This window comes from Rutidosis leptorrhynchoides, chromosome 6 (genome assembly GCF_046630445.1).
Source record: "Rutidosis leptorrhynchoides isolate AG116_Rl617_1_P2 chromosome 6, CSIRO_AGI_Rlap_v1, whole genome shotgun sequence".
Lineage (NCBI taxonomy): Eukaryota > Viridiplantae > Streptophyta > Magnoliopsida > Asterales > Asteraceae > Rutidosis > Rutidosis leptorrhynchoides.
In genome coordinates this window covers 178,460,625-178,532,713 of record NC_092338.1, presented here as the reverse complement: position 1 = coordinate 178,532,713, position 72,089 = coordinate 178,460,625, and positions in this window count along the sequence as shown.

Here is a 72,089-nt window from a genome sequence, read left to right as displayed (position 1 = left end):
CATAAATATGTTATCAACAACATATCAAAAACAAAAATTGGAAGATGGAGAATCTTCAAACTGGAGTGATGAAGAAGAATTTCTATACAAATCTCCCATTCTAAGAAATGAAGAAAAATGTGAACAAGAAGTGGAAGAACCAAGAAAAGATCACCCAGATAAGGTTAACAAACCAAATCTACTTACTCAAGTGGGAGATCCAGGTGAATTTATCATTTCTTGTTTACTTAATGATGGTGCTATGTATAATGAACTCGCAGATTTAGGAGCAAGTGCAAATGTTATGCCTCTTTCCTTACACAAAAGATTAGGTGTGGGTAAATTAAGACCAACCAAAATAGGTGTTCAATTATTTGACCAAACCATTAAACATCCGGTTGGAATAGTAAACAATTTACTTGTTAAAGTGGGAAGTTTGACCTTTGTTGCAAACTTCATAGTTATTAATATGGAGGAAGACCTTGATATTACTCTAATTTTAGGTCGCCCATTTTTAGCAACCACCAAAGCATTCATTGATGTAAGAAAAGGTAGAATGACACTTAGGGATGGTAACAAATCAGTCACCTTTGTGAACTGAAAGTTTAGATCTCCACCAACCAAAACTGTTGAACCAATAAAAATGCCTAAGTGTGGGGAAGATAAAGAAACACCTAATGATGAACTGATAACAAAGAACCCCGTTGTTGATACAAAATTAGATGAACCCGTTTTTAACAGTTCAACGAAGAAACTGTATAAACGGATTCAAGATGCTAGAAATAAGGGGAACTTTAAGTTATGTAACCGATTAGTATCTAATTTGTCGCCTAAAGAAAAAGCGATGTTAGTAGAATTTGTGAATGTTACAGAGAAAATCAGCAAATGGCTTAAAGCAAAAGTCAGTGATATGCAAGTTGTTGATAGTCCAATTGAAATCACTGAAGTCAATCACAATTTCGATACAACAGCTAACTAAGTGTGGGGAGAGTCAAGTCTTTTTAAGGATAATATGAATTTCTGTTAGAGTTAGATGTTCTATTTTCATGTAGTTCTCGAGAATGGAATCCGAATGGTCTTTCTCTAGCAGACCCTAAAGAACTAGTCTTCTCCCCCCATTCTGAATTTTTATTTTTTTTGGGTTTTATGAGATGAAGAATTCCTGTGAACTAAACTATGGTCTAATGCTACACGCTTTGATCACTAAACGTAATAATGACACACTCCCGAGTGACCTGGTATCAGTAATAAGAGCCAAATTGGACGGAGTAAGAAAAGAACTCAGAAACGATCATAATAAGTTACATTTTGGTAAAGGAAAATCAAAATCCGCAGCGAAAAGAAGAGCACGACACCTTGAAAGATGTCACAAATGCAGAAAATGGTCACACAAAGGGAAATGTTCGAACAATCAGACACATTCCAATACCGAGTTCGTTACTTTATGCAGAGAAGGACTATACATATGTTTAGAAGAAAATTTATTGAAAATTCGTGGATACGCTTACGTAGCTATGGAAAACCAATTCGTACAACTCTCTTATGAGTCGGCTAAAGCGGGTCACTGAGAATTCCATCTAGCAGGTAAGTATGTACAGTTTTTATTTTTATTTTTACTGCTTTTAACCGTTTGATATTAAACGCTGAATCGTTTGCTATAAAGTATTAAATTGCTATTCAATAAAATTAGGTGTTAAAACCGAAATTATTGATATCATACAAAAATTTATTACATCACTGCGAAATTTACCGTTTATTCATAAGGTATAAATATCTTTAATCAATCAATCCAAAATATTTCAAAAATTCGTCAAGAGTAAAACTAGGTAATATAGCCGAAATTACTTTACCCAAAAGAGGGGCGTATATTTTTGATAATATTTGATTGATTAAAGTGGGATAAAAGGCCAAAAAGATTTTTAATTTTATTTTATTTTTACCATATTTTTAAAATTAATATTGTAAATTTTTAAAATAAATATATTTAAGTTTGTAAATATTTTAAAAACTAATACTTTTAAAATAAGTTTGTAAAACTAAAATATGAAAATATTAATAATATTAATATGAATTTTTAAGTTTATGCATTTTAAATTTAAGTTTGGTGTGAATTTAAAAAAAAAATTACTTTATCTCATTAAGTTAAAAATATGATTTCTAAAATTCGTCGTGAGTTGAAGACTAGGTCGTTGAACCAAAATTGCTTTACGCAAGGGAGGGACGAGAAATTTTATTATCATTATTTTTAATCTTATTGAATTAAAGTATACCAAAAACATTAAAAAAAAACCAAAATCTTTGCCTTTAAAACAATCGCTGTAAAATGACAAATTTTAAAATTTTGTCGAGGGATGGACTAGGTGAACGTACCGAAACAACCTCCTCCTAAATAAAAAGGAAAACAAAATTTTAAATTACTCAATTATTTGTTTTATTAAGTTAAGGTTTTTATACATAAAAAAAATATGTATATATATGTTTGTAGTTTATCTTATGTACAAAACAGGGTAAAACAGCGCACTTTCAAAGACTGACATTAAGTTCATCAAAAGCTACTAATTTTAACAATAAGACGTAAAATATCAAATGTGATATAAAACAGTATGTTTGCAAACTCGGTATTTTTAATCATTTTTCTACACTAATCACCCTCATGAATTTAAATTTTTACTGATTTCTTGCAAATGAGGGCATTGCAAGATCTCAAGTGCGGCGAAGGGTTATAAATTCTCTCGGGTTTACGCTTGGTTTAATTGCCAAATTTTGTGAAAATTTGAAAATTTTTCAACTAAATGAATTCAAAATCATGTTTATACATATTTATGAACGATAAAACTAGATGATACTACCGAAATTATTGTTACCTTGGAAAGGACATAAATTGAGAAACAACTCAAAATGCTTGAATTCATTTAAAATGGAATAGAGGAGAATAAAAAGGTAAAGAAAGAAATAAATAAAAGCTGAGTGTGGGAAGAATTCACCAAGTTCTTTAAAACATATATCACATATCTGTACAAGCTTATTGCAGGTACTTTTGTTTTGGACTAAACTAATCAGTTTTACCCGATTTATTGTAATACTTTTGAAAGAAGATGGATCTACACGATGAATCAATTCCATCATTATAAGGAAGTAAAGTCTTCCGAAAAAGACACGCGCTTCTTGATTTAGGTCAAGAAGTTGTCGTCCAGACCAGTTGTAGGTTGACGAAAAATCTAGAAAAGTCATCTCTAAAATCAGCAGGAAATCCACGGACCTCAGCATCAAACAGGGTCGCCATGTGGTCAGACTTATCCTAACCATGAGAGGATCTGTCTCATAAAATGGGGAGGGCACCGTGCAAATTAGCTTGATAAGACTAATGAATTAGACCCCCAGTAAGGATAATCTCCTTAAAGATTAAAAATCATCTTTTAAGCCTGATATTACTCAATCCTTGAGATTGACTTTAAAGAATGAGAATTATAAACTCATGAAATTCGATGATATCTAAACTCGAGCTTGAACGAGAAAATATTTTGATCAAATTACAAACCAATTTATTTTCTGAAAACCCATTTTTAATGCGTTATGTTAGGACCCCGAAGTTGTATAGTGTTAATGTGAAATAAGCTTATTTGAAGGTTCCTTAGAAGAGGGCTATATAAGGAACCTAAGTAATCCTAATTAGATAGCCATTGCATTGTAACTGAGTTCTAGAAGCTGTGGAATGTAATTGTACCGATTCTCTCTAATACTGAGTCTCATGCTTACATACCGAATCTCTCTTTATCTTATCATTTCTCTCAATCTCAACATGATCTGACCTATCATTTGGTATCAGAGCTTCCAGGAAGTGATTCTACATCACTATATCGATCCAAAGATTGTAGATTACAGAATCTGAATACTCTCGGTATTTTGAATCACATTCGGTATTATCAAATTTGATAATCTGACGTTCAGATTCTTGTGATAAGTTCAGCGAAGGTGCATTAGGTATTTTAGAAAGAGTTTCGATCATCATTACAGCTTTTTAACTTCAATTATGGAGAATCAAGTTGATTTTTAGAGTTTGTGGCTAAAGCTCTCGGTATTGCTTAATTCAAGCTTGATTCTGGATTTTTGTGAAGATTTAAGAATTCAGTTGTGTTCGTGAGGTGTTAAATCACATTTCTGACGGTTCAATTTCTTCAATTCATCAAGTTTTGAAGATTTGATCAACACTCGGTATCGTAACTGTCATACCGAGTCTGCTTCATTACTTAAATTCATCTTAAGTGTTGCAGATAGTGGTGTGATTGTGATTCTATCATATTCGGTTTGATTATACGCAGCTACTTGGTGTGGTTTGAGAAAGGATTCTATCATATTTCTAAGTTTTAAACTTAGACTCGGTATTGTCAACTGCTACAGTTGACATTTGGTATCCTATACTTTCGGTATCTTTGATATTTTGTGTGATACTAACGTGTTTCCTTGTGCAGCAAGGTTACAGAATCTAATTCAAAAGGATTGAATTGAGTTTGAACTTCAAATTCATACAGAATCTGACTACCGAATCAAATACAGAATCTGAGTTTCTGTATCACTTAATCCATTATTTTAAGTGGTTACAGGCTACAACTCTTGTGATTACCGAATCTATACTGAATCTGGGTGTGTCTCATGAAATGTCCCGTTCTTATTGTTTAAAAACGTTCCATATTAATTGATTTCGTTGCGAGGTTTTGACCTCTATATGAGACGTTTTTCAAAGACTGCATTCATTTTTAAAACAAACCATAACCTTTATTTCATAAATAAAGGTTTAAAAAGCTTTACGTAGATTATCAAATAATGATAATCTAAAATATCCTGTTTACACACGACCATTACATAATGGTTTACAATACAAATATGTTACATCGAAATCAGTTTCTTGAATGCAGTTTTTACACAATATCATACAAACATGGACTCCAAATCTTGTCCTTATTTTAGTATGCAACAGCGGAAGCTCTTAGTATTCACCTGAGAATAAACATGCTTTAAACGTCAACAAAAATGTTGGTGAGTTACAGGTTTAACCTATATATATCAAATCGTAACAATAGACCACAAGATTTCATATTTCAATACACATCCCATACATAGAGATAAAAATCATTTATATGGTGAACACCTGGTAACCGACATTAACAATATGCATATATAAGAATATCCCCATCATTCCGGGACACCCTTCGGATATGATATAAATTTCAAAGTACTAAAGCATCCGGTACTTTGGATGGGGTTTGTTAGGCCCAATAGATCTATCTTTAGGATTCGCGTCAATTAGGGTGTCTGTTCCCTAATTCTTAGATTACCAGACTTAATAAAAAGGGGCATATTCGATTTTGATAACTCAACCATAGAATGTAGTTTCACGTACTTGTGTCTATTTTGTAAATCATTTATAAAACCTGCATGTATTCTCATCCCAAAAATATTAGATTTTAAAAGTGGGACTATAACTCACTTTCACAGATTTTTACTTCGTCGGGAAGTAAGACTTGGCCACTAGTTGATTCACGAACCTATAACAATATATACATATATATCAAAGTATGTTCAAAATATATTTACAACACTTTTAATATATTTTGATGTTTTAAGTTTATTAAGTCAGCTGTCCTCGTTAGTAACCTACAACTAGTTGTCCACAGTTAGATGTACAGAAATAAATCGATAAATATTATCTTGAATCAATCCACGACCCAGTGTATACGTATCTTAGTATTAATCACAACTCAAACTATATATATTTTGGAATCAACCTCAACCATGTATAGCTAACTCCAACATTCACATATAGAGTGTCTATGGTTGTTCCGAAATATATATAGATGTGTCGACATGATAGGTCAAAACATTGTATACGTGTCTATGGTATCTCAAGATTACATAATATACAATACAAGTTGATTAAGTTATGGTTGGAATAGATTTGTTACCAATTTTCACGTAGCTAAAATGAGAAAAATTATCCAATCTTGTTTTACCCATAACTTCTTCAATTTAAATCCGTTTTGAGTGAATCAAATTGCTATGGTTTCATATTGAACTCTATTTTATGAATCTAAACAGAAAAAGTATAGATTTATAGTTGGAAAAATAAGTTACAAGTCATTTTTGTAAAGGTAGTCATTTCAGTCGAAAGAACGACGTCTAGATGACCATTTTAGAAAACATACTTCCACTTTGAGTTTAACAATAATTTTTGGATATAGTTTCATGTTCATAATAAAAATCATTTTCCCAGAATAACAACTTTTAAATCAAAGTTTATCATAGTTTTTAATTAAGTAACCCAAAACAGCCCGCGGTGTTACTACGACGGCGTAAATCCGGTTTTACGGTGTTTTTCGTGTTTCCAGGTTTTAAATTATTAAGTTAGCATATAATATAGATATAGAACATGTGTTTAGTTGATTTTAAAAGTCAAGTTAGAAGGATTAACTTTTATTTGCGAACAAGTTTAGAATTAACTAAACTATGTTCTAGTGATTACAAGTTTAAACCTTCGAATAAGATAGCTTTATATGTATGAATCGAATGATGTTATGAACATCATTACTACCTTAAGTTCATTGGATAAACCTACTGGAAATGAGAAAAATAGATCTAGCTTCAAAGGATCCTTGGATGGCTTGAAAGTTCTTGAAGCAGAATCATGACACGAAAACAATTTCAAGTAAGATTTCCACTCGAAATAAGATTGTTATAGTTATAGAAATTGAATTAAAGTTTGAATATGATTATTACCTTGTATTAGAAACATAACATACTGTAAGTAACAAAGGTTTCTTGATCTTGGATGATTACTTGGAATGGATTTAGAAAACTTGGAAGTAAACTTGCAATCTTGGAAGTATTCTTGATTTTATGAAACTAGAACTTTTGGAATTTATGAAGAACACTTAGAACTTGAAGATAAAACTTGAGAGAGATTAATTATATGAAGAAAATTGAAGAATGAAAGTGTTTGTAGGTATTTTTGGTCGTTGGTGTATGGATTAGATATAAAGGATATGAAATTTTGTTTTCATGTAAATAAGTCATGAATGATTACTCATATTTTTGTAATTTTATGAGATATTTCATGCTAGTTGCCAAATGATGGTTCCCATATGTGTTAGGTGACTCACATGGGCTGCTAAGAGCTGATCATTGGAGTGTATATACCAATAGTACATACATCTAAAAGCTGTGTATTGTACGAGTACGAATACGGGTGCATACGAGTAGAATTGTTGATGAAACTGAACGAGGATGTAATTGTAAGCATTTTTGTTAAGTAGAAGTATTTTGATAAGCGTCTTGAAGTCTTTCAAAAGTGTATGAATACATTAAAACACTACATGTATATACATTTTAACTGAGTCGTTAAGTCATCGTTAGTCGTTACATGTAAATGTTGTTTTAAAACCTTTAGGTTAACGATCTTGTTGAATGTTGTTAACCCATTGTTTATTATAACAAATGAGATGTTAAATTGTTATATTATCATGATATTATGATATATAATATATCTTAGTATGATATATATACAGTTAAATGTCGTTACAACGATAATCGTTACATATATGTCTCGTTTCGAAATCATTAAGTTAGTAGTCTTATTTTTACATATGTATTTCATTGTTAATACACTTAATAATATATTTACTTATCATTTAACATAATTAACCAAGTGTATCAATATCTTAATATGATTCATATGTACCTAGTAAGACGTTGTTATAACGATAATCGTTATATATATCGTTTTCGTGTTTCTTAAATTAATAGTCTCATTTTTATGTATATAACTCATTGTTAAAATACCTAATGAGATACATACTTATAATAAAATCATGTTAACTATATATATAACCATATATATGTCATCGTATAGTTTTTACAAGTTTTAACATTCGTCAATCACCGGTCAACTTGGGTGGTCAATTGTCTATATGAAACCTATTTCAATTAATCAAGTCTTAACAAGTTTGATTGCTTAACATGTTGAAAACACTTAATCATGTAATTAACAATTTTATTTAATATATATATGAACATGGAAAAGTTCGGGTCACTACAGTACCTACCCGTTAAATAAATTTCGTCCCGAAATTTTAAGTAGTTGGAGGTGTTGACGTATCTTCTGAAAATAAATGCGGATATTTCTTCTTCATCTGATCTTCTCGTTCCCAGGTGAACTCGGGTCCTCTACGAGCATTCCATCAAACCTTAACAATTGGTATCTTGTTTTGTTTAAGTCTCTTAACCTCACGATCCATTATTTCGACGGGTTCTTCAATGAATTGAAGTTTTTCATTGATTTGGATTTCATCTAACAGAATAGTGAGATCTTCTTTAGCAAAAAATTTCTTCAAATTCGAGACGTGGAAAGTGTTATGTACAGTCGCGAGTTGTTGAGGTAACTCAAGTCGGTAAGCTACTGGTCCGACACGATCAATACTCTTGAATGGTCCAATATACCTTGGATTTAATTTCCCTCGTTTACCAAATCGAACAACGCCTTTCCAAGGTGCAACTTTAAGCATGACCATCTCTCCAATTTCAAATTCTATATCTTTTCTTTTAATGTCAGCGTAGCTTTTTTGTCGACTTTGGGCGGTTTTCAACCGTTGTTGAATTTGGATGATCTTCTCGGTAGTTTCTTGTATTATCTCTGGACCCGTAATCTGTCTATCCCCCACTTCACTCCAACAAATCGGAGACCTGCACTTTCTACCATAAAGTGCTTTAAACGGCGCCATCTCAATGCTTGAATGGTAGCTGTTGTTGTAGGAAAATTCTGCTAACGGTAGATGTCGATCTCAACTGTTTCCGAAATCAATAACACAAGCTCGTAGCATGTCTTCAAGCGTTTGTATCATCCTTTCACTCTGCCCATCAGTTTGTGGATGATAGGCAGTACTCATGTCTAGACGAGTTCCCAATGCTTGCTGTAATGTCTGCCAGAATCTTGAAATAAATCTGCCATCCCTATCAGAGATAATAGAGATTGGTATTCCATGTCTGGAGACGACTTCCTTCAAATACAGTCGTGCTAACTTCTCCATCTTGTCATCTTCTCTTATTGGCAGAAAGTGTGCTGATTTGGTGAGACGATCAACTATTACCCAAATAGTATCAAAACCGCTTGCAGTCCTTAGCAATTTAGTGATGAAATCCATGGTAATGTTTTCCCATTTCCATTCCGGGATTTCAGGTTGTTGTAGTAGACCTGATGGTTTCTGATGTTCAGCTTTGACCTTAGAACACGTCAAACATTCTCCTACATATTTAGCAATATTGGCTTTCATACCTGGCCACCAAAAATGTTTCTTAAGATCCCTGTACATCTTCCCCGTTCCAGGATGTATTGAGTATCTGGTTTTATGAGCTTCTCTAAGTACCATTTCTCTCATATCTCCAAATTTTGGTACCCAAATTCTTTCAGCCCTATACCAGGTTCCGTCTTCCCGAATATTAAGATGCTTCTCCGATCCTTTGGGTATTTCATCCTTTAAATTTCCATCTTTTAAAACTCCTTGTTGCGCCTCCTTTATTTGAGTAGTAAGGTTAGTGTGAATCATTATATTCATAGATTTTACTCGAATGGGTTCTCTGTCCTTTCTGCTCAAGGCGTCGGCTACCACATTTGCCTTCCCTGGGTGGTAACGAATCTCAAAGTCGTAATCATTCAACAATTCAATCCACCTACGCTGCCTCATATTCAGTTGTTTCTGATTAAATATGTGTTGAAGACTTTTGTGGTCGGTATATATAATACTTTTGACCCCATATAAGTAGTGCCTCCAAGTATTTAATGCAAAAACAACCGCGCCTAATTCCAAATCATGCGTCGTATAATTTTGCTCGTGAATCTTCAATTGTCTAGACGCATAAGCAATCACCTTCGTCCGTTGCATTAATACACAACCGAGACCTTGCTTTGATGCGTCACAATAAATCACAAAATCATCATTCCCTTCAGACAATGACAATATAGGTGCCGTAGTTAGCTTTTTCTTCAATAATTGAAACGCCTTCTCTTGTTCATCCTTCCATTCAAATTTCTTCCCTTTATGCGTTAATGCAGTCAAGGGTTTTACTATTCTGGAAAAGTCTTGGATGAACATTCTGTAGTAACCAGCTAGTCCTAAAAACTGGCGTATGTGTTTCGGAGTTTTCGGGGTTTCCCACTTTTCAACAGTTTCTATCTTTGCCGGATCCACCTTCATACCTTTTTTGTTCACTATGTGACCGAGGAATTGAACTTCTTCCAACTAAAATGCACACTTTGAAAACTTAGCGTACAATTCTTCCTTCCTCAATACTTCTAACAACTTTCTCAAATGTTCACCGTGTTCTTGGTCATTCTTTGAGTAAATAAGTATGTCATCAATGAAAACAATGACAAACATGTCAAGGTATGGTCCACACACTCGGTTCATAAGGTCCATGAACATAGCTGGTGCATTAGTTAAACCAAATGGCATGACCATAAACTCGTAATGACCGTAACGTGTTTTGAAAGCAGTCTTTGGAATATCATCTTCTTTTACCAGCGTTTGATGATACCCGGAACGTAAGTCAATCTTTGAATAAATAGACGAGCCTTGTAGTTGATCAAATAAGTCGTCGATTCTCGGTAGTGGGTAGCGGTTCTTGATGGTAAGTTTGTTCAACTCTCGGTAGTCGATACACAACCTGAATGTACCATCTTTCTTCTTGACAAACAAAACAGGAGCTCCCCACGGTGATGTGCTTGGTTGAATGAAACCACGCTCTAAAAGTTCTTGTAATTGGCTTTGCAGTTCTTTCATCTCGCTGGGTGCGAGTCTGTAAGGAGCACGAGCTATTGGTGCAGCTCCTGGTATAAGATCTATTTGAAATTCAACGGATCGATGTGGGGGTAATCCCGGTAATTCTTTCGGAAATACATCGGGAAATTCTTTTGCGACGGGAACATCATTGATGCTCTTTTCTTCAGTTTGTACTTTCTCGACGTGTACTAGAACAGCATAACAACCTTTTCTTATTAAATTTTGTGCCTTCAAATTACTAATAAGATGTAGCTTCGTGTTGCCCTTTTCTCCGTACACCATTAAGGGTTTTCCTTTTTCTCGTATAATGCGAATTGCATTTTTGTAACAAACGATCTCTGCTTTCACTTCTTTCAACCAGTCCATACCGATTATCACATCAAAACTCCCTAACTCTACTGGTATCAAGTCAATCTTAAATGTTTCGCTAACCAGTTTAATTTCTCGATTCCGACATATATTATCTACTGAAATTAATTTACCATTTGCTAATTCGAGTAAAAATTTACTATCCAACGGCGTCAATGGACAACTTAATTTAGCACAAAAATCTCTACTCATATAGCTTCTATCCGCACCCGAATCAAATAAAACGTAAGCAGATTTATTATCAATAAGAAACGTACCCGTAACAAGCTCCGGGTCTTCCTGTGCCTCTGCCGCATTAATATTGAAAACTCTTTCGCGACCTTGTCAATTCGTGTTCTCCTGGTTCGGGCAATTTCTAATAATGTGGCCCAGTTTTCCACATTTATAACAAACTACATTGGCATAACTTGCTCCGACACTACTTGCTCCGCCATTACTCGTTCCGACACCATTTGTTCCTTTTGTTCTATTAACCCCTGGTCCGTAGACCTCACACTTCGCCGCGCTATGACCATTTCTTTTACACTTGTTGTAAAATTTAGTGCAGAACCCCGAGTGATACTTTTCACACCTTTGGCATAGCTGCTTCTGATTGTTGTTGTTGTTGCGGTTGTTATTGTTGTTGGGATGATTGTTGTAGTTGCTGCTGCTGCTGCTGCTGTTGTTGTTGTTGTTGTTGTTGTTGTTGTTGTTGTTGTTGTTGTTGTTGTTGTTGTTGTTGTTGTTGTTGTTGTTGTTGTTGTTGTTGTTGTTGTTGTTGTTGTTGTTGTTGTTGTTGTTGTTGTTGTTGTTGTTGTTGTTGTTGTTGTTGTTGTTGTTGTTGTTGTTGTTGTTGTTGTTGTTGTTGTTGTTGTTGTTGTTGTTGTTGTTGTTGTTGTTGTTGTTGTTGTTGTTGTTGTTGTTGTTGTTGTTGTTGTTGTTGTTGTTGTTGTTGTTGTTGTTGTTGTTGTTGTTGTTGTTGTTGGGCCGTTTGTTGTTGTTGCGATTGATGTTGCGATTGTTGGGATAATTGTTGCGATTATTATTGTAATTGCTGTTGTTGTTGTATTGGTGATTCTTATCACCGTTTTCCTCCCACTTTCTTTTGACTTGCTTCACATTGGCCTCTTCAGCCGTCTGTTCTTTAATTCTTTCCTCAATCTGGTTCACTAGTTTGTGAGCCATTCTACATGCCTGTTGTATAGAGGTAGACTCGTGTGAACTTATATCTTCTTGGATTCTTTCCGGTAATCCTTTCACAAACGCGTCGATCTTCTCTTCCTAATCTTCGAACGCTCCCGGACACAATAGGCACAATTCTGTGAATCGTCTTTCGTACGTGGTAATATCAAATCCTTGGGTTCGTAACCCTCTAAGTTCTGTCTTGAGCTTATTGACCTCGATTCTGGGACGGTACTTCTCGTTCATCAAGTGCTTGAATGCTGACCACGGTAGTGCGTACGCATCATCTTGTCCTACTTGCTCTAGATAGGTATTCCACCATGTTAACGTAGAACCTTAGAAGGTATGCGTAGCGTACTTCACTTTGTCCTCTTCAGTACACTTACTTATGGCAAATACCGATTCGACCTTCTCGGTCCACCGTTTCAATCCGATCGGTCCTTCGGTTCCATCAAATTCCAAAGGTTTGCAGGCAGTGAATTCTTTGTAGGTGCATCCTACACGATTTCCTGTACTGCTAGATCCAAGGTTATTGTTGGTATGTAGCGCAGCCTGTACTGCAAATATGTTTGAAGCAAGAATGACACGAAATTCCTCTTCGCTCATATTCAAGGTGTGTCGAGTAGTCGGTGCCATTTCCTTCAAAATAGTCAAATGGAACAAGTTAATCATACAGAATATTAAGAGTAGTTAATAGTATTTCGTAGCATAATATGAACTCATTTATAAAAGCTTTTTCTTCATATTAGCATTTTATAAGTTTAAATTCAGGTAGTACCTACCCGTTAAGTTCATACTTAGTAGCTAATATACAATTCAACTACTACAATTCTATATGAAAAACTGATTATAATAATATTTCGCGTTCAAACTTTTATACAATATTTTACAAACTTACAATACCGCTTATTTTACATAAAGCATGAAATATAGCACACAATAACTTTGATACAAGATAGTTGTGAAGATAATTCTAGCTAGTACACAAGTCGTTCAGCAAAGGCAATAAAGACACGTAATTCATACGTCCAGAAACAAGTCATGCATTCTGGTTTTACTAGGACTACTTCCCATCCTTGGTCTTGTGGAACATAACCGTTATGGCCGTTGATAAGACAGCGTGTTGTAACGTCATTAAAGGGACGAGGGTTACGTAATGACCAACAGTCTCGTAATAACCTAAAAACCTCATTTCTTACCCCAATTACCGACTCCGTCACTTGTGGGAACGTTTTGTTTAATAGTTGTAGCCCGATGTTCTTTTTCTCACTTTGGTGAGAAGCGAACATTACTAACCCGTAAGCATAGCATGCTTCTTTATGTTGCATGTTAGCCGCTTTTTCTAAATCATGAAGTCCTATATTCGGATACATTGAGTCAAAATAATTTCTTAACCCGTTGCGTAAAATAGCATTTGGGTTCCCCGCAATATATGCGTCAAAGTAAACACATCGTAACTTATGGGTTTCCCAATGTGATATCCCCCATCTTTCAAACGAAAGTCTCTTATAAACCAAGACATTCTTGGAACGTTCTTCGAATGTCTTACAAACTGATTTCGCAGTAAATAGTTGTGCCGAAGAATTCTGACCGACTCTAGACAAGATTTCATCAATCATGTCTCCGGTTAGGTCTCTTAAAATATTGGGTTGTCTATCCATTTTGTGTTTTTATACTGTAAAATAGAGAAGAGTTAGATTCATAAAAAAAATACTTATTAATACAAGCAATTTTTACATATATCATAAAGCATAAGCACACTATATTACATATATTACACCACACGAATACAACTATCTTATTCCGACTCGCTCATTTCTTCTTCTTCTTCGGTTTTGGTTCGTTTTGCCAAGTTTCTAGGGATATATGATGTTCCCCTAATACGAGCTGTCGTTTTCCACAACGGTTTAGAAAAACCTGGTGGTTTAGAGGTTCCCGGGTCATTGTTACAACTTAAGGGCTTCGGGGGTTGACGATACATATAAAGTTCATCGGGGTTGGAATTACATTTCTCTATTTTTATGCCCTTTCCCTTATTATTTTCTTTTGCCTTTTTAAATTCAGTTTGGGTAATTTCTATAACATCATCGGAATTCTCGTCGGAATCCAATTCATCGGAGAATTGGTAATCCTCCCAATATTTTGCTTCCTTGGCGGAAACACCATTGACCATAATTAACCTTGGTCGGTTGGTTGAGGATTTTCTTTTACTTAACCGTTTTATTATTTCCCCCACCGGTTCTATTTCCTCTTCCGGTTCCTCCTCTTCCGGTTCTGATTCTTCTTCCGGTTCTGATTCTTCTTCCGGTTCTTCTTCGGGAACTTGTGAATCAGTCCAATATATATTCGACTATTCGTTATTATTAGGTGAGTCAATGTGATTTGTGCTAGAGGTAGACATCTATCACACAATACCAAAAATGTTAAGAGATTAATATATCACATAATATATACATGTTAATAATATATAGTTTCCAACAAAAATGTTAAGCAATCATTTTTAAAGAAAACACGGTCGAAGTCCAGACTCACTAATGCATCCTAACAAACTCGATAAGACACACTAATGCAAATTTTCTGGTTCTCTAAGACCAACGCTCGGATACCAACTGAAATGTCCCATTCTTATTGATTAAAAACGTTCCATATTAATTGATTTCGTTGCGAGGTTTTGACCTCTATATGAGACGTTTTTCAAAGACTGCATTCATTTTTAAAACAAACCATAACCTTTATTTCATAAATAAAGGTTTAAAAAGCTTTACTTAGATTATCAAATAATGATAATCTAAAATATCCTGTTTACACACGACCATTACATAATGGTTTACAATACAAATATGTTACATCGAAATTAGTTTCTTGAATGCTGTTTTTACACAATATCATACAAACATGGACTCCAAATCTTGTCCTTATTTTAGTATGCAACAGCGGAAGCTCTTAGTATTCACCTGAGAATAAACATGCTTTAAACGTCAACAAAAATGTTGGTGAGTTATAGGTTTAACCTATATATATCAAATCGTAACAATAGACCACAAGATTTCATATTTCAATACACATCCCATACATAGAGATAAAAATCATTCATATGGTGAACACCTGGTAACCGACATTAACAAGATGCATATATAAGAATATCCCCATCATTCCGGGACACCCTTCGGATATGATATAAATTTCGAAGTACTAAAGCATCCGGTACTTTGGATGGGGTTTGTTAGGCCCAATAGATCTATCTTTAGGATTCTCGTCAATTAGGGTGTCTGTTCCCTAATTCTTAAATTACCAGAATTAATAAAAAGGGGCATATTCGATTTCGATAATTCAACCATAGAATGTAGTTTCACGTACTTGTGTCTATTTTGTAAATCATTTATAAAACCTGCATGTATTCTCATCCCAAAAATATTAGATTTTAAAAGTGGGACTATAACTCACTTTCACAGATTTTTACTTCGTCGGGAAGTAAGACTTGGCCACTAGTTGATTCACGAACCTATAACAATATATACATATATATCAAAGTATGTTCAAAATATATTTACAACACTTTTAATATATTTTGATGTTTTAAGTTTATTAAGTCAGCTGTCCTCGTTAGTAACCTACAACTAGTTGTCCACATTTAGATGTACAGAAATAAATCGATAAATATTATCTTGAATCAATCCACGACCCAGTGTATACGTATCTCAGTATTGATCACAACTCAAACTATATATATTTTGGAATCAACCTCAACCCTGTATAGCTAACTCCAACATTCACATATAGAGTGTCTATGGTTGTTCCGAAATATATATAGATGTGTCGACATGATAGGTCGAAACATTGTATACGTGTCTATGGTATCTCAAGATTACATAATATACAATACAAGTTGATTAAGTTATGGTTGGAATAGATTTGTTACCAATTTTCACGTAGCTAAAATGAGAAAAATTATCCAATCTTGTTTTACCCATAACTTCTTCATTTTAAATCCGTTTTGAGTGAATCAAATTGCTATGGTTTCATATTGAACTCTATTTTATGAATCTAAACAGAAAAAGTATAGGTTTATAGTCAGAAAAATAAGTTACAAGTCATTTTTGTAAAGGTAGTCATTTCAGTCGAAAGAACGACGTCTAGATGACCATTTTAGAAAACATACTTCCACTTTGAGTTTAAACATACTTCCACTTTGAGTTTAACCATTTTAGAAAATCATAATTTTTGAGTTAAACCAAAGTTTATCATAGTTTTTAATTAACTAACCCAAAACAGCCCGCGGTGTTACTACGACGGCGTAAATCCGGTTTTACGGTGTTTTTCATGTTTCCAGGTTTTAAATCATTAAGTTAGCATATCATATAGATACAGAACATGTGTTTAGTTGATTTTAAAAGTCAAGTTAGAAGGATTAACTTTTATTTGCGAACAAGTTTAGAATTAACTAAACTATGTTCTAGTGATTACAAGTTTAAACCTTCGAATAAGATAGCTTTATATGTATGAATCGAATGATGTTATGAACATCATTACTACCTTAAGTTCCTTGGATAAACCTACTAGAAATGAGAAAAATAGATCTAGCTTTAAAGGATCCTTAGATGGCTTGAAAGTTCTTGAAGCAGAATCATGACACGAAAACAATTTCAAGTAAGATTTCCACTCGAAATAAGATTGTTATAGTTATAGAAATTGAATTAAAGTTTGAATATGATTATTATCGTGTATTAGAAAGATAACCTACTGTAAGTAACAAAGGTTTCTTGATCTTGGATGATTACTTGGAATGGATTTAGAAAACTTGGAAGTAAACTTGAAATCTTAGAAGTATTCTTGATTTTATGAAACTAGAACTTTTGGAATTTATGAAGAACACTTAGAACTTGAAGATAAAACTTGAGAGAGACCAATTAGATGAATAAAATTGAAGAATGAAAGTGTTTGTAGGTGTTTTTGGTCGTTGGTGTATGGATTAGATATAAAGGATATGAAATTTTGTTTTCATGTAAATAAGTCATGAATGATTACTCATATTTTTGTAATTTTATGAGATATTTCATGCTAGTTGCCAAATGATGGTTCCCATATGTGTTAGGTGACTCACATGGGCTGTTAAGAGCTGAACATTGGAGTGTATATACCAATAGTACATACATCTAAAAGCTGTGTATTGTACGAGTACGAATACGGGTGCATACGAGTAGAATTGTTGATGAAACTGAACGAGGATGTAATTGTAAGAATTTTTGTTAAGTAGAAGTATTTTGATAAGTGTCTTGAAGTCTTTCAAAATTGTATGAATACATATTAAAACACTACATGTATATACATTTTAACTGAGTCGTTAAGTCATCGTTAGTCGTTACATGTAAATGTTGTTTTGAAACCTTTAGGTTAACGATCTTGTTGAATGTTGTTAACCCATTGTTTATTATAACAAATGAGATGTTAAATTTTTATATTATCATGATATTATGATATATAATATATCTTAGTATGATATATATATACAGTTAAATGTCGTTACAACGATAATCGTTACATATATGTCTCGTTTCGAAATCATTAAGTTAGTAGTCTTATATTTACATATGTATTTCATTGTTAATACACTTAATAATATATTTACTTATCATTTAACATAATTAACCAAGTGTATCAATATCTTAATATGATTCATATGTACCTAGTAAGACGTTGTTATAACGATAATCGTCATATATATCGTTTTCGAGTTTCTTAAATTAATAGTCTCATTTTTATGTATATAACTCATTGTTAAAATACCTAATGAGATACATACTTATAATAAAATCATGTTAACTATATATATAACCATATATATGTCATCGTATAGTTTTTACAAGTTTTAACGTTCGTGAATAACCGGTCAACTTGGGTGGTCAATTGTCTATATGAAACCTATTTCAATTAATCAAGTCTTAATAAGTTTGATTGCTTAACATGTTGAAAACACTTAATCATGTAATTAACAATTTAATTTAATATATATATGAACATGGAAAAGTTCGGGTCACTACATCTCATGTATTTCTGATCAGTTTCTTTTACAGAATCTGATATACAGAATCTTTACCGAATCTGCTACAGTACCGAATCTGACACAGAATCTGACATTCTGATCAGATTGTTGTGATTTTTCATCTTAGATTTGTGTAATATAGAATCTTTACTGAATCTACCTCATTTTCAAGATGTCTACTCAAGATACTTTGATCATTGGATCAGATTCCCGTCCTCCATTGTTGTTTGATGGAAAGTACACTCAGTGGCTTCACCGTATCACTCAGAACATAGACTATAAGGGTGAGAAAGCAAAGTACATTTGGCTTCTCTGAGAGGTGGTCCAGTTGTTGATTATCATCCGGATACTGGTATGCCAATTCCAGTCTATGAACTTTCTGGTGATAAGTGTGAGAGAGCTCAGGGTGACATAGAGGCAAAGAATATTGTTATGCAAGCTATCCAGTATGAATTGTTTGAAAATGTTGATAGCAACACAACAACAAAAGATATATGGGATGAGATCAAACGACAGCAAGAAGGTTATGACATGTCAGACGTTACTAAATTGAATAAGGCTCTGGGATTCTATGAAGATTTCAAGCAGGAAACTGAAGAACAACTCAAGGATACCTATCATCATTTCAATGGTGTTCTCAATGAGTTGAAAAGGTGCAAGATCATAAAAGTAAATGCTGAAGTCAACATGAAGTTTCTCAAAAAGCTCAATGCTGATTGGCTTCCTTATGGAACCATTGTTCGATCTACTAAAGAGATTGACAAGTTGACTATTCATGAGCTTGTTGGAGTTCTTATGCATTACCAACCTGAAGTGTCTAAACTTCAAGAAGGAAGGAAAGAGTCTTCTCCGGGCGATCCACTTGCCCTAATTGCCAAAAAGAAGAGCAAATCGTTGACGTCTTCCAAAAGCTTGTCCAAGAAAGTGCTTGTAGAAGAATCAACTGATTCAGAAGATTTGAATCTTTCTGATGTTGATGATTCTCACCTTGAATTAGTTAAGATGGCAGCCATGTTCACAAAATCCTTGAACAAACACAAGTTTAAAGGAAAATCAAGCAATCAACGCAAAAACTCGTCATCTTCCTCGTACTACAAGAAAGCTGATCAATCTAAACAACAACGTGCTGATGATTCCAAGAAGGAAGATTCAATTTGTTTCAATTGTGGCAAAGCTGGTCATTACTCTCGTGAGTGCAAGATGCCTAAGAAGAAGGACGCAGCTTACTACAAGAAGAAAATGTTGATGGCTAAGATTGTGGAAACTAGGGGAGAGCTAAAACCGGTTGATGATACTTGGTTTAACTGGACTGACGATTCAGATTCAGAGGTGGAACATGCAAATGTTTGCAAGGTGACAAAGCTCATCAAATCTAAGGAAGCAATGGAGAATTCTGACTCAACATCCGATGATGATGAGGTACAATCAACTGAAATCTCACCTGATTTTATAAAAATGCAAAATGACTTGATGAAGAATCTGGTCTCAATGTCAAAAGAAATCAAAGGCTTAAAATCTGAAAACAAGGTTTTAAAAGATAAAATCAAAATGAATGAGACCAGACCTTCCTCATCCAAATTGCAAACGGATGTGCAACAATTGACTCTCCAACTCAACTCTAGGGAAACTGAGTTGGAAGATCTGAAAAAGACAATTCATCCAATTAAAGTTGAAAGAACTGATTATCGTTTAAAATCGAAACGACTTGCAGAAAAAGTTCAATTTTTAGAAAAAGATCTTTCTGATTTGAAAAACCAACATGAACCCACACTTTCAAAACTAAACAAGAAAATCCTTCAATTAGAAAACACCATAATTGAAAAGAACACTGAAATTTCTTTATTGTCAAAAGAATCTTTTCAAATGAAAGCTCAACTTGCTCGATATGAGGAAAAACTCTATCAAACAGAGCAATCCAAAGCTATCATGGATATGGAACTTTCAAAACAAACGATTTTCATGAATAGACCAAAAACAATTCATGGTGAAAAGTGGGGGTTGGGTTATGAAGATCCGAAAATTTTGGAAGATGCTTCCAAAAAGATTCTAGGATTATATCATTCTGATTATTTTCAAGACGGTTTACCATCGCATTTTGTACATGCTTCTGATGCTGATTTTGATGATATTATTGTAAATCGTAAATCTAGGAAATACCATTAAATTAGCTTAATGTATGAAAAAATCAATGCTAAGATAGGTAAATCGAATCCTGATTTCTTGAAAAATCTTGTTGAAACTGAAAAGAACATGCAACGTGAAGATTATGTGCCTAAGCGTAGACTGGTTTATATCCAACACTCATGCTAGAGAAATACATTTTAATGCTTGAGAATGAAGTGTTTCACAAACCTAGTTCTAGCATTACTGCAATAGATGAGGTGTTTGATGAGCCAATTTTTGATGTGAAACCAATTCTACCAACTTTACCTGCATGTCCAGATGATGTTTTCTGTGAAGACCTAGCACATAAACTAACTGTCTTCTTTGAGACAGATTCTCTAGGTCAAAATTCTTTAGATGAAAAAGTAGAACCTCAGGATGAACCGAACATTGAACCTTTGATAGATTTTGAAAGTCAACTTGATCCTTTGCATGATTATTACTTGCATTTGCCTGCTGTACGTAATTTGAATTGTATAGTAGCTCAACTTGAACAGGAGAATATTGACTTGCAACTTAAGTGCCAATCATTAGAACAAATGCTTGCTTTGTGTGATAAATTGCCTTCACTGCCTAAGAAAGAATGTACTTATGCTTTTAAGGAGGGTGAAGTGATAGTTTCTGCTGAAGAATTATGTCTTGAGATTAAAAGCTTAAAACAAAAGATAATTCAAATGAAACAGGCTAACACACTTAAGCAAACGTCTAATGTTGCAACCAATGTGCTCGAATGTACTGGTGGGATTACTAAGAAGGGGAAGGGAACAACAACATCTAAGGATGTAAAACCCATTACTATTCTTAAAAATCATCTACGTTCTCAATTTGGCAATCATGGTTCGAAAGTTGTTTCTACAACTCAGTATATTGTTAAAAAGGTTCATTCTCTGAATGGTTCTGTGTTAACTGAAAAGATTCCTATGACAAAAACTTTAAAAGCGAGTCTTTTAAAGAAATCAGTTAAGTCCACAACACACACAAGTTCTAAACCTAATTTAAGTGAGTATGATGCAAAAGAACGTACAATCAAATTGGAAATTCTGCAAAATCAGTCATCTCATGTGTCAACTGAAAAGTTTGGACGTCTAACTAACAAAGGTGTTTTTCGTGTCACATGTCATAATCCAAACTTGAATTACAAATCTGTATGGTTTCCTAAGTCCACGACTAAGAAAGTAGCAACCAAACTAAAGCAATCTGCTAGTCGGCCTAGAAAATCATCTCATGTTTTTCAATTTTCGTCTGTGAACAAAACATCTACTTGGAATAAATTGTGTGTTAAGACTTCTGATAATGATGTAAAGATTGATATTGATTATGATGCTTCATGTAATGTGGTTTTAAATGATGCTTTATTGTCTAAACTGCATGATGCTTTACGTGATTATTTCATCATTGATCCAAAGTTTGTTGTTAATTAAAAGTTTATTGCTGGTACTAACCGAAAAGGACCCAAGAAACTTTGGGTACCTAAACTCTAGGGAATTCACATTTACAGGGTTTCGACGTCTGTGTTTGGTATATCGATTCCGGTTGTTCTCGACACATGACGGGCGATAAATCCTTGCTTGTCAACTTCATTGACAAATTCCTAGGAACGGTTACATTCGGAAACGATGAGATTGCAGCAATAATGGGTTACGGAGATTTTGTGCAAAATGGCATAACAATCAAACGGGTTTCATATGTTGAGGGTTTGGGGTGCAGTTTATTTAGTGTGAGCCAATTCTGCGATGGAGATCTCAAAGTTTTGTTTGAACGTTGACAATGCTCGGTGCAATCCACCGAAGGGAATGATCTTCTTGTTGGTAAACATTGTGCTTCACTATATACTATTGACCTCAATGATGCACCATCACATGCAAGCATGTGTTTGGCCACTCGTTCTACCAAAGAAAATTCATGGTTATGGCATCATCGGATGTCACACCTGAATTACAAGGGTATCAATCAATCAGTCTCTAAAGATTTAGTTGATGGTATTCCAACCTTTCAATATGATAAGCATCATGTGTGTTCATCATGTGCGATGGGTAAGCTGAAACGAACTAATCATCCGCTTAAGCAAAACCCCAGTACTTCATCGTCTTTACAATTATTGCATATGGACTTATGTGGACCCATGCGTATTTCTAGCCTCGGTGGCAAGACACATGTGCTTGTAATTGTTGATGACTATACCCAGTTTACATGGATTTTTCTTTTGCGAACTAAGTCAGAAACCCCCACCATTATCATTGAATTCATTAAAAAGATTCAACGCTCTTTTAACAAACATGTTAAGAGCATCAGAACTGATAATGGGACGGAATTTAAGAATGACCCACTTGATAGTTATTTGAAAGACCAAGGCATTGAACATCAGTTCTCTGCTGCTTGGACCCCCCAACAAAATGGAGTAGTCGAACGACGTAATCATACGTTGTGCGAAGCAGAACGAACGATGCTTGCATACTCCAAATTACCTCCAAAAATGTGGGGGGAGGCCATTTCAACTGCATGCTATACCCAAAATTGTTGTATTGTAAACAAACATTTTGATAAAACTCCATATGAGTTATTATATGGTAGACGCCCGAATGTCAAATATTTCCGTGTTTTTGGTTGTATATGCTATGTGCTTAACGATTTTGACAGCCTCAGAAAGTTTGACCCTCATGGCGATCAGGCCATATTTCTTGGTTATTCCTCGAACAAAGTTGCTTATCGTGTTTATCATAAGCGGACAAAGATGATTAAAGAGAGCATTAACTTCAAGTTTGATGAATTTTCGGGAATGGCTTTTGAACAACTCAGTTCAAAACCCGATCCTAACCTGGCTACTACTTCTTCCGCGCAAAACTCAATTTTCTCGAAGAAGGGTGTTCCTACGGTTACATCAGAGGAACTGGATATCTTGTTTGATAGTCTTTATACTCCTCAACGGGATTCAAATGTTCAAACCGTACTGGTTACACCATCACAGTCAACTACTGTAGAGACTCTTCAAAGTCTTTTTGATGAAGATTCAACACCAACTGATTCACCTGTTGCTTCTTCATCCTCCCTCCAACCTCCTGTTATTGATAATCTTGAACAAGATCAAGGTTCATCATTTGATACAACTCCAGCTGTTTCTCCAGATACTCTATTGAATCCATTAGATAATGTTACATCAGATCAAGCAGATCAAGGCTCAACGTCAACAACGGTTGATGTTCCGATGGATACAATTGATGTACAATCTCTTCCACACACCCGATGGACTAAAAGTCATCCAATAGATCTCATTATTGGTGACGCATCTGCTCCAGTTTCAACTCGAAGGGCTACTCAGAATATGTGTCTATTTACAGCCTTTCTTAGTAAGATTGAACCAACAACGGTTGCTCAAGCTTTACTAGATCCATACTGGGTAGTTGCAATGCAAGATGAGATCAATCAATTTGAACGATTGAAAGTATGGCGATTAGTTCCAAGACCAACGGGTCAACGACCAATAGGGGTTAAGTGGATTTTCAAGAAAAAGAAGGATTCTGATGGAATTGTGGTTCGAAATAAGGCACGTCTTGTGGCCAAAGGATATCGACAACAAGAGGGCATTGATTATGACGAAACGTTTGCTCCGGTTGCTAGGATTGAGACAATTCGTCTTTTCCTTGCATTTGCTTCTCATATGAAGTTCACGGTGTTTTAAATGGATGTCAAAACTGCTTTTCTGAATGGTTATCTTCAAGAGGAAGTCTATGTTGATCAACCAGAAGGCTTTGTCGATCCCATTCATCCAAACCACGTTTACTATTTGGAGAAAGCTTTATGCGGTCTGAAGCAAGCACCGCGTGCATGGTACGAGACCTTAACAAAGTATTTGCTGGATAATGGCTTCTCTCGTGGAACGATTGATACAATGCTATTCATTCGTAAAAACCACGGTCACATTCTCTTGGTTCAAATTTACATTGATGATATTATTATTGGTTCCACGTCCTCGGCCTTATGCAAAGAATTTGGTGACCTTATGGCCAGCAAATTCGAAATGAGCATGCTTGACCAGTTAACTTTCTTCTTGGGGTTACAAGTAAAACAATTACCAAATGGGATTTTTATCAGTCAAACAAAGTATATCAATGATATGCTAAAACGTTTTAAAATGATTGCTTTAAAACCAATGACAACCCCAATGAGGACTTTACTGGATGCTGATACTAATGGGGAACCCTTTGATATTACGCTTTATCGAAGCATGGTTGGTTCTTTAATGTATCTGACTGCGAGTCGACCAGACATTACACTTGCCGTAACTGTCTGTGCCCGCTTTCAGTCCAACCCTAAGAAATCTCACTCCAAAGCGGTTGTTAGGATTTTTCAATACCTTAAAGGTACACCTAACCTTGGGATCTAGTATCCTCATGGATCCGATTTCAATCTCACTGCTTATACTGATGCGGGTCATGGTGGTTGCCATGTTGATAGAAAGAGCACATCTGGATCAATTCAGATGTTGGGGAATAGACTAGTTGGTTGGTCATCCAAAAAGCAGAGCTGTGTGTATTTATCAACAGCTGAATCTGAGTACATTGCTGCTGCTCACTGTTGTTCACAAGTTTTGTGGATGCAAACTCAACTCTTGGACTATGGCTTTAAGATTTCTAAGACCCCGATCTATTGTGATTCACAAAGTGTTATTGCAATAACAAGCAACCCGGTTCAGCATTCTAAAACTAAACACATAGATATTCATTATCATTTCATTAAGGGCCATGTAGAGAAAGGGGATATAGAGTTATACTTTGTGCCTACTAAAGTGCAATTAGCTGACATGTTCACTAAACCTTTAGATGAACTTAGGCTAAATTTCTTGATCAAAGAGATTGGCATGGTAGAGTATAGTGCTTGATATTCCTTAGATCTGTTGGAACTTATTTTTGGGATCTTGTGTTTAGGGGGAGTAGATACTTTCTAGGGGGAGCAACTAAGTTTCAGTGCTTTAGATAATTTTTCTTTAAGGGACTGCTTTTAGATTAATGATAACTTCCTAGATATATTTGTTCAATGGTTACGCAAGGGGGAGGTAACTCATTGATATCCTATTTCAAGGGGGAGTTAATTCATTTTCTTGGGAATATAATCAAAATGCTGATTTACTTTCTTGTATATCACATTTTGAGGGGGAGAAAAAGGGAGAAAATGAGAAAATAATTCAAAAATATTGTTTTTCAAAAGTGAATTCAAAATTTCTTTATTTTTATCTGAAATAATTCACTATGGCTTGTATACGTCTCAGTATGCAACCCGTGTCAACAATTGGTATCACTGAAGATTTGTACTTTGTATAAAATTCAAAGTTCTTTTAAGTACAAATCTTATTTTGAAAAGTTCATAAAAATTGGAAAAGATCAAAATAACTGGATTATACCCTTTAATTTTTGAAATCTTGTTGATTATACCGAGTCTGAGTCGATTTCAATTAGTCTTTGATTAAACTCAATTGATTTGGAAAATCAACATGAAATCTTGTCTAATCTGAGTTAAATTGACTGATCTATCATTTGACCGAGTCTGATTACATGTTTAATTACTTATTTGATGAATTCAGTATCTACCGAATGTGTTCTTATCCTGATACCGAGTTTGTTCATACAATTAACATGTTAATATACTTGTAATTGAATGGTTAATTGATCATGGTTGTGATATTACTTGATATGTGATAGAATATGCATGTTTGAGTGACTTTCTGTTAATTGTTGAAGATACCGAATCTGGTTTTCTTTCTTGATACCGAGTCTGAAATTTGGTACCTTAAAATTTTCTGATTTTTATCTTCAAACACTTAACATGTTTATTCTATATCTTTCTGATATGAAAACTCAAGCTTATTTGGTTACAGAATCTAAAGTTTTCATAACTACCGAATCTGCTTGAAATGTGTTTAAAAATTGACTAATTGTTGTTCTGAGTCCTTGTGTTATATAATTGACTTTGCATGATGATTTTGTACTAAGATGAATATCATATGAATGTCATGGTTGTCAATTATTTGTTCATATTTGAGAATAAAAGACTTTTATATTTTTGAAAAACCATAAAAATCTTAAAATTTAAAAATATAAAAAGGATTTCAAAGGCAAATAAGAATAGAGATATATGATTTTTGTTAAATATCTTGTGGTCTTCTATTTCTTATTTATACAGCTAAATGGCGAACAATCACTTCATCAACTCTGAAACCAGTATACCCTGCAACTACTGGACAGAAATTCTAGAGAGGCACACACTGTGGCCTGCTCTCAATACTACTGCCAGTGTAGCTGTAACAGATCTGGAGTTACTTAACAGAACAATTAGGTTTGTGGAAGCTACATAACCTACTACTGTAAATCCAGAGGGAACACAAGCTCGTTTTGAATTTCAACTAAGAGGAGTTCAAGGGAGGAGGAGTTTCATTAAAGCTGATTTCAGGAGGGTCTTCAGACTTCCTCTTGTACAGAATGCTCCTGCTTTTCCTGTTACTCAGCAAATGATGACTTCTGTCTTTGATCTTGGTTATGTTGGAGCTACCAACGTTCCACCACCTAAGTTTCAGAAGAAATATCTGCACTCAAGGTGGTATGTGATCTTCTCAATCATCAACAGATGCTTGCTAATGACAAAGAGTGGATCTGATAGCTTGACTGTGCCAATGCTGAAAGTATTCTACTCTTTCATAAGAGTAGAGGCTCCTGACTATGCTGAGCTTTTATGGGATCTGGTTCAAGCTTAAGTTGATAAGCCAAGGGGTTCATACATCCCTTGCGAAAGGTTTTTCTGTATCTTTATCCATGATGCTATAAAGGCTTGCAGAAATGCAAATATATTTGTACCAGGTACACATGGATTACATATGAAAAGGTTTGGAGAGCTGAAGATGAACACCCCTATGGTGTCTGATAATCAATTCACTTCGCCAATTCCAAATTGGCTAGTGAGGCTAGCTGAACCCCAAGATGCTTGTATGCGTTCTTATTTTCAGGCTGTAGGAATACCTCTTCCGAACCCGGTACAACAAGAACAAGTTGAACCTGCCGTGGTTCCAGCCCCAGAGGTTGTAGAGGAACCTGTAGTTCAACCACCCGGGCCAGCTAATCCTCCACTTAGGGTGAACCTCAAACGATCTAGGGTAGCACACCAAGCTCAACCCGTGAGGATCAGGGAACCTAGTCCAACTAGGATTGAACCAACCCTTTCCACAACACCCGAAGTAAGCAGTGACACTTCAGCAACAGCATCTGAATCATCTCCTGAACATTCTCCTAAGAGAACTCGATACATGCCTGATGAGATGATTCAGACTCCGCCAACCCAACGAGTAACTAGATCTAGGACTTCGACACCCATCGTCCGCCAAATAGTTACTCCAACCATTGGTGATACGGACCAAGACAAAGAGCCAATTAGGTCACCCTCACCTATCTCCGTATCACATCTAAGAATAACAGTAAGCCCTACGCTAAATGAAGCGCAAGCTTCGATAGGTAAGAGATCTAATTGCACGAATGGTAAAAAGACCACTAAGCCCATCCAATCTAAACAGGACTTAATAATAAATCCTACAAAGAAAGGTGCTTCGGCATCTAAGAAAGTAAAGTCTTCCTCTGCAGTAAAGTCTACGTTGACTCAATCGATTGAGGAAACTCAATCATTGAAGTCCAGAACGGCCGAAGGGGAGCCGAAAAATCTTGAAAAGGCACCCTGCGTATCGGCTGGAAATCCTCCTGTACCTCAACGTACAATAGGGTCTCGAGGTCCAGCTTATCTTGATGAGGAAGATCTGCCGCGTCCTATGGAAATGAGTCAACATGACAATCCTTCGGGATATTTATCAGACTTCCAGCAGACTGTTCCCTTGGTTCATGAAAGTGATCCATTGGTTCAAACCACTTCTCTTCCGGATTCTGAATCTCAGGGTCTGGAGGAAGAGTCTTTAACTGAAGTTGGGGATAGCAATATCTCTGCGAGAACTAAACCGACGGGTAGTCCTGCTACTTTGTCAGAGTCCCATGAGACCAAAGTCATGGAGGCGGATGCTTCAAAAGAAACTTCGCCGGTGACAACTTCGGTTATTACCCAACCTCCATCAGAAGGGGATATGACGAATCTGACTAGTAGTATGTATAACCCTACATATAAGAATAATACCGCACAATCATCCTTACCTGCCCTCTATAGTGACCCGAACTTTTCCATGTTTATATATATTAATTGAGATTGATGTTTACATGATTAAATGTTTCCAACATGTTAAGCAATCAAACTTGTTAAGACTTGATTAATTGAAATATGTTTCATATAGACAATTGACCACCCAAGTTGATCGGTGATTCACGAACGTTAAAACTTGTAAAAACTATATGATGACATATATATGGATATATATATATAGTTAACATGATACTATGATAAGAAAACATATCATAAAGTATATTAACAATGAACTACATATGTAAAAACAAGACTACTAACTTAATGATTTTTAAACGAGACATATATGTAACGATTATCGTTGTAAAGACATTTAATGTATATATATCATATTAAGAGATATTCATACATGATAATATCATGATAATATAATAATTTAAAATCTCATTTGATATTATAAACATTGGGTTAACAACATTTAACAAGATCGTTAACCTAAAGGTTTCAAAACAACACTTACATGTAACGACTAACGATGACTTAACGACTCAGTTAAAATGTATATACATGTAGTGTTTTAATATGTATTTATACACTTTTGAAAGACTTCAATACACTTATCAAAATACTTCTACTTAACAAAAATGCTTACAATTACATTCTCGTTCAGTTTCATCAACAATTCTACTCGTATGCACCCGTATTCGTACTCGTACAATACACAGCTTTTAGATGTATGTACTATTGGTATATACACTCCAATGATCAGCTCTTAGCAGCCCATGTGAGTCACCTAACACATGTGGGAACCATCATTTGGCAACTAGCATGAAATATCTCATAAGATTACAAAAATATGAGTAATCATTCATGACTTATTTACATGAAAACAAAATTACATATCCTTTATATCTAATCCATACACCAACGACCAAAAACACCTACAAACACTTTCATTCTTCAATTTTCTTCATCTAATTGAACTCTCTCAAGTTCTATCTTCAAGTTCTAAGTGTTCTTCATAAATTCCAAAAGTTCTAGTTTCATAAAATCAAGAATACTTTCAAGATTGCTAGCTCACTTCCAATCTTGTAAGGTGATCATCCAACCTCAAGAAATCTTTGTTTCTTACAGTAGGTTATCATTCTAATACAAGGTAATAATCATATTCAAACTTTGGTTCAATTTCTATAACTATAACAATCTTATTTCAAGTGATGATCTTACTTGAACTTGTTTTCGTGTCATGATTTTGCTTCAAGAACTTTGAGCCATCCAAGGATCCATTGAAGCTAGATCCATTTTTTTCTTTTCCAGTAGGTTCATCCAAGGAACTTAAGGTAGTAATGATGTTCATAACATCATTCGATTCATACATATAAAGCTATCTTATTCGAAGGTTTAAACTTGTAATCACTAGAACATAGTTTAGTTAATTCTAAACTTGTTCGCAAACAAAAGTTAATCCTTCTAACTTGACTTTTAAAATCAACTAAACACATGTTCTATATCTATATGATATGCTAACTTAATGATTTAAAACCTGGAAACACGAAAAACACCGTAAAACCGGATTTACGCCGTCGTAGTAACACCGCGGGCTGTTTTGGGTTAGTTAATTAAAAACTATGATAAACTTTGATTTAAAAGTTGTTATTCTGAGAAAATGATTTTTATTATGAACATGAAACTATATCCAAAAATTATGGTTAAACTCAAAGTGGAAGTATGTTTTCTAAAATGGTCATCTAGACGTCGTTCTTTCGACTGAAATGACTACCTTTACAAAAACGACTTGTAACTTATTTTTCCGACTAGAAACCTATGCTTTTTTTTGTTTAGATTCATAAAATAGAGTTCAATATAAAACCATAGCAATTTGATTCACTCAAAACGGATTTAAAATGAAGAAGTTATGGGTAAAACAAGATTGGATAATTTTTCTCATTTTAGCTACGTGAAAATTGGTAACAAATCTATTCCAACCATAACTTAATCAACTTGTATTATATATTATGTAATCTTGAGATACCATAGACACGTATACAATGTTTCGACCTATCATGTCGACACATCTATATATATTTCGGAACAACCATAGACACTCTATATGTGAATGTTGGAGTTAGCTATACAGGGTTGAGGTTGATTCCAAAATATATATAGTTTGAGTTGTGATCAATACTGAGATACGTATACACTGGGTCGTGGATTGATTCAAGATAATATTTATCGATTTATTTCTGTACATCTAACTGTGGACAACTAGTTGTAGGTTACTAACGAGGACAGCTGACTTAATAAACTTAAAACATCAAAATATATTAAAAGTGTTGTAAATATATTTTGAACATACTTTGATATATATGTATATATTGTTATAGGTTCGTGAATCAACCAGTGGCCAAGTCTTACTTCCCGACGAAGTAAAAATCTGTGAAAGTGAGTTATAGTCCCACTTTTAAAATCTAATATTTTTGGGATGAGAATACATGCAGGTTTTATAAATGATTTACAAAATAGACACAAGTACGTGAAACTACATTCTATGGTTGAATTATCGAAATCGAATATGCCCCTTTTTATTAAGTCTGGTAATCTAAGAATTAGGGAACAGACACCCTAATTGACGCGAATCCTAAAGATAGATCTATTGGGCCTAACAAACCCCATCCAAAGTACCGGATGCTTTAGTACTTCGAAATTTATATCATATCCGAAGGGTGTCCCGGAATGATGGGGATATTCTTATATATGCATCTTGTTATTGTCGGTTACCAGGTGTTCACCATATGAATGATTTTTATCTCTATGTATGGGATGTGTATTGAAATATGAAATCTTGTGGTCTATTGTTACGATTTGATATATATAGGTTAAACCTATAACTCACCAACATTTTTGTTGACGTTTAAAGCATGTTTATTCTCAGGTGAATATTAAGAGCTTCCGCTGTTGCATACTAAAATAAGGACAAGATTTGGAGTCCATGTTTGTATGATATTGTGTAAAAACTGCATTCAAGAAACTGATTTCGATGTAACATATTTGTATTGTAAACCATTATGTAATGGTCGTGTGTAAACAGGATATTTTAGATTATCATTATTTGATAATCTACGTAAAGCTTTTTAAACCTTTATTTATGAAATAAAGGTTATGGTTTGTTTTAAAAATGAATGCAGTCTTTGAAAAACGTCTCATATAGAGGTCAAAACCTCGCAACGAAATCAATTAATATGGAACGTTTTTAATCAATAAGAACGGGACATTTCAGTTGGTATCAGAGCGTTGGTCTTAGAGAACCAGAAAATTTGCATTAGTGTGTCTTATCGAGTTTGTTAGGATGCATTAGTGAGTCTGGACTTCGACCGTGTTTTCTTTAAAAATGATTGCTTAACATTTTTGTTGGAAACTATATATTTTTAACATATGAATATTATGTGATATATTAATCTCTTAACGTGTTTGATATTATGTGATAGATGTCTACCTCTAGAACAAGTCCCATTGACTCACCTAATAATAATGAAGAGTCAAATGTAAATTGGAATGATTTGTGGACTGATTCACAAGTTCCCGAAGAGGAACCGGAAGAAGAGTCGGAACCGGAAGAAGAATCGGAACCGGAAGAAGAATCGGAACCGGATGAAGAAATAGAACCGGTGGGGGAAATAATAAAACGGTTAAGTAAAAGAAAATCCTCAACCAACCGACCAAAGTTAATTATGGTCAATGGTGTTTCCGCCAAGGAAGCAAAATATTGGGAGGATTACCAATTCTCCGATGAATCGGATTCCAACGAGAATTCCGATGATGTTATAGAAATTACCCCAACTGAATTTAAAAAGGCAAAAGAAAATAATAAGGGAAAGGGCATAAAAATAGAGAAATCTAATTCCAACCCCGATGAACTTTATATGTATCGTCAACCCCCGAAGTCCTTAAGTTGTAACAATGACCCGGGAACCTCTAAACCACCAGGTTTTTCTAAACCAATGTGGAAAATTACGGCTCGTATTAGGGGAACATCATATATCCCTAGAAACTTGGCAAAACGAACCAAAACCGAAGAAGAAGAAACGAGCGAGTCGGAATAAGATAGTTGTATTCGTGTGGTGTAATATATGTAATATAGTGTGCTTATGCTTTATGACATATGTAAAAATTGCTTGTATTAATAAGTATTTTTTTTATGAATCTAACTCTTGTCTATTTTTACAGTTTAAAAACACAAAATGGATAGACAACCCAATATTTTAAGAGACCTACCCGGAGACATGATTGATGAAATCTTGTCTAGAGTCGGCCAGAATTCTTCGGCACAACTATTTAAGGCGAGATCAGTTTGTAAGACATTCGAAGAACGTTCCAAGAATGTCTTGGTTTATAAGAGACTTTCGTTTGAAAGATGGGGGATATCACATTGGGAAACCCATAAGTTACGATGTGTTTACTTTGACGCATATATTGCGGGGAACCCAAATGCTATTTTACGCAACGGGTTAAGAAATTATTTTGACTCAATATATCCGAATATTGGACTTCGTGATTTAGAAAAAGCGGCTAACATGCAACATAAAGAAGCATGTTATGCTTACGGATTAGTAATGTTCGCTTCTCACCAAAGTGAGAACAAGAACATCGGGCTACAACTATTAAACAAAACGTTTCCACAAGTGACGGAGTCGGTAATTGGGGTAAGAAATGAGGTTTTTAGATTATTACGGGACTGTTGGACATTACGTAACCCTCGTCCCTTTGATGACGTTACAACATGCTGTCTTATCAACGGCCATAACGGTTATGTTGCACAAGACCAAGGATGGGAAGTAGTCCTAGTAAAACCAGAATGCATGACTTGTTTCTGGACGTATGAATTACGTGTCTTTATTGCCTTTGCTGAACGACTTGTGTACTAGCTAGAATTGTCTTCACAACTATCTTGTATCAAAGTTATTGTGTGCTATATTTCATGCTTTATGTAAAATAAGCGGTATTGTAAGTTTGTAAAATATTGTATAAAAGTTTGAACGCGAAATATTATTATAATCAGTTTTTCATATAGAATTGTAGTAGTTGAATTGTATATTAGCTACTAAGTATGAACTTAACGGGTAGGTACTACCCGAATTTAAACTTATAAAACGCTAATATGAAGAAAAAGCTTTTATAAATGAGTTCATATTATGCTACGAAATACTATTAACTACTCTTAATATTCTGTATGATTAACTTGTTCCATTTAACTATTTTGAAGGAAATGGCACCGACTACTCGACACACCGTGAATATGAATGAAGAGGAATTCCGTACTTTTCTAGCTTCAAACATAGCCGCAGTACAGGCTGCGCTACATACCAACAATAACCTTGGATCTAGCAGTACAGGAAATCGTGTAGGATGCACCTACAAAGAATTCACTGCCTGTAAACCTTTGGAATTTGATGGAACCGAAGGACCGATCGGATTGAAACGGTGGACCGAGAAGGTTGAATCGGTGTTTGCCATAAGTAAGTGTACTGAAGAGGACAAAGTGAAGTACGCTACGCATACCTTCACAGGTTCTGCGTTAACATGGTGGAATACCTATCTAGAGCAAGTGGGACAAGATGATGCGTACGCACTACCGTGGTCAGCATTCAAGCACTTGATGAACGAGAAGTACCGTCCCAGAACCGAGGTCAATAAGCTCAAGACAGAACTTAGAGGGTTACGAACCCAAGGATTTGATATTACCACGTACGAAAGACGATTCACAGAATTGTGCCTATTATGTCCGGGAGCATTCGAAGATGAGGAAGAGAAGATCGACGCGTTTGTGAAAGGATTACCGGAAAGAATCCAAGAAGATATAAGTTCACACGAGCCCGCCTCCATACAACAGGCATGTAGAATGGCTCACAAACTAGTGAACCAGATTGAAGAAAGAATTAAAGAACAGACTGCTGAAGAGGCCAATGTGAAGCAAGTTAAAAGAAAGTGGGAGGAAAACGGTGATAAGAATCACCAATACAACAACAACAGCAATTACAACAATAATCGCAACAATTATCCCAACAATCGCAACATCAATCGCAACTACAACAAACGGCCCAACAACAACAACAACAACAACAACAACAGCAACTACAACAATCATCCCAACAACAATAATAACCGCAACAACAATAACAATCAGAAGCAACTATGCCAAAGGTGTGAAAAGAATCACTCGGGGTTCTGCACCAAATTTTGCAACAAGTGTAAAAGAAATGGTCATAGCGCGGCGAAGTGTGAGGTCTACGGACCAGGGGTTAATAGAACGAAAGGAACAAATGGTGTCGGAACGAGTAATGGCGGAGCAAGTAGTGTCGGAGCAAGTTATGCCAATGTAGTTTGTTATAAATGTGGAAAACCAGGCCACATTATTAGAAATTGCCCGAACCAGGAGAACACGAATGGACAAGGCCGTGGAAGAGTTTTCAATATTAATGCGGTAGAGGCACAGGAAGACCCGGAGCTTGTTACGGGTACGTTTCTTATTGACAATAAATCTGCTTACGTTTTATTTGATTCGGGTGCGGATAGAAGCTATATGAGTAGAGATTTTTGTGCTAAATTAAGTTGTCCATTGACGCCTTTGGATAGTAAATTTTTACTCGAATTAGCAAATGGTAAATTAATTTCAGCAGATAATATAGGTCGAAATCGAGAAATTAAACTGGTTAGCGAAACATTTAAGATTGATTTGATACCAGTAGAGTTAGGGAGTTTTGATGTGATAATCGGTATGGACTGGTTGAAAGAAGTGAAAGCGGAGATCGTTTGTTACAAAAATGCAATTCGCATTATACGAGAAAAAGGAAAACCCTTAATGGTGTACGGAGAAAAGGGCAACACGAAGCTACATCTTATTAGTAATTTGAAGGCACAAAAACTAATAAGAAAAGGTTGCTATGCTGTTCTAGCACACGTCGAGAAAGTACAAACTGAAGAAAAGAGCATCAATGATGTTCCCATTGCAAAAGAATTTCCCGATGTATTTCCGAAAGAATTACCGGGATTACCCCCACATCGATCCGTTGAATTTCAAATAGATCTTGTACCAGGAGCTGCACCAATAGCTCGTGCTCCTTACAGACTCGCACCCAGCGAGATGAAAGAATTGCAAAGCCAATTACAAGAACTTTTAGAGCGTGGTTTCATTCGACCAAGCACATCACCGTGGGGAGCTCCTGTTTTGTTTGTCAAGAAGAAAGATGGTACATTCAGGTTGTGTATCGACTACCGAGAGTTGAACAAACTTACCATCAAGAACCGCTACCCACTACCGAGAATCGACGACTTATTTGATCAACTACAAGGCTCGTCTGTTTATTCAAAGATTGACTTACGTTCCGGGTATCATCAAATGCGGGTGAAAGAAGATGATATTCCAAAGACTGCTTTCAGAACACGTTACGGTCATTACGAGTTTATGGTCATGCCGTTTGGTTTAACTAATGCACCAGCTGTGTTCATGGACCTTATGAACCGAGTGTGTGGACCATACCTTGACAAGTTTGTCATTGTTTTCATTGATGACATACTTATTTACTCAAAGAATGACCAAGAACACGGTGAACATTTGAGAAAGGTGTTAGAAGTATTGAGGAAGGAAGAATTGTACGCTAAGTTTTCAAAGTGTGCATTTTGGTTGGAAGAAGTTCAATTCCTCGGTCACATAGTGAACAAAGAAGGTATTAAGGTGGATCCGGCAAAGATAGAAACTGTTGAAAAGTGGGAAACCCCGAAAACTCCGAAACACATACGCCAGTTTTTAGGACTAGCTGGTTACTACAGAAGGTTCATCCAAGACTTTTCCAGAATAGCAAAACCCTTGACTGCATTAACGCATAAAGGGAAGAAATTTGAATGGAATGATGAACAAGAGAAAGCGTTTCAGTTATTGAAGAAAAAGCTAACTACGGCACCTATATTGTCATTGCCTGAAGGGAATGATGATTTTGTGATTTATTGTGACGCATCAAAGCAAGGTCTCGGTTGTGTATTAATGCAACGAACGAAGGTGATTGCTTATGCGTCTAGACAATTGAAGATTCACGAACAAAATTATACGACGCATGATTTGGAATTAGGCGCGGTTGTTTTTGCATTAAAGACTTGGAGGCACTACTTATATGGGGTCAAAAGTATTATATATACCGATCACAAAAGTCTTCAACACATATTTAATCAGAAACAACTGAATATGAGGCAGCGTAGGTGGATTGAATTATTGAATGATTACGATTTTGAGATTCGTTACCACCCGGGGAAGGCAAATGTGGTAGCCGATGCCTTGAGCAGGAAGGATAGAGAACCCATTCGAGTAAAATCTATGAATATAATGATTCATAATAACATTACTACTCAAATAAAGGAGGCGCAACAAGGAGTTTTAAAAGAGGGAAATTTAAAGGATGAAATACCCAAAGGATCGGAGAAGCATCTTAATATTCGGGAAGACGGAACCCGGTATAGGGCTGAAAGGATTTGGGTACCAAAATTTGGAGATATGAGAGAAATGGTACTTAGAGAAGCTCATAAAACCAGATACTCAATACATCCTGGAACGGGGAAGATGTACAAGGATCTCAAGAAACATTTTTGGTGGCCGGGTATGAAAGCCGATGTTGCTAAATACGTAGGAGAATGTTTGACGTGTTCTAAGGTCAAAGCTGAGCATCAGAAACCATCAGGTCTACTTCAACAACCCGAAATCCCGGAATGGAAATGGGAAAACATTACCATGGATTTCATCACTAAATTGCCAAGGACTGCAAGTGGTTTTGATACTATTTGGGTAATAGTTGATCGTCTCACCAAATCAGCACACTTCCTACCAATAAGAGAAGATGACAAGATGGAGAAGTTAGCACGACTGTATTTGAAGGAAGTCGTCTCCAGACATGGAATACCAATCTCTATTATCTCTGATAGGGATGGCAGATTTATTTCAAGATTCTGGCAGACATTACAGCAAGCATTAGGAACTCGTCTAGACATGAGTACTGCCTATCATCCACAAACTGATGGGCAGAGCGAAAGGACGATACAAACGCTTGAAGACATGCTACGAGCATGTGTTATTGATTTCGGAAACAGTTGGGATCGACATCTACCGTTAGCAGAATTTTCCTACAACAACAGCTACCATTCAAGCATTGAGATGGCGCCATTTGAAGCACTTTATGGTAGAAAGTGCAGGTCTCCGATTTGTTGGAGTGAAGTGGGGGATAGACAGATTACGGGTCCGGAGATTATACAAGAAACTACCGAGAAGATCATCCAAATTCAACAACGGTTGAAAACCGCCCAAAGTCGACAAAAGAGCTACGCTGACATTAAAAGAAAAGATATAGAATTTGAAATTGGAGAGATGGTCATGCTTAAAGTTTCACCTTGGAAAGGCGTTGTTCGATTTGGTAAACGAGGGAAATTAAATCCAAGGTATATTGGACCATTCAAGATTATTGATCGTGTCGGACCAGTAGCTTACCGACTTGAGTTACCTCAACAACTCGCGGCTGTACATAACACTTTCCACGTCTCGAATTTGAAGAAATGTTTTGCTAAAGAAGATCTCACTATTCCGTTAGATGAAATCCAAATCAACGAAAAACTCCAATTCATCGAAGAACCCGTCGAAATAATGGATCGTGAGGTTAAAAGACTTAAGCAAAACAAGATACCAATTGTTAAGGTTCGATGGAATGCTCGTAGAGGACCCGAGTTCACCTGGGAGCGTGAAGATCAGATGAAGAAGAAATACCCGCATCTATTTCCAGAAGATTCGTCAACACCTTCAACAGCTTAAAATTTCGGGACGAAATTTATTTAACGGGTAGGTACTATAGTGACCCGAACTTTTCCATGTTTATATATATTAATTGAGATTGATGTTTACATGATTAAATGTTTCCAACATGTTAAGCAATCAAACTTGTTAAGACTTGATTAATTGAAATATGTTTCATATAGACAATTGACCACCCAAGTTGATCGGTGATTCACGAACGTTAAAACTTGTAAAAACTATATGATGACATATATATGGATATATATATATAGTTAACATGATACTATGATAAGAAAACATATCATAAAGTATATTAACAATGAACTACATATGTAAAAACAAGACTACTAACTTAATGATTTTTAAACGAGACATATATGTAACGATTATCGTTGTAAAGACATTTAATGTATATATATCATATTAAGAGATATTCATACATGATAATATCATGATAATATAATAATTTAAAATCTCATTTGATATTATAAACATTGGGTTAACAACATTTAACAAGATCGTTAACCTAAAGGTTTCAAAACAACACTTACATGTAACGACTAACGATGACTTAACGACTCAGTTAAAATGTATATACATGTAGTGTTTTAATATGTATTTATACACTTTTGAAAGACTTCAATACACTTATCAAAATACTTCTACTTAACAAAAATGCTTACAATTACATTCTCGTTCAGTTTCATCAACAATTCTACTCGTATGCACCCGTATTCGTACTCGTACAATACACAGCTTTTAGATGTATGTACTATTGGTATATACACTCCAATGATCAGCTCTTAGCAGCCCATGTGAGTCACCTAACACATGTGGGAACCATCATTTGGCAACTAGCATGAAATATCTCATAAGATTACAAAAATATGAGTAATCATTCATGACTTATTTACATGAAAACAAAATTACATATCCTTTATATCTAATCCATACACCAACGACCAAAAACACCTACAAACACTTTCATTCTTCAATTTTATTCATCTAATTGAACTCTCTCAAGTTCTATCTTCAAGTTCTAAGTGTTCTTCATAAATTCCAAAAGTTCTAGTTTCATAAAATCAAGAATACTTTCAAGATTGCTAGCTCACTTCCAATCTTGTAAGGTGATCATCCAACCTCAAGAAATCTTTGTTTCTTACAGTAGGTTATCATTCTAATACAAGGTAATAATCATATTCAAACTTTGGTTCAATTTCTATAACTATAACAATCTTATTTCAAGTGATGATCTTACTTGAACTTGTTTTCGTGTCATGATTTTGCTTCAAGAACTTTGAGCCATCCAAGGATCCATTGAAGCTAGATCCATTTTTTTCTTTTCCAGTAGGTTCATCCAAGGAACTTAAGGTAGTAATGATGTTCATAACATCATTCGATTCATACATATAAAGCTATCTTATTCGAAGGTTTAAACTTGTAATCACTAGAACATAGTTTAGTTAATTCTAAACTTGTTCGCAAACAAAAGTTAATCCTTCTAACTTGACTTTTAAAATCAACTAAACACATGTTCTATATCTATATGATATGCTAACTTAATGATTTAAAACCTGGAAACACGAAAAACACCGTAAAACCGGATTTACGCCGTCGTAGTAACACCGCGGGCTGTTTTGGGTTAGTTAATTAAAAACTATGATAAACTTTGATTTAAAAGTTGTTATTCTGAGAAAATGATTTTTATTATGAACATGAAACTATATCCAAAAATTATGGTTAAACTCAAAGTGGAAGTATGTTTTCTAAAATGGTCATCTAGACGTCGTTCTTTCGACTGAAATGACTACCTTTACAAAAACGACTTGTAACTTATTTTTCCGACTAGAAACCTATGCTTTTTTTGTTTAGATTCATAAAATAGAGTTCAATATAAAACCATAGCAATTTGATTCACTCAAAACGGATTTAAAATGAAGAAGTTATGGGTAAAACAAGATTGGATAATTTTTCTCATTTTAGCTACGTGAAAATTGGTAACAAATCTATTCCAACCATAACTTAATCAACTTGTATTATATATTATGTAATCTTGAGATACCATAGACACGTATACAATGTTTCGACCTATCATGTCGACACATCTATATATATTTCGGAACAACCATAGACACTCTATATGTGAATGTTGGAGTTAGCTATACAGGGTTGAGGTTGATTCCAAAATATATATAGTTTGAGTTGTGATCAATACTGAGATACGTATACACTGGGTCGTGGATTGATTCAAGATAATATTTATCGATTTATTTCTGTACATCTAACTGTGGACAACTAGTTGTAGGTTACTAACGAGGACAGCTGACTTAATAAACTTAAAACATCAAAATATATTAAAAGTGTTGTAAATATATTTTGAACATACTTTGATATATATGTATATATTGTTATAGGTTCGTGAATCAACCAGTGGCCAAGTCTTACTTCCCGACGAAGTAAAAATCTGTGAAAGTGAGTTATAGTCCCACTTTTAAAATCTAATATTTTTGGGATGAGAATACATGCAGGTTTTATAAATGATTTACAAAATAGACACAAGTACGTGAAACTACATTCTATGGTTGAATTATCGAAATCGAATATGCCCCTTTTTATTAAGTCTGGTAATCTAAGAATTAGGGAACAGACACCCTAATTGACGCGAATCCTAAAGATAGATCTATTGGGCCTAACAAACCCCATCCAAAGTACCGGATGCTTTAGTACTTCGAAATTTATATCATATCCGAAGGGTGTCCCGGAATGATGGGGATATTCTTATATATGCATCTTGTTATTGTCGGTTACCAGGTGTTCACCATATGAATGATTTTTATCTCTATGTATGGGATGTGTATTGAAATATGAAATCTTGTGGTCTATTGTTACGATTTGATATATATAGGTTAAACCTATAACTCACCAACATTTTTGTTGACGTTTAAAGCATGTTTATTCTCAGGTGAATATTAAGAGCTTCCGCTGTTGCATACTAAAATAAGGACAAGATTTGGAGTCCATGTTTGTATGATATTGTGTAAAAACTGCATTCAAGAAACTGATTTCGATGTAACATATTTGTATTGTAAACCATTATGTAATGGTCGTGTGTAAACAGGATATTTTAGATTATCATTATTTGATAATCTACGTAAAGCTTTTTAAACCTTTATTTATGAAATAAAGGTTATGGTTTGTTTTAAAAATGAATGCAGTCTTTGAAAAACGTCTCATATAGAGGTCAAAACCTCGCAACGAAATCAATTAATATGGAACGTTTTTAATCAATAAGAACGGGACATTTCACCCTCACGGCAACACAAACACTTCCACCAACATCGCCTTCAACAGTTGCTGCTGATGCTGCTTTTGTTCATGGTTACACTGTTGTTTCACCAACTAGGTCACCTTCTCGAAGTTTAAATAGATATGGATTACAGTATCTCTCTAACAATGAGGTGGAGGAGCTCTATCTTGCTGAGTTTGCTAAACGAACTGATCTTGATGAAGTTCGTGAAACTATGATGATTTATCTTGAGCAAGCAAGGATAGTGTATCCTTTATCTCCATGCAAGTCACCTGGACCAATTCACATGCCTGATCATGATGATTTCGATCCCGACAATCTTCATGAGGGGGAGAATAGACAAGGTGGTTATCGGTCTAGTGTTTTTCAAAGATCAACTTATGAAGCTGGTACATCTAGTCAACAGAAGGATAAAGATGTTGTTGATATATCTGATGCCAGTGATGAAATTGAAGAAATTCAGTGTGAAAGTTTTCTAGATGAATCGAAAAGTTAGAGAGAGGGTGATTCAGGAATGTTAATGACTATGGATTTAGCTGATCAATCAGAGAAAAAGTTAACTCAAGAGGACAATCAAAACTTTGACAACATTGAAGATATTTTGAAGGGGTCATCAAGTGTCGCCAATGAATTCAATGATCATCAATTTGTTAATTTGACATCTCCAACTGACGAATTTGGAATACACTTCGAAAAGGAGATTTTCTCTAATGGCAAAGAAGATACCACGACTCCTCTCGATTTGAATGTTCCTTTTCAAATTGCAGAGATTGTTCTTGAACGTGATGCTAATTACCTACTGAGTGAGGATGAAGAGAAAGATATTCTTCGTTCACCATTCATTGAACAACAAGCATATAGAATTTATGGTGATTCTGATCTCGTCCTTTATGCATCAATGAGTGTTCTGGGTGCATGGAAATTTCATAAGAAACCAGAATATCTCAAAGCTTATCTGAGTGTTCGTGACAAATTCAAATTGAAGAATGAAGAGAAACTTCAAATTCAGCGGAGTTCAGAGATTAAAAGCATAAATAAGATTTTGATGATTAATAAAGATGGAGTGAAGATGCCATTGTTTCAAGTTACAAGAATGGATGATGACGATTACCAATTCTCAGAAGCGGATTTTGATAAACTGAAGATGGATGACATTATTTTCATTTACAACTATCTGATTAACTTGAATGAATCTGCAACAATTTATCATGCTACTGCAATGAAGGCCGTCTACAGGTTTATTCTTGGTTCGATGAGATGGATGTCAGTTCATGATTTTCAGTTGGGATTGGAATCTGGACACAAAAAGCTCGGAATCAAACCACCAAATCAAGTGATTGAAGAGCTAAGATACATGTCCTTACTTGAAGTGAGCGACTATCCATATGGATTTGTATTTGTCAATTCTCACTATACAAAGATCTTCAACAGAGTCTCAGATTTCAGAAGATACTCAGACGGAACCTTGATGTATGCTTTCAAGTACATGAGATGGAGATTGATCAATAACTGCTTTTCAACTGAAGATATTGAGATTGTCAAATACATTCTCACAAGATTAAAAAGTCGTCTCAAAACAAGAGTGAACATACGAAGATATGAGAATCTCAAGGGATTCAAATCCAAAGTTCACTTCAGAGGAACAAAGTTCCTTTAGATGTTTTAAATAGGATTATGTTGTAAAGTTCACATTTAACACTAAGGGGGAGATTGTTAGGACCCCGAAGTTGTATAGTGTTAATGTGAAATAATCTTAATTGAAGGTTCCTTAGAAGAGGGCTATATAAGGAACCTAAGTAGTCCTAATTAGATAGCCATTGCATTGTAACTGAGTTCTAGAAGATGTGGAATGTAATAGTACCGATTCTCTCTAATACCGAGTCTCATGCTTACATACCGAATCTCTCTTTATCTTATCATTTCTCTCAATCTCAACATGATCTGACCTATCACATTCATTACCATTGAACGTAAAATCCTAAAAATTCACCTAGAATTCATTAGGTCACCTGAACCAAATCGGGTGTCAACCGTAAGAACGGTGGTTGCATAGCATGGTCGAAGATAGGACCTTGTGTCAGACCGAAAAACTATAGGGTGATCTTTACTATTGCTCCTACAAAGGATAGTAACTGCATCCGACACGATATAGACCATAATCAAAAGCATGTCATTAGACATTGCCTTAACAGTTGCTTGTTCATCGCTTTCCTTTACAACCGGACGGTAGTTTACTGAAAGGTAATATACGGAACAAGTAAACTGGACGTGTTGATTTTCTAATACAAGGTTAGCAAGTGGGTGACACAAAACCATAAGTTTTGAGCTAAAATTTTCAAATCTAAAACCCACAAAACCCACAAAAACATTTTGCAACACCGGTGAAGGGTTATTCCGGAAAACTTATCTAGGGTAAAAACTAGATTGAATTTTCAAAAGATCAAATGTTTTCATTAAGATCCAATTTCCTAACAGATCTAAATTTTTATAGTCATGTGAGACTGTAAACCACATCGTTACCATCATTGTTCATAACCGCCGTATTGAAATCACTGATGTACAAAGTGTGAAGAATAAAGAAGTGATTCTAGTAAAGTTATATTCAAGTTCTATATTGCTTAAGGACAAACAACGCTCAAGTGTGGAAATATTTGAAATGCTAAAAATGAACTTATATTTCATAGCATTATCCTTCAAGAAAGACAAGCTTTTAGTTGCAATTGTTCTAATTTCAAGTAATTATCGTTTAAATAATAAAAGGTGAAGACAAAAGACAGATTCGACGATTTGAAGACGCAAATGACCAAAAAGCTAAAAAGTACAAAGTACAATTCAAGTGGTTCAATTTATTGATGAGAAACATCTCAAAATTACAAAAGTACAAGCCGCAAAATGCAAAGTACAAGATATTAAATTATACGAAAAGGCGTTCGAAAATCCGGAACCGTGACATGAACCAACTTTCAACGCTCGACGCAACGGAGCTGAAAGTACAAGTCAACTATGCACAAGATATAATATAATATTTAAATAATTCATAATAAGAATAATAATAAATAATAAAAAGTTGTTAATTGAGCATAGTTAAGGGGTCATAAGTGAAAATTTCAAATTCATCATTTGCCTATAAAACGAGACTACGGAGTAATGAAAGATACACCTTTTCTATTTTCTAAATCTCTTACTCTCTCAATATATTTATATTAATATTATAATTTTAATATTAAAGTTTAATAATAATAAGGTTATGTTAGCGAATGTTTTAAGTTTGTAAGTCGAAACTCTGTCCTTGTAACACTACGCTATTAATACTCATTGTAAGTTATGTTTAAATTATTTTTATTAATGTCTCGTAGCTAAGTTATTATTATGCTTATTTAAGCCGAAGTAATCGTGATGTTAGACTAAATATTAAAGACGGGATAATTGGGTTTTGGACCATAATTGGGGTTTGGACAAAAGATCGACACTTGTGGAAATTAGACTATGGGCTATTAATGGGCTTTTATTAACTAAAAAATACCTCGTTAATTTAATATAAAGGTTATGATTTGACGTATCTATATATAACCACATACACTTAATCGGGTACGATGAGCGGGATATTTATAAGTACGAATTATTGTTTATTTGACCGGACACGGGGATGATTTAATAGTTACTAGACTCATTAAAACAGGGGTGGATTACATTCAATGGTAATTGGTGTAATTGTTAACAAAGTTTTAAAACCTTAGATTACACACAGTCGATAACCTGGTGTATTCATTAAACTAAGTATTAAGACCTTGTTACAGTTCGAATCCCCAATTAGTTGGAATATTTGACTTCGGGTATAAGGATAATTTGACGAAGACCCTCGCACTTTATAATTATGACCGATGGACTATTATGGACAAAAACGTATGGACATATTGAATAATCCAGGACAAAGGACAATTAACCCATGGTAATAAATTAAAATCAACACGTCGAACATCATGATTACGGAAGTTTAAATAAGAATAATTCCTTTATTTTATATCTCATCGTACTTTTATTTACTGTTATTTTATTTATCGCACTTTTAATTTATTGTACTTTTAATTATCGTCATTTACTTTACACTTTAAATTAAGTTATATTTTGCATTAGGTTTTAATTTTGACTTAAGTTTTAAAATCAACAAACCGGTCATTAAACGGTAAAAACCCCCAAAGTTACCTATAATTACTATATATCACTAAATCTAGTTTAACTACTTAATTAACTAATTTTACCTAGTAAGACACCCAATAATAGTGTCCACAGATCGACCTCCCGGACTTTACCTTAGCTATATTATTACACGATAGGTATACTTGCCTTTTGTGTTTTAGTTTAATTTAGGTGATTTCCTGTAGTAAATAAATATAAAACTGATAGCCGTTTCATACACACCCTCTAGAACACATCAAGTATCGCACCTGCACCACGTATGGTGCTCACTAACCATTAGCCTTGAAACGTATGACTGAACCAAGTTCTAACTTGAACCGTACACCGGCACGCTCATTAATTGAAATAACAAAGTACTGTAGATTTGATGGGCCATACAGATACTTTGGGTCCAATATTCCTCACTTTTCAGAGTAGGGGTCGTGCTTGATCATGCGTAGCCTTTAACATATTTTCTTAAAAGAAATCTTTTGACACAAAACATTAGTTTTAGCTTAATCGTTCCGTTCTAATAAATGTTCCGAAAACCGATTTCTAGCAATTTTATTAGATCTTTTGGGCAAAAACAAAGTAAGAATTTTTCAAAATTACCCAATATCCATTGCTTAATTACTTTTGGACAAAAGAATTTTTCAAAACCTGGCGTTTTATGGTTACTTGATGATAATGCTAAAAACGAACATATATTTCATAGCATTATCCCTCAAGAAAGACAAGCTTTTAGTTGCAATTGTTCTATTTACAAGTGATATTCGTTTAAATAATAAAAGGTGAAGACAAAAGACAGATTCGACAAATTGAAGATGCAAACGACCAAAAAGCTCAAAAGTACAAAGTACAATCAAAGAGGTTCAAATTATTGATGAGAAACGTCTCAAAATTATAAGAGTACAAGACGCAAAACGCAAAATACAAGATATTTAATTGTACGCAAGGACGTTCGAAAATCTGGAACCGGAATCAGAGTCAACTCTCAACGCTCGACGCAACGGACTAAAAATTACAAGTCAACTATGCACACGAATATAATATAATATTTAAATAATTCTATAAATTATTTATATATTATATTATTATTAAAAACCGTCGGCAAGAAAGAAAACAAAGACATGTGAACTCCCCCAGCTGGCCATGCGATCGCATGGCCTGGAAGAACAAAAGCCATACGATCGCATGGCCCCAGAATTCAGGCCACATCTATAAATTTCGCGTGTTTTGGCCAGTTTTATATATCTTTTTCTCTATCTCTCACTCAACGTATATATATATATATATATATATATATATATATATATATATATATATATATATATATATATATTATAATTTTAATTTTAATTTTAGTTTTAAATTCTAATAATAAGGGTATGTTAGCGAATGTTGTAAGGGTGTAAGTCGAAATTCTGTCCGTGTAATGCTACGCTATTTTTAATCATTGTAAGTTATGTTCAAACTTTTTAAATTAATGTCTCGTAGCTAAGTTATTATTATGCTTATTTAAGCCAAAGTAATCGTGATGTTGGGCTAAATATTAAAAATGGGTAATTGGGCTTTGGACCATAATTGGGGTTTGGATAAAAGAACGACACTTGTGGAAATTAGACTATGGGCTATTAATGGGGTTTATATTAACTAAACGATACCTCGTTAATTTAATATATAGACGTATAATTTGACGTATTTATATATAACCACATACGCTTGACTGGGTACGGTGGGCGGGATATCTATAAATACTAATAATTGTTCATTTTACCGGACACAGAACTGGATTAATAGTTAATAGACTTGTTGAAACAGGGGTGGATTACATTCAAGGGTAATTGGTGTAATTGTTAACAAAGTAATAAAACCTTGGATTACACGAAGTCGATAACCTGGTGTATTCATTAAACAAAGTATTAAGATCTTGTTACAATTCGATTCCCCAATTAGTTGGAATATTTAACTTCGGGAATAAGAATAATTTGACGAAGACTTCCGCACTTTATGGTTATGACTGATGGACTATTATGGACAAATCCGTATGGACATATTGAATAATCCAGGACAAAGGACAATTAACCCATGGGAATAAACTAAAATTAACACGTCAAATATCATGATTACGGAAGTTTAAATAAGCATAATTATATATTTCATATTTAATTGCACTTTTAATTATCGCACTTTTAATTATCGCACTTTTATTTACTGTCATTGTATTTAATTGCACTTTTAATTATCGTACTTTTTAATTATCGGACTTTATTTATTGTCATTTTATTTTATCGCAATTTCATTATCGTTATTTAATTTCTGCTTTAAATTAAGTTATTTTTATTTTTAATATTTTACATTAGGTTTTAACTGCGACTAAAGCTTTAAAATTGACAAACCGGTCATTAAACGGTAAAAACCACCTTTTATAATAATAATATTACTTATATATATATTTGTATTTTTACAATTATAAGTGAAAACTAATATAGTGTTGAACTAGTTTATTAGATCCCTATGGAATGAACCGGACTTACTGTAAACTACACTACAGTACAATTAGGTACACTGCCTATAAGTGTTGTAGCAAGATTTATGTATATTCATTCTATAAATAATTAAATAACTTGTGTAAAATTGTATCGTATTTAATAGTATTTTGTAGTAAAAATATAACTATTTTGTATACACCTCTACACACATCAAGTATTTTTGGCACCGCTGCCGGGGATAGCTAAAATGCCAAAAGCGAAACGCTATAAATTTTTTTTATTTAGTTCTTCCTATAAAAATATATACGTTTTAAAAATTAAAAATACAAAAATTTAAAAAGAAAAGAAAAATAAAAATATATATATTTTTAAGAGATTGATAAAAATATATAAAATTATAAATTTTACTATTTTTATTTTTAGTTTTTTACAATTAAGTTTTTATTTACTCTATATAAATATTCTATATATTTAAAACAGAAAAAAAAATATAAAAGAAATCAAACGGCCTGGTACTGTAGCAGCCCAACTCTGGCCCGAAACCCTACTCCATGCGGCCGCATGGATATATAACGTGAAGACCATGCGAACGTATGGCCTGTTCTGACACGCCGAAGTTGACTTGATTACAGCAATAATTACGGAGTATATTATTATTATTATTATTATTAAAACCCTAATTAGGGTTTAGTTTTTAATTAATTAGTTTAGTTTTTATTATTAATTTGTATTTTTAGTTTTAATAAATTATAAAATTAATACTTTTATAAAATAAATAATATAAGAATAATATTTTTATAAAAATTGTACTTTTTACAACTTTAAGTTTATTTTGTGTATCTTTTTATTTGTTTTAGCGTAATATTTGTATTTTTCGTTCGTATCTAGTTTTAAGTCATAGTTTTTGCCATAGTTATTTTTATTTCTAGATTTTTAGGCTTTGCCGTAAAATCCCTTAAGTGCTTTTTCTTTAAGACTAAGATTTAGGTGCTTTAGAATTTTGCGACGCCGTTTTAATATTTTAGTACCTTTTTAAGTAATTACCATTTTGGATATAGAATTCTTTTTAAGCTTTAATACCTTTAGACGCAACTTTTAATTCTTAATTTTTAGACTTTTAAGTTTCGATGCACTACGTTTTTTTTTATTATTTTTCGACCTTTTATTTTTTGACGTTTTTCAACGCGCTCTTTTTCTTTCTTATTTTTCGCCACTCAAGTTTTTAAGATATAGAATTTTCTATTTCTTCTCTAAAATTTCTTTAAATTTCGACGAAAAATTATTTTAAGTGATTAAATTGATAGACATCTAAAATTTTCTGCTTCGTAGTAATAGTTGGATTTGTTAGTGGCTGAGTTTTAACACCCCGTTTTCCCCGTATATGATTTATAGGTGTATTGGGTATGTACGATAGGCGTATGAAGGGTTCGGGACATTTTCTAGTTTTAAGTCTTGTGTGAGGAGAAAAATTACTCAGATCGTGCTTTGTGTCGCGGCGCAACAAAGGAGGCCGCGGCGCGACAATGGTCTGAAATTGAGATCAGAAGTAGGACAAAAAAATGATCCCAGAACTAGGCAAATGTCGCGGCGCGACATTTAAGGCCGCGGTGCGGCGATACGGGCAAACTGGTACCAGATTCTTGTAATTTAAATGAGGTTCAGGGGCAAATTGGTCATTTCGCATTTGAGCCAGATTTGAGGCTTTAACCTCATCCATTCATTTCATTTCCTAATTTCATTCTCCTTTTCTTTTCATTTTTCTCTCAAAACTCAAACACCCACTTGATTTCAAAGGGATTTTTGGAAAGGAAGAAACGGGATTTGATCTTTGGCGTAGTTGACAAGTTTGTTTTCCTCGTTCTTGGCTATACGGTGATACTAGTGGTAAGCTCTAACTCTGAATTTCATTTTCGTGTTCATCATTCAAATTTGGGGTTTTTGATTGTATGATTCATAGATGGAACCCATTTAGTTGTTAATTGGAGATTAACACCAAGATTCGGGTTTGTAAGTGTTAGAGGCGGGTTTTGGGTTGGTTAATGATTTAAGCATGTTTAAGACTTGAGGATGGTGTATAATCACTAGTATTAGCGATTATTGACGTTTTGGAGACTTTTAGGGTTCTTGTGGTTGACTAATTTTGACTAGAGTCGAAATTAGGGTTTGTTGAGGATTATAACCTGAATGTCGATTCAATGAGGGATTGTAAACTTAAAATGGATTAAGTTGAAGTATAAAACCGAGTTAAACATGTTTTGGTGTCAAAACTCATAAATGGTGAGATTTTGACCTTATGGGTCAAAATTAGGGTTTATGGGCGATTTTGAGAACGATAAGTGTTTAACACTTGTGTTCGGGTTTAATTGGCATATTAGGACCATTATCACTTGTGTTAGTTATTATTGGTTAGTTTGGGCGCGGTTTGTACTTGGAGGTGCATTTGGGTCGAATTTGCACTAAGTGTCAAATTGGGTTGGTTTGTAGATCCAATCTAAGTGTGTTGTTGAATTTGTGATAATGGATTAGGTACTTTCCATTGACGAATTGCGGATTACTTGGAAGCATTTCTTCAAGGCGACAAGGTGAGTGTTAATATCCTATATGCATATGTATGTGTAGGATGGGTGCGGGTCGGGTGAAGTGATTCTCGGCTATAGAGCTCACTTCACATGTAGGTGGATCTGATGGACTTGTGTATGGGTTCAATTGGCACGGTTGTGCATTTTGGTTGACCACCTTTGGCGAAGTACACACTTTGGGTGTACGTTATCACATGTGGTTGTGAGTGGAATAAGTATACATGTATGTATATAATGTATTTATTTGTAGGAACGGATATGTGCTGTCCAAGTTAGTGATATATGTCGTTGTACACTAACGGCCTTTATGAATGAATGTATGTTGTCCGAGTTAGCGATATATGCGTTGTATGCTAACGGTTTATCGTATGGATATGTGTTGTCCAAGTTAGTGATATATGCATTGTACACTAACGGTTTTATGAATGGATATATGTTGTCCAATTTAGTGTTATATGTGTTGTGCACTAATGATTTATGAATGGATATGTGTTGTCCAATTTAGTGTTATATGTGTTGTACACTAATGATTTTATAAACGGATATGTGTTGTCCAAGGGTTAGTGATATATGTGTTGTACACTAACGGTTGTTATGAACACCGATGGGAAATTCGAGTACCATTCCTTTGTACGATTGGTTAACCTTAGGCGGTTTTACGCTCTGTTATATATATTAATGTATTGTTGTGATGTAGCTAACCCTCCGGGCGTAGATTATTGGCGTTGTTCACATCGTCGTTGGTGACTTACTTTATGGTTGTTGTTACTAGCTTGTTGCTTAGTGATTATACGGTATGCTTAGCTTAGCTTGCCTTTATGCTTGGATGCTCCGGTATGCGGTATTTAATTATTTGTGTGGCGTGTCCATTTTATGCATATATATGTATGTAGTGTATTCTCACTCACTAAGCGTTAGCTTACCCTCTCGTTGTTGATACTTTTATAGGTTCGCATGCTTGGCGGCTCTGGTAAGCTTTGGGATTAGATATCTTGGCTAGGATGCTTAGAAGATGTAAGACCCGAATAATTATCTTACTTACTTGTGTATTATGGTGTTCAAGGGTGTGGGTTTTATTGTATATAAATTAAAATGCAAAAGAAACTGTTTCAGTAGGATCGCGCGCCACGCGGGTTTGGGGCGCACCGCGCCATTTGGCGCTGACAGAATCCTTTGTTTTAATTGGTTTAAATGAAGGGTATTTGGGTAATTTCACTTGGGGCCGGATTTGTGAGCCATATTAGCTGGTTTGGATCAGTTTTGGATTATTTTCACATCCATTCATCACTCCCAAACTATTTTAGAGAGAGAGAGAGATTCTAGAGAGAGATTTAGGGTTTTGGTGAAGAAGGAGGCCGAATTGATCAAAAGCTCGAGTTCTAAAGTTGTTCCTTTCGTTCCTAGCTACGTTGTGGTGGTATTGGTAAGCTCAAACTCCGAATTTCATCTATTTGATTTGATATTCAAGTTAGAGTTTGAATTAGTTTGATGAAAAACCCTTTTAGATGATGAAATGGGTTTAGTGATGCTAGTAATTGGGTTTATTGTTAATTGTTGGTGGATTTTGGGTTGGTGAACTAATTGGCCATGTTTAGGACTTGAAATTGAGTTTAATCACTTAAGTTAGTGATTATGGAAGTATTGAAACCCATTTAAGGTTATTTGGTTGACTAATTGTGACTTTGGGTCAAATTAGGGTTTGGTGGTGATTATGACCCATTTGGCGATTTAATGAGGTTTATAAACTTAAAATGGATTAAGTTGAAGTATTAAACCGAGTTAAATGTGTTTTGGTGTTAAAACTTGTAAATGGTGAGATTTTGACTTAATGGGTCAAAACTAGGGTTTTAGTGTCAAAATGGGTATGACACGTGTTTAACACTTGAGTTCGGGTTTAATTGGCGTATTAGGACCATTCTCACTTGTGTTAGTGATTATTGGTTAGTTTTGGGCACGGTTTGTACTTGGTAGTGCATTTGGGTCAAATTTGCACTAAGTGTCGAATTGGGTTGATTTGTGAATCCACTCTAAGTGTATTGTTGTAATTGTGATAATGGAATAGGTACTTTCCATTGGCGAGTTGCGGATTACTTGGAAGCATTCTTCAAGACTTCAAGGTGAGTGATAATATCCTATGTGCATATGTATGTGTAGGATGGGTGCGGGTCGGGTGAAGTGATTCTCGGCTATAGAGCTCACTTCACATATAGATGGATTTGATGGACTTTTGTATGAGTCCAATAGGCACGGTTGTGCGTTTTGGTTGACCATCTTTGGCGAAGTACGCGTTCGCGTGTACATTATCACACGTGGTTGTGATGTGGTTGATATAACCCCAATGGCAAAGGGTATAATATTGAGAAGTGAATCGCGTGTGTATTCGGATTCACGATGACGCGTGTGGTTTCGGTCATCTTATTGTATTGTGGAAATGAATCTCGTGTAGTTCGGATTCATGGTGACTCGTGTAGTTCGGTCATCTTATTGAGGTAGTAATCTCGTGTGGTTTCGGATTACTAAGGCTCGTGTAGTTCGGCCAACCTCGATGTTGTGAAGATAGTAATCTCGTGTGGTTTCGGATTACTAAGGCTCGTGTAGTTCGGCCAATCTTCATTGTGGTATTTGGTTCTCGGTATTGGGTTAAGGTGTTAACCTTGTTCGTTATATTGTTATATATTAATGTATTGTTGTGTTGTAGCTAATCCTCCGGGTGTAGCTATTTGGCGTTGTTCACATCGTCGTTGGTGAACTTATATTGTTGTTGTATCTTTAGCTCGTTGCTTAGAGATCGTACGATATGCTTAGTGTAGTGCCTTATATATGGATGCATCGGTATGCGGTATTTGTTATTTTGTGGCGTGTCCATTTTATACATATATATGTATGTAGTATATTATCATTCACTAAGCGTTAGCTTACCCTCTCGTTGTTGACTCTTTTTTATAGATTGCATGCGGACGGTGGCTCGGTTAAGCGCGGGGACTAGAAGACTTGCATAGTTGCTTTAGAGACTTGCTTTTGGATTTATTAGGATTGGGTAGCATATCCCCAATCGCCATGCTCGGCTTTGTTTTGTATTAAAAGTCTTATGGTCGAAAATTGTATTTTGATACTTAAAGGGTAATTTGGGTCGATGTGGGCCCCACTTCGTAAACTAAATTTTATTAATGGAACGCGCTAGTTTTCATATATTGAACATGCGGTTAAAAGCGTTTTGTCTAAATACGTCGGGAACTAGTCAAACATTTTCGCATTTAAAGACTTTCCGGACAGTCAGGTTTGGCGCGCCGCGCGGCCTATATGGCGCGCCGCGCCAGGTGGCAGTTCAGCAATTTTTTGTTTGTTTGTAATTTTACACGGTTTAATCGCGGGTTGGTTTGGGTTGTTACAAGTGGTATCAGAGCATGGTCTAAGGGATTTAGGTGACTTGAGATAGGTGCCTAGACTTAGACTTGTGTGTGCTTAAATTGTTGCGGGACTTGTAGGATTACGGGTCGGAATGGGTTTGATTAGTGCCTTGGCTATAGGTTGACTAACGTTTATATTAATAATGAGGATATTATTAATATGTTGTCGTGTTGTGATAATAATTCTCGCGTGTGTTTGTACCGCGTAGAATTTTGGTTGTGTTTGTGTATATCATCGAGCGAGACGGTCGTTGTACTAACGAGTCGATGCGGCATGTGTGCGCAATAAGAACTTGCAACCCTTATTACGGGTGCAAATCGTGTCTAACAAGTGATGTACGATGAGTGTTTAGCAAGATGGGGCTGTGTTGTGCGTACGGTTTTACACGTTCGTAGACTAATCGTTTTGCATTCTTTAGAATGACGACGCGAAACGAGACCGAGGCGAATGACGTGGAGTTTAACGCTAGGGTTGCGGCCGCCGTTGCGGAGCAAATGGGTGCGTTAGAAGAAAGAATGGAAAGGAGGTATTCCGAACTTCAAAGTAGTGGTGAAATGGAGCGTTATCTTAAGAGCTTCATGAGGACTAAACCCCCGATGTATGACGGAAAGCCGGATCCTTTGGTACGCACAACTTGGATTTCGGACGTCGAAGGGTGTTTCCGTACTATTGATTGCCCTCCCGAGAGAAAGACGAGACTCGCTACGAGTTTGTTGCGGGGTAGGGCAAGGGATTGGTTGGATGGTAAGATTGATCTTGTCGGTGGCGAGACGTTTATGGCTTTATCGTGGGACGACTTTAAGGAGGAATTCTTCGAGGAGTTCCGGACTTCGGCCGATTTGTGGGAATTGCGTAATGAGTTGCGAAATTTGTGACAAGGATCTATGGATTTGAGTACTCTCAAGACGACCTTTATGGCGAAGGCTCGTTTTTGTCCGGAGTATTTGGGGAATGATCGTTTGTTGATGGGAGATTTCTATCGGACCTTGAATGATGACTTGAAAAGTAAAATTAGCCGGGGTCAAGCGAAATCGTTTTCGGAATTATTCGACTTGGCTAGAGGTTTCGAGTCGTATTCACGATCGAAAAAGGGTGAACCTTCAAGTGAGCGAATGGTCGTTTCTTATGGTGCTCCGAGTAAGAGGGCTAAGGGTCCGAGTGTGGGCACGGGTGGTACGCGAACGGGTATGTCGGATTCTAGTGCGGCTAGATGTTACAATTGTGGCGTGAGGGGTCACAAGTCTTGGGAATGTTCGGTACCAAAGGGTGATGGTATGGTGTGCTTCAATTGCCAAAAAGAAGGACATCGTAAGTCGGAATGTCCCAAGTTAGCGGGGACGGGTGCGGCCAGGAGATGTTAAGGTACCTTTAAATTTTGATAAATATGTCTTTTGATTATTTATTAAATGCCGTTTGAGTTGGAGTTGCGTGCCTTTGTTGTGCATGTTATGCTATGGGTGACGTTCCTAATGGAAGTACCCTATGTTGATGATTGATTGACGGGCGAAGGGCGTAAGACTTGGTGCAACCAAGCATTCCTTAGTATTTGGGAAACGTTTCTACCAAGCCACGGAAATGGTTTTGGTGTTTGGTTGTTAAGAGCGTGTTCGCTTTGATGTTGAAGTGACGAATCATGAGGTTCGTCGGTTGGTTGGAACCCTTGAGATCGAGTGTTTTAAATCTCGATGTGTGTTGGTAATGGAGTCTTTATGACGCGACATTAGGTGCCTCTTTTATACCTACTAGCGTGGTGTTAGACTCCGATTGTGTTGCGGTACACTTTTCGTACAAAGTGATTAAGGGTTGGTTAAAATCCTTCGTGTGCTCAAGGTTGGAGCAAGATGTGGTAATGGGTCGTGTGAGCCCAATTGTTGGTAAAGTCTACCTGTGGTAGCATTGTGCGATTGTACGAGTTGTAGATATGGAACGTGGTTCTAAGTGGGGGAGTTACACTCCCGCACGAGGAAGTTTTAGTGTGAGATTTCGGATGATGCTTTCGGTAGATCCGAAAAAAAATGTTGTCGAGACCTGGTTTGGTCGATTTGTGTAGAGTACAATTTCGGATAAATTGTACTTATGGTTTGGATTTGAATCATCACCGAGGTGGTAACGTGGTAAATCTCGTTGAGAGATAATGGACGTGTTTGGCGAGCAAGGTGAAATCCTCCAGTTAAGGGAGGTGTGTGTCAGGTTCTCTTATGGAGAATTATTGTTTGGTACCTATGTTTGGTATAGGTGGTTCTTGCTCGATTATGGTATGGTTGTTTGATGAAGCATGATCTTTAGGGTCCGCTGACTTCATCATGGGAATACGTGATTGGTGGAGCATGACTTTCGGGGTCCGCTGACTTCATCATGAGCGTGGTGTTATATCGGTGAAGCATGATCTTCGGGTCCGCTGACTTCATCCGGTGTTGTGATTGGTGGAGCATGACCTTCGGGGTCCGCTGACTTCATCAAGGGAGTAGTGTTATGTCGGTATGGTGTAACACTATCGGGAAATGCGAGTACCGGTGGGAAATGCGAGTACCATTCCTATGTTGAGATTGTGAATCGCGTGTGGTTTCGGATTCACGATGAAGCGTGTGGTTTCGGTCATCTTAACTAAATGAATCTCGTGTAGTTCGGATTCATGGTGACTCGTGTAGTTCGGTCATCTTATTAAGGTAGTAATCTCGTGTGGTTTCGGATTACTAAGGCTCGTGTAGTTCGGCCAACCTCGATGTTGTGGAAGTGAATCTCGTGTAGTTCGGATTCACAAATGACTCGTGTGGTTTCGGTCATTGTATTGAGGAGTGAGTCTCGTGTAGTTCGGATTCACAATTGACTCGTGTAGTTCTGTCATTCCTCCGGGATAGTGACTCTCGTGTAGTTCGAATTCACTATGGCGCGTGTAGTTCGGCCATTCCCGATTGTTGTTGTGGTGAAGGTAGTGAGTCGCGTGTAGTTCGGATTCACTAGGGCGCGTGTGTTTTCGGCCAGCCTTCGTGTCGTGTGATCTATTGGTTGTTTGATACACCAATGGTAGGGTCGTAAGGACCATATTGCGGGAACTATCGGTCGTTTTATACGTCGATGGTGGGGTTGTGAGGACCATGTTGTGAGATTAGTGAGGCGATAGCCGTGTTTCGCTCACATGTTTGTTACGGGTGTGACGATGGTTGATTTCGTACACCTTGGGTTTTGCGTTTCCATAGTCATTTTGGGCGCTATCGGTTCTAGCCGTTAGATTATGATGTTACGGTGGTTGCGTATTGGTCGTATGGCGCACTACAAAGGATGTTTAGTGATTGGTGTAATCCGTAAGGGTTTGTTTGGTTCGGTCTTCATCGTTTCGGGTTGTTGACCTTAGGTCGATATTTGGTTGTTTTTAGCATTGTACTTGGAAAGGGTACACTATAGGGTTGATATCTCGGTTCGAGATTGGTTGAGTTTCCCGATGTGAGGGATTGAGCATGGTTTTAGTGCTCGGATTGTGATTTGTTAAATCGCGTGTGACGATTTTGGTAGATAGAGGTGATTCATTGGAAAGAGTTGCCTAGGAAAGTCGGATTGTGACGTATGTTTGAGGACCGTGGAGTGTGGTCCGTTTAGTTAAGTGACGAGGATCACGAGGACGTGATCGAGTTTAAGTGGGGGAGAGTTGTAAGACCCGAATAATTATCTTACTTACTTGTGTATTATGGTGTTCAAGGGTGTGGGTTTTATTGTATATAAATTAAAATGCAAAAGAAACTGTTTCAGTAGGATCGCGCGCCGCGCGGGTTTGGGGCGCGCCGCGCCATTTGGCGCTGACAGAATCCTTTGTTTTAATTGGTTTAAATGAAGGGTATTTGGGTAATTTCACTTGGGGCCGGATTTGTGAGCCATATTAGCTGGTTTGGATCAGTTTTGGATTATTTTCACATCCATTCATCACTCCCAAACTATTTTAGAGAGAGAGAGAGAGATTCTAGAGAGAGATTTAGGGTTTTGGTGAAGAAGGAGGCCGAATTGATCAAAAGCTCGAGTTCTAAAGTTGTTCCTTTCGTTCCTAGCTACGTTGTGGTGGTATTGGTAAGCTCAAACTCCGAATTTCATCTATTTGATTTGATATTCAAGTTAGGGTTTGAATTAGTTTGATGAAAAACCCTTTTAGATGATGAAATGGGTTTAGTGATGCTAGTAATTGGGTTTATTGTTAATTGTTGGTGGATTTTGGGTTGGTGAACTAATTGGCCATGTTTAGGACTTGAAATTGAGTTTAATCACTTAAGTTAGTGATTATGGAAGTATTGAAACCCATTTAAGGTTATTTGGTTGACTAATTGTGACTTTGGGTCAAATTAGGGTTTGGTGGTGATTATGACCCATTTGGCGATTTAATGAGGTTTATAAACTTAAAATGGATTAAGTTGAAGTATTAAACCGAGTTAAATGTGTTTTGGTGTTAAAACTTGTAAATGGTGAGATTTTGACTTAATGGGTCAAAACTAGGGTTTTAGTGTCAAAATGGGTATGACACGTGTTTAACACTTGAGTTCGGGTTTAATTAGCGTATTAGGACCATTCTCACTTGTGTTAGTGATTATTGGTTAGTTTTGGGCACGGTTTGTACTTGGTAGTGCATTTGGGTCAAATTTGCACTAAGTGTCGAATTGGGTTGATTTGTGAATCCACTCTAAGTGTATTGTTGTAATTGTGATAATGGAATAGGTACTTTCCATTGGCGAGTTGCGGATTACTTGGAAGCATTCTTCAAGAATTCAAGGTGAGTGATAATATCCTATGTGCATATGTATGTGTAGGATGGGTGCGGGTCGGGTGAAGTGATTCTCGGCTATAGAGCTCACTTCACATATAGATGGATTTGATGGACTTTTGTATGAGTCCAATTGGCACGGTTGTGCGTTTTGGTTGACCATCTTTGGCGAAGTACGCGTTCGCGTGTACATTATCACACGTGGTTGTGATGTGGTTGATATAACCCCAATGGCAAAGGGTATAATATTGAGAAGTGAATCGCGTGTGTATTCAGATTCACGATGACGCGTGTGGTTTCGGTCATCTTATTGTATTGTGGAAATGAATCTCGTGTTGTTCGGATTCAAGGTGACTCGTGTAGTTCGGTCATCTTATTGAGGTAGTAATCTCGTGTGGTTTCGGATTACTAAGGCTCGTGTAGTTCGGCCAACCTCGATGTTGTGAAGATAGTAATCTCGTGTGGTTTCGGATTACTAAGGCTCGTGTAGTTCGGCCAATCTTCATTGTGGTATTTGGTTCTCGGTATTGGGTTAAGGTGTTAACCTTGTTCGTTATATTGTTATATATTAATGTATTGTTGTGTTGTAGCTAACCCTCCGGGTGTAGCTATTTGGCGTTGTTCACATCGTCGTTGGTGAACTTATATTGTTGTTGTATCTTTAGCTCGTTGCTTAGAGATCGTAAGGTATGCTTAGTGTAGTGCCTTATATATGGATGCCTCGGTATGTGGTATTTGTTATTTTGTGGCGTGTCCATTTTATACATATATATGTATGTAGTATATTATCATTCACTAAGCGTTAGCTTACCCTCTCGTTGTTGACTCTTTTTTATAGATTGCATGCGGACGGTGGCTCGGGTAAGCGCGGGGACTAGAAGACTTGCATAGTTGCTTTAGAGACTTGCTTTTGGATTTATTAGGATTGGGTAGCGTATCCCCAATCGCCATGCTCGGCTTTGTTTTGTATTAAAAGTCTTATGGTCGAAAATTGTATTTTGATACTTAAAGGGTAATTTGGGTCGATGTGGGCCCCGCTTCGTAAACTAAATTTTATTAATGGAACGCGCTAGTTTTCATATATTGAACATGCGGTTAAAAGCGTTTTGTCTAAATACGTCGGGAACTAGTCAAACATTTTCGCATTTAAAGACTTTCCGGACAGTCAGGTTTGGCGCGCCGCGCGGCCTATATGGCGCGCCGCGCCAGGTGGCAGTTCAGCAATTTTTTTTTTGTTTGTAATTTTACACGGTTTAATCGCGGGTTGGTTTGGGTTGTTACAGAAGATATTGCTTTTGTATTCGATTAGGATTTGGGTAGCGTAGTCCCAAATCACCATGCTCGGTTTTGGTTGGAAACTAAACTAGTCGGGTAGTGTATGTCCGTTTGGACAATTAATCAATGTATTAAATGTTTTAAGGTTTATTAAACCTTCTATTGTATTAAAGATGTTTATGGGAACACAATTGGGACCTAAAGTGTTATTTAAAGCGTATTAAAAGGAAAAAAAATTTATGGGTTTTAATACGGGTTGGGTTGTTTCAAGTGTTATCAGAGCATGGTCTAAGGGATTTAGGTGACTTGAGATAGGTGCCTAGACTTAGACTTGTGTGTGTGCTTAATTTGTTGCGGGACTTGTAGGATTACGGGTCGGAACGGGTTATAGTTAGTGCCTTGTCTGTAGGTGGACTAACTAGGATTTTTGGCTTGTGTGGTGATGCTATTCCCTTGCGTGTGTTTATATCGCGTGGAATCGTCGTTGTGTTGATTATATCATCGAGCGAGGCGGTCGTTGTACTAACGAGTTGAGAAGACGTGTGTGCGTAATAAGGACTTGCAAACCTTATTACGGGTGCAAATCGTGTCTAACAAGTGATGTACGATGAGTGTTGAGCAAGATGGGGCGGTTTTATGCGTGTTGTTTTATACGTTCGTGGACTAATCGTTTTGCATTCTTTAGAATGACGACGCGAAACGAGATCAAGACGAATGACGAGGAGTTTAACTCTAGAGTTGCGTGTAGTGACCCGAACTTTTCCATGTTTATATATATTAATTGAGATTGATATTTACATGATTAAATGTTTCCAACATGTTAAGCAATCAAACTTGTTAAGACTTGATTAATTGAAATATGTTTCATATAGACAATTGACCTCCCAAGTTGACCGGTGATTCACGAACGTTAAAACTTGTAAAAACTATACGATGACATATATATGGTTATATACATAGTTAAAATATTTTTATTATAAGTATGTATCTCATTAGGTATTTTAACAATGAGTTATATACATAAAAATGAAACTATTAATTTAAGAAACTCGAAAACGATATATATAATGATTATCGTTATAACAACGTCTTACTAGGTACATATGAATCATATTAAGATATTGATACACTTGGTTAATTATGTTAAATGATAAGTAAATATATTATTAAGTGTATTAACAATGAAATACATATGTAAAAATAAGACTACTAACTTAATGATTTCGAAACGAGACATATATGTAACGATTATCGTTGTAACGACATTTAACTGTATATACATCATACTAAGATATATTATATATCATAATATCATGATAATATAACAATTTAACATCTCATTTGTTATAATAAACAATGGGTTAACAACATTCAACAAGATCGTTAACCTAAAGGTTTCAAAACAACATTTACATGTAACGACTAACGATGACTTAACGACTCAGTTAAAATGTATATACATGTAGTGTTTTAATATATATTCGTACACTTTTGAAAGACTTCAAGACACTTATCAAAATACTTCTACTTAACAAAAATGCTTACAATTACATCCTCGTTCAGTTTCATCAACAATTCTACTCGTATGCACCCGTATTCGTACTCGTACAATACACAGCTTTTAGATGTATGTACTATTGGTATATACACTCCAATGATCAGCTCTTAGCAGCCCATGTGAGTCACCTAACATATGTGGGAACCATCATTTGGCAACTAGCATGAAATATCTCATAAAATTACAAAAATATGAGTAATCATTCATGACTTATTTACATGAAAACAAAATTACATATCCTTTATATCTAATCCATACACCAACGACCAAAAACACCTACAAACACTTTCATTCTTCAATTTTCTTCATCTAATTGATCTCTCTCAAGTTCTATCTTCAAGTTCTAAGTGTTCTTCATATATTCTACAAGTTCTAGTTACATAAAATCAAGAATACTTTCAAGTTTGCTAGCTCACTTCCAATCTTGTAAGGTGATCATCCAACCTCAAGAAATCTTTGTTTCTTACAGTAGGTTATCATTCTAATACAAGGTAATAATCATATTCAAACTTTGGTTCAATTTCTATAACTATAACAATCTTATTTCAAGTGATGATCTTACTTGAACTTGTTTTCGTGTCATGATTCTGCTTCAAGAACTTCGAGCCATCCAAGGATCCGTTGAAGCTAGATCCATTTTTCTCTTTTCCAGTAGGTTTATCCAAGGAACTTAAGGTAGTAATGATGTTCATAACATCATTCGATTCATACATATAAAGCTATCTTATTCGAAGGTTTAAACTTGTAATCACTAGAACATAGTTTAGTTAATTCTAAACTTGTTCGCAAACAAAAGTTAATCCTTCTAACTTGACTTTTAAAATCAACTAAACACATGTTCTATATCTATATGATATGCTAACTTAATGATTTAAAACCTGGAAACACGAAAAACACCGTAAAACCGGATTTACGCCGTCGTAGTAACACCGCGGGCTGTTTTGGGTTAGTTAATTAAAAACTATGATAAACTTTGATTTAAAAGTTGTTATTCTGAGAAAATGATTTTTATTATGAACATGAAACTATATCCAAAAATTATGGTTAAACTCAAAGTGGAAGTATGTTTTCTAAAATGGTCATCTAGACGTCTTTCTTTCGACTGAAATGACTACCTTTACAAAAACAACTTGTAACTTATTTTTCCGACTATAAACCTATACTTTTTATGTTTAGATTCATAAAATAGAGTTCAATATGAAACCATAGCAATTTGATTCACTCAAAACGGATTTAAAATGAAGAAGTTATGGGTAAAACAAGATTGGATAATTTTTCTCATTTTAGCTACGTGAAAATTGGTAACAAATCTATTCCAACCATAACTTAATCAACTTGTATTGTATATTATGTAATCTTGAGATACCATAGACACGTATACAATGTTTTGACCTATCATGTCGACACATCTATATATATTTCGGAACAACCATAGACACTCTATATGTGAATGTTGGAGTTAGCTATACAGGGTTGAGGTTGATTCCAAAATATATATAGTTTGAGTTGTGATCAATACTGAGATACGTATACACTGGGTCGTGGATTGATTCAAGATAATATTTATCGATTTATTTCTGTACATCTAACTGTGGACAACTAGTTGTAGGTTACTAACGAGGACAGCTGACTTAATAAACTTAAAACATCAAAATATATTAAAAGTGTTGTAAATATATTTTGAACATACTTTGATATATATGTATATATTGTTATAGGTTCGTGAATCAACCAGTGGCCAAGTCTTACTTCCCGACGAAGTAAAAATCTGTGAAAGTGAGTTATAGTCCCACTTTTAAAATCTAATATTTTTGGGATGAGAATACATGCAGGTTTTATAAATGATTTACAAAATAGACACAAGTACGTGAAACTACATTCTATGGTTGAATTATCAAAATCGAATATGCCCCTTTTTATTAAGTCTGGTAATCTAAGAATTAGGGAACAGACACCCTAATTGACGCGAATCCTAAAGATAGATCTATTGGGCCTAACAAACCCCATCCAAAGTACCGGATGCTTTAGTACTTCGAAATTTATATCATATCCGAAGGGTGTCCCGGAATGATGGGGATATTCTTATATATGCATCTTGTTAATGTCGGTTACCAGGTGTTCACCATATGAATGATTTTTATCTCTATGTATGGGATGTGTATTGAAATATGAAATCTTGTGGTCTATTATTAAGATTTGATATATATAGGTTAAACCTATAACTCACCAACATTTTTGTTGACGTTTTAAACATGTTTATTCTCAGGTGATTATTAAGAGCTTCCGCTGTCGCATACTTAAATAAGGACGAGATTTGGAGTCCATGCTTGTATGATATTGTGTAAAAACTGCATTCAAGAAACTTATTTTGTTGTAACATATTTGTATTGTAAACCATTATGTAATGGTCGTGTGTAAACAGGATATTTTAGATTATCGTTATTTGATAATCTACATAAAGCTTTTTAAACCTTTATTGATGAAATAAAGGTTATGGTTTGTTTTAAAATGAATGCAGTCTTTGAAAAACGTCTCATATAGAGGTCAAAACCTCGCAACGAAATCAATTAATATGGAACGTTTTTAATCAATAAGAACGGGACATTTCAGTTGGTATCCGAGCGTTGGTCTTAGAGAACCAGAATTTTGCATTAGTGTGTCTTATCGAGTTTGTTAGGATGCATTAGTGAGTCTGGACTTCGACCGTGTTTACTTGAAAAATGATTGCTTAACAAATTTTGTTGGAAACTATATATTTTTAACATGTGAATATTATGTGATATATTAATCTCTTAACGCGTTTGATATTATGTGATAGATGTCTACCTCTAGAACAAGTCCCATTGACTCACCTAATAATAATGAAGAGTCAAATGTAAATTGGAATGATTCGTGGACTGATTCACAAGTTCCCGAAGAGGAACCGGAAGAAGAGTCGGAACCGGAAGAAGAATCGGAACCGGAAGAAGAATCGGAACCAGATGAAGAAATAGAACCGGTGGGGGAAATAATAAAACGGTTAAGTAAAAGAAAATCCTCAACCAACCGACCAAGGTTAATTATGGTCAATGGTGTTTCCGCCAAGGAAGCAAAATATTGGGAGGATTACCAATTCTCCGATGAATCGGATTCCGACGAGAATTCAGATGATGTTATAGAAATTACCCCAACTGAATTTAAAAAGGCAAAAGAAAATAATAAGGGAAAGGGCATAAAAATAGAGAAATCTAATTTCAACCCCGATGAACTTTATATGTATCGTCAACCCCCGAAGTCCTTAAGTTGTAACAATGACCCGGGAACCTCTAAACCACCAGGTTTTTCTAAACCAATGTGGAAAATTACGGCTCGTATTAGGGGAACATCATATATCCCTAGAAACTTGGCAAAACGAACCAAAACCGAAGAAGAAGAAACAAGCGAGTCGGAATAAGATAGTTGTATTCGTGTGGTGTAATATATGTAATATAGTGTGCTTATGCTTTATGATATATGTAAAAATTGCTTGTATTAATAAGTATTTTTTTTATGAATCTAACTCTTGTCTATTTTATAGTTTAAAAACACAAAATGGATAGACAACCCAATATTTTAAGAGACCTACCCGGAGACATGATTGATGAAATCTTGTCTAGAGTCGGCCAGAATTCCTCGGCACAACTATTTAAGGCGAGATCAGTTTGTAAGACATTCGAAGAACGTTCCAAGAATGTCTTGGTTTATAAGAGACTTTCGTTTGAAAGATGGGGGATATCACATTGGGAAACCCATAAGTTACGATGTGTTTACTTTGACGCATATATTGCGGGGAACCCAAATGCTATTTTACGCAACGGGTTAAGAAATTATTTTGACTCAATATATCCGAATATTGGACTTCGTGATTTAGAAAAAGCGGCTAACATGCAACATAAAGAAGCATGTTATGCTTACGGATTAGTAATGTTCGCTTCTCACCAAAGTGAGAACAAGAACATCGGGCTACAACTATTAAACAAAACGTTTCTACAAGTGACGGAGTCGGTAATTGGGGTAAGAAATGAGGTTTTTAGATTATTACGGGACTGTTTATGTAACCCTCGTCCCTTTGACGACGTTACAACACGCTGTCTTATCAACGGCCATAACGGTTATGTTCCACAAGACCAAGGATGGGAAGTAGTCCTAGTAAAACCAGAATGCATGACCTGTTTCTGGACGTATGAATTACGTGTTTTTATTGCCTTTGCTGAACGACTTGTGTACTAGCTAGAATTATCTTCACAACTATCTTGTATCAAAGTTATTGTGTGCTATATTTCATGTTTTATGTAAAATAAGCGGTATTGTAAGTTTGTAAAATATTGTATAAAAATTTGAACGCGAAATATTATTATAATCAGTTTTTCATATAGAATTGTAGTAGTTGAATTGTATATTAGCTACTAAGTATGAACTTAACGGGTAGGTACTACCCGAATTTAAACTTATAAAACGCTAATATGAAGAAAAAGCTTTTATAAATGAGTTCATATTATGCTACGAAATACTATTAACTACTCTTAATATTCTGTATGATTAACTTGTTCCATTTGACTATTTTGAAGGAAATGGCACCGACTACTCGACACACCGTGAATATGAATGAAGAGGAATTCCGTACTTTTCTAGCTTCAAACATAGCCACAGTACAGGCTGCGCTACATACCAACAATAACTTTGGATCTAGCAGTACATGAAATCGTGTAGGATGCACCTACAAAGAATTCACTGCCTGCAAACCTTTGGAATTCGATGGAACCGAAGGACCGATCAGATTGAAATGGTGGACCGAGAAGGTCGAATCGGTGTTTGCCATAAGTAAGTGTACTGAAGAGGACAAAGTGAAGTACGCTACGCATACCTTCACAGGTTCTGCGTTAACATGGTGGAATACCTATCTAGAGCAAGTGGGACAAGACGATGCGTACGCACTACCGTGGTCAGCATTCAAGCACTTGATGAACGAGAAGTACCGTCCCAGAACCGAGGTCAATAAGCTCAAGACGGAACTTAGAGGGTTACGAACCCAAGGATTTGATATTACCACGTATGAAAGACGATTCACAGAATTGTGCCTATTGTGTCCGGGAGCATTCGAAGATGAGGAAGAGAAGATCGACGCGTTTGTGAAAGGATTACCGGAAAGAATCCAAGAAGATATAAGTTCACACGAGCCTGCCTCCATACAACATGCATGTAGAATGGCTCACAAACTAGTGAACCAGATTGAAGAAAGAATTAAAGAACAGACTGCTGAAGAGACCAATGTGAAGCAAGTCAAAAGAAAGTGGGAGGAAAACGGTGATAAGAATCACCAATACAAAAACAACAGCAATTACAACAATAATCGGAATAATTATCCCGGCAATCGCAACATCAATCGCAACTACAACAAACGGCCCAACAACAACAACAACAACAACAACAACAACAACAACAGCAGCAACTACAACAATCATCCCAACAACAATAATAATCGCAACAATAACAACAATCAGAAGCAGCTATGCCAAAGGTGTGAAAAGTATCACTCGGGGTTCTGCACCAAATTTTGCAACAAATGTAAAAGAAATGGTCATAGCGCAACGAAGTGTGAGGTCTACGGACCAGGGGTTAATAGAACGAAAGGAACAAATGGTGTCGGAACGAGTAATGGCGGAGCAAGTAGTGTCGGAGCAAGTTATGCCAATGTAGTTTGTTATAAATGTGGAAAACCGGGCCACATCATTAGAAATTGCCCGAACCAGGAGAACACGAATGGACAAGGCCGCGGAAGAGTTTTCAATATTAATGCGGCAGAGGCACAGGAAGTCCCGGAGCTTGTTACGGGTACGTTTATTATTGACAATAAATCTGCTTACGTTTTATTTGATTCGGGTGCGGATAGAAGCTATATGAGTAGAGATTTTTGTGCTAAATTAAGTTGTCCATTGACGCCTTTGGATAGTAAATTTTTACTCGAATTAGCAAATGGTAAATTAATTTCAGCAGATAATATATGTCGGAATCGAGAAATTAAACTGGTTAGCGAAACATTTAAGATTGATTTGATACCAGTAGAGTTAGGGAGTTTTGATGTGATAATCGGTATGGACTGGTTGAAAGAAGTGAAAGCAGAGATCGTTTGTTACAAAAATGCAATTCGCATTATACGAGAAAAAGGAAAACCCTTAATGGTGTACGGAGAAAAGGGCAACACGAAGCTACATCTTATTAGTAATTTGAAGGCACAAAAACTAATAAGAAAAGGTTGCTATGCTGTTCTAGCACACGTCGAGAAAGTACAAACTGAAGAAAAGAGCATCAATGATGTTCCCATTGCAAAAGAATTTCCCGATGTATTTCCGAAAGAATTACCGGGATTACCCCCACATCGATCCGTTGAATTTCAAATAGATCTTGTACCAGGAGCTGCACCAATAGCTCGTGCTCCTTACAGACTCGCACCCAGCGAGATGAAAGAACTGCAAAGCCAATTACAAGAACTTTTAGAGCGTGGTTTCATTCGACCAAGCACATCACCGTGGGGAGCTCCTGTTTTGTTTGTCAAGAAGAAAGATTGTACATTCAGGTTGTGTATCGACTACCGAGAGTTGAACAAACTTACCATCAAGAACCGCTACCCACTACCGAGAATCGATGACTTATTTGATCAACTACAAGGCTCGTCTGTTTATTCAAAGATTGACTTACGTTCCGGGTATCATCAAATGCGGGTGAAAGAAGATGATATTCCAAAGACTGCTTTCAGAACACGTTACGGTCATTACGAGTTTATGGTCATGCCGTTTGGTTTAACTAATGCACCAACTGTGTTCATGGACCTTATGAACCGAGTGTGTGGACCATACCTTGACAAGTTTGTCATTGTTTTCATTGATGACATACTTATTTACTCAAAGAATGACCAAGAACACGGTGAACATTTAAGAAAGGTGTTAGAAGTATTGAGGAAGGAAGAATTGTACGCTAAGTTTTCAAAGTGTGCATTTTGGTTGGAAGAAGTTCAATTCCTCGGTCACATAGTGAACAAAGAAGGTATTAAGGTGGATCCGGCAAAGATAGAAACTGTTGAAAAGTGGGAAACCCCGAAAACTCCGAAACACATACGCCAGTTTTTAGGACTAGCTGGTTACTACAGAAGGTTCATCCAAGACTTTTCCAGAATAGCAAAACCCTTGACTGCATTAACGCATAAAGGGAAGAAATTTGAATGGAAGGATGAACAAGAGAAAGCGTTTCAGTTATTGAAGAAAAAGCTAACTACGGCACCTATATTGTCATTGCCTGAAGGGAATGATGATTTTGTGATTTATTGTGACGCATCAAAGCAAGGTCTCGGTTGTGTATTAATGCAACGAACGAAGGTGATTGCTTATGCGTCAAGCCAATTGAAGATTCACGAACAAAATTATACGACGCATGATTTGGAATTAGGCGCGGTTGTTTTTGCATTAAAGACTTGGAGGCACTACTTATATGGGGTCAAAAGTATTATATATACTGACCACAAAAGTCTTCAACACATATTTAATCAGAAACAACTGAATATGAGGCAGCGTAAGTGGATTGAATTGTTGAATGATTACGACTTTGAGATTCGTTACCACCCGGGGAAGGCAAATGTGGTAGCCGATGCCTTGAGCAGGAAGGACAGAGAACCCATTCGAGTAAAATCTATGAATATAATGATTCATAATAACCTTACTACTCAAATAAAGGAGGCGCAACAAGGAGTTTTAAAAGAGGGAAATTTAAAGGATGAAATACCCAAAGGATCGGAGAAGCATCTTAATATTCGTGAAGACGGAACCCGGTATAGGGCTGAAAGGATTTGGGTACCAAAATTTGGAGATATGAGAGAAATGGTACTTAGAGAAGCTCATAAAACCAGATACTCAATACATCCTGAAACGGGGAAGATGTACAAGGATCTCATGAAACATTTTTGGTGGCCAGGTATGAAAGCCGAGTTGCTAAATATGTAGGAGAATGTTTGACGTGTTCTAAGGTCAAAGCTGAGCATCAGAAACCATCAGGTCTACTTCAACAACCCGAAATCCCAGAATGGAAATGGGAAAACATTACCATGGATTTTATCACTAAATTGCCAAGGACTGCAAGTGCTTTTGATACTATTGGGGTAATAGTTGATCGTCTCACCAAATCAGCACACTTCCTGCCAATAAGAGAAGATGACAAGATGGAGAAGTTAGCACGACTGTATTTGAAGGAAGTTGTCTCCAGACATGGAATACCAATCTCTATTATCTCTGATAGGGATGGCAGATTTATTTCAAGATTCTGGCAGACATTACAACAAGCATTAGGAACTCGTCTAGACATGAGTACTGCATATCATCCACAAACTGATGGGCAGAGCGAAAGGACGATACAAATGATTGAAGACATGCTACGAGCATGTGTTATTGATTTCGGAAACAGTTGGGATCGACATCTACCGTTAGAAGAATTTTCCTACAACAACAGCTACCATTCAAGCATTGAGATGGCGCCGTTTGAAGCACTTTATGGTAGAAAGTGCAGGTCTCCGATTTGTTGGAGTGAAGTGGGGGATAGACAGATTACGGGTCTGGAGATTATACAAGAAACTACCGAGAAGATCATCCAAATTCAACAACGGTTGAAAACCGCCCAAAGTCGACAAAAGAGCTACGCTGACATTAAAAGAAAAGATATAGAATTTGAAATTGGAGAGATGGTCATGCTTAAAGTTTCACCTTGGAAAGGCGTTGTTCGATTTGGTAAACGAGGGAAATTAAATCCAAGGTATATTGGACCATTTAAGATTATTGATCGTGTCGGACCAGTAGCTTACCGACTTGAGTTACCTCAACAACTAGCGGCGGTACATAACACTTTCCACGTCTCGAATTTGAAGAAATGTTTTGCTAAAGAAGATCTCACTATTCCGTTAGATGAAATCCAAATCAACGAAAAACTTCAATTCATTGAAGAACCCGTCGAAATAATGGATCGTGAGGTTAAAAGACTTAAGCAAAACAAGATACCAATTGTTAGTGATTATGGAAGTATTGAAACCCATTTAAGGTTATTTGGTTGACTAATTGTGACTTTGGGTCAAATTAGGGTTTGGTGGTGATTATGACCCATTTGGCGATTTAATGAGGTTTATAAACTTAAAATGGATTAAGTTGAAGTATTAAACCGAGTTAAATGTGTTTTGGTGTTAAAACTTGTAAATGGTGAGATTTTGACTTAATGTGTCAAAACTAGGGTTTTAGTGTCGAAATGGGTATGACACGTGTTTAACACTTGAGTTCAGGTTTAATTGGCGTATTAGGACCATTCTCACTTGTGTTAGTGATTATTGGTTAGTTTTGGGCACGGTTTGTACTTGGTAGTGCATTTGGGTCAAATTTGCACTAAGTGTCGAATTGGGTTGATTTGTGAATCCACTCTAAGTGTATTGTTGTAATTGTGATAATGGAATAGGTACTTTCCATTGGCGAGTTGCGGATTACTTGGAAGCATTCTTCAAGACTTCAAGGTGAGTGATAATATCCTATGTGCATATGTATGTGTAGGATGGGTGCGGGTCGGGTGAAGTGATTCTCGGCTATAGAGCTCACTTCACATATAGATGGATTTGATGGACTTTTGTATGAGTCCAATTGGCACAGTTGTGCGTTTTGGTTAACCATCTTTGGCGAAGTACGCGTTCGCGTGTACATTATCACACGTGGTTGTGATGTGGTTGATATAACCCCAATGGTGAAGGGTATAATATTGAGAAGTGAATCGCGTGTGTATTCGGATTCACGATGACGCGTGTGGTTTCAGTCATCTTATTGTATTGTGGAAATGAATCTTGTGTAGTTCGGATTCATGGTGACTCGTGTAGTTCGGTCATCTTATTGAGGTAGTAATCTCGTGTGGTTTCGGATTACTAAGGATCGTGTAGTTCGGCCAACCTCGATGTTGTGAAGATAGTAATCTCGTGTGGTTTCGGATTACTAAGGCTCGTGT